The 52293-nt window shown below is 31.6% G+C and overlaps 7 protein-coding genes across 11 annotated transcripts; 4 read left to right on the top strand and 3 right to left on the bottom strand.

Annotated features, from left to right (window-relative positions):
* Positions 1–2276: 2276 nt before the first annotated feature.
* On the bottom strand, positions 2277–6874 carry LOC123911492 (ATP-dependent Clp protease ATP-binding subunit CLPT1, chloroplastic). The gene is made up of 6 exons (XM_045962915.1): positions 6427–6874; positions 6287–6340; positions 5284–5393; positions 3934–4113; positions 2940–3076; positions 2277–2614 (listed from the first exon to the last, which is right to left on the bottom strand). Exons 1-6 carry the CDS (start codon positions 6660–6662, stop codon positions 2573–2575), a joined length of 759 nt encoding a protein of 252 aa, XP_045818871.1. The 5' UTR covers positions 6663–6874; the 3' UTR covers positions 2277–2572.
* A 1977-nt stretch (positions 6875–8851) lies between these two features.
* Positions 8852–9774, bottom strand: LOC123904859. The gene is made up of 2 exons (XM_045954464.1): positions 9764–9774; positions 8852–9647 (listed from the first exon to the last, which is right to left on the bottom strand). The coding sequence occupies exons 1-2, from the start codon at positions 9772–9774 to the stop codon at positions 8852–8854; spliced, it is 807 nt and encodes a 268-aa protein (XP_045810420.1).
* A 16198-nt stretch (positions 9775–25972) lies between these two features.
* LOC123904866 (chemocyanin-like) lies at positions 25973–27030 on the top strand. The gene is made up of 2 exons (XM_045954471.1): positions 25973–26096; positions 26909–27030. The coding sequence occupies exons 1-2, from the start codon at positions 25973–25975 to the stop codon at positions 27028–27030; spliced, it is 246 nt and encodes an 81-aa protein (XP_045810427.1).
* Positions 27031–29365: 2335 nt separating this feature from the next.
* Positions 29366–30937, bottom strand: LOC123904867. Its single transcript, XM_045954472.1, has 5 exons — positions 30881–30937; positions 30046–30571; positions 29793–29952; positions 29616–29684; positions 29366–29564 (listed from the first exon to the last, which is right to left on the bottom strand). Exons 1-5 carry the CDS (start codon positions 30935–30937, stop codon positions 29366–29368), a joined length of 1011 nt encoding a protein of 336 aa, XP_045810428.1.
* Positions 30938–38709: 7772 nt separating this feature from the next.
* Positions 38710–42057, top strand: LOC123911493 (pre-mRNA-splicing factor ATP-dependent RNA helicase DEAH1-like). Its single transcript, XM_045962916.1, has 2 exons — positions 38710–41301; positions 41476–42057. Exon 1 carries the CDS (start codon positions 38806–38808, stop codon positions 41296–41298), a length of 2493 nt encoding a protein of 830 aa, XP_045818872.1. The 5' UTR covers positions 38710–38805; the 3' UTR covers positions 41299–41301; positions 41476–42057.
* Positions 42058–44925: 2868 nt separating this feature from the next.
* Positions 44926–45516, top strand: LOC123904868. Its single transcript, XM_045954473.1, has one exon. The coding sequence runs from the start codon at positions 44992–44994 to the stop codon at positions 45514–45516; it is 525 nt and encodes a 174-aa protein (XP_045810429.1). The 5' UTR covers positions 44926–44991.
* A 201-nt stretch (positions 45517–45717) lies between these two features.
* Positions 45718–50326, top strand: LOC123911494 (protein YLS7). Of its 5 annotated transcripts, none has more exons than XM_045962921.1 (5): positions 45946–46376; positions 46491–47272; positions 47541–47815; positions 47970–48866; positions 49871–50326. In XM_045962921.1, the coding sequence occupies exons 2-4, from the start codon at positions 46825–46827 to the stop codon at positions 48771–48773; spliced, it is 1527 nt and encodes a 508-aa protein (XP_045818877.1). In that variant the 5' UTR covers positions 45946–46376; positions 46491–46824; the 3' UTR covers positions 48774–48866; positions 49871–50326. The 5 variants fall into 5 exon arrangements, with proteins under 5 accessions (XP_045818878.1, XP_045818877.1, XP_045818874.1 ...); XM_045962918.1 differs by having other exon boundaries at positions 46494–47272; XM_045962919.1 differs by having other exon boundaries at positions 45946–46194.
* The last annotated feature ends 1967 nt before the right edge of the window (positions 50327–52293 follow it).

A 52293-nucleotide genomic window follows, 5' to 3' on the forward strand; every position in this document is an offset into this window, starting at 1 on the left:
CCAAACCCATGAGACTTTTTATAATATTTCAAGACTTTTTTTTTCCTATCTACAGAATAGAACATTATCAATATTCTGATTTTCTTTTCACCATCAACTCCCGTTCAATCTCTTTCAAATTTCTTCATGGTGATTTCTTTTGAATGACAATGGACATGCATACAAGTGTACTCAATATTGTTTATATATATTATTGCCCATCGATTTTAATTTTTTCAATTCATTGTTGTTTTCTTTCTTATACATTATGAATCTATGATCGATTTTAATTTTTTCAATTTATTGTTGTTTTTTTTTCTTTCTTTCTTATATATTATGAATCTATGATCCATTCAAAAAAAATTTTTCCCTGTATCTCCAAATCAAAGGAAGGGATGTACTTGTTTTTTTCACGTTAATTATCATTCAACTGGTTTTTTTCACGTTAATTTTTTTTTTTCATTCACTTCTTTTTCTTTTTCACCAAGAATGGAAAGTTTTTTTCAATATTAAAAATTCATAAAGTCAGTTGAAATCTTAAAAATCTGTATTATAAAATCCATTAAAGTCTTTTAAAATCCAAATTGGAAAATCCTGATTGTAAAAAAGTCTTTTAAAAAGTCTTAAAAGTCTATACAATCCTATAAAATCTTTTAAAATCTTCAAGATTTTTTTTGTTAAAATTGTCCGTCAAAATCCTAATCCAATACACCCCCCTTAGATTATCAGTATATAGATTAAAGATTATCATCTTGTTTTATCTCAGTAGTCTTATCTGAAAGAAATTAAATATTAATCAAACTTATTTTTTTATGTCATTTTATACTTATAAGCTAGTTAATAAAATGTATTAACTTATAAGCTAGTTTAACCGCTAATTTTAGTAAATGTCACAAATTCAATCAATCAGTTTACTTGCTACAAACTAAAAACTAGTTGTTTGGTAACACAAATAAGTCAACTTATAGCTTATTATAGTAGCTTAAAAGCTTGTTTCATAAAATTATAGATGTTTGGTAACAAACTTTTTTTATTAGCTTATAGCTTTTTTCCATATGTTATTTCAAGTAGCATTTGAGCTTTATAACTTATAGCTTTTTATCTTTAATTCAAATTTTGGCTCTGTTTGGTAAAAATAAGCTAAAAGCTAGCTTATAGCTGATAGCTGATGGCTGATAACTTATAGCTGAAAATGTAGTAGAATAAAATTAAAGTGTTTGGCAAATTTAGCTGTTGTAAGTACAAAATAACATGAAAGTACATGGTTAGTGGGTATGGTTAGTAGGTAGTTATTATATTTAAGAAAATAAAGAAATAATAAATAAAAATAATAAGGGTAAAAATGGGAGAATGTAAAAAACTATAAGCTATAAGCTCATACGCTCAAATATAAGCAAAAATCAACTACTTTTAAACTAATTAATACTATTATTTCTAATATACCCTTATTTAATCATTTCACTTTTCAAAAGTTTATGTGATTTCCAAGACATAAATCACTCTTCAAAGGATAATATAGTAAACTTAACTCGTGTTTTGCATTAAATCAAGAAAATTAATTACACTTAACTAAATTTCTTAAATACGAACCGAAAGATTCAAAACTTCTATCAATATACATGTTATATGATTGGATGATTATGTACTGTGCGACAGACAAATGAAAAATCTAGTTAAAATATCGCCCCACCCCTCCCCTCCATTAAACGAAATGACCCTTACTATTCACGATATTAAATACATTTAGATTAGATACACTTTTGGTCTCCTTTTATCACACTCATAAAAGTAGGGGGAAATGCAATGAACCCTTACTACAAACCTGCAAGCACAGCCATGGAAGGATGAAGTCTCAACCTCCAAGTGCAGCGGCGATGTGCCTCTGGTTATTAGAATCGCACAACAGTGATTTCTTTCCCTCTAATTTGAGCTACACTCGTAATAAAATGTAATAAGTTTCACGATTAATTTATCATATCTTGTCGTTTCATCAAACACCAGATTGTGACATGATATGCTATAATGAATTGTTTCTTATCCTGACCATCAAACAAGGCGTTTGTATTATATGATGATTGAATTAATTTAATTATTTTAATATTTATACAATTAAGCACATATTATCAATATAGGAAAATGCAATTAATCCTTTCAAAAGATGACTTGTTATTACTAATGAAAACTTATAAGGTCAACTGGAGTCTGGAGCACACAAATATTTAAGTTGGACTTGATTTCCTCCAGTGCAACAAAGGAGGGGATGCTAATTTGTTTTGATAAAAATAAGCACTTCCCAAAGTGTTGGATAAAAATGAGCACTTCCCATAGTAAAAGAAAGACTATTAATGTTACAAAGGAGAGAGGAAAGTCAGAGTAAGATTGCAATTCCACAATCACACAACTGCTTAAAAATTTGACCTTCAAAACATTTGTATAAAAAGAATGAGAAATGTATAATCTCTAATGTTACAACTTACAAAGGACATTAATGTAGAAACTGGTTTATAAACTTGAGGGAAAGTATAGTCAATTTTCTCTACTGGAACTAGCAATGCTAGGGATCATCAATCAACCCTTTATCCCAAGAAATTTCTCAAGCTTCCTTCTGGAAACTCCAATCAATATCTCCACTAGCCTACAAGAAACACAAACCATATTTTATTGTCATTGAGGTGTCAGTCGGCCAAAGTGAATATTATTGTAATGTTTTAAAAACCAGACCAGACTGGAAAATTCAACCGGTTGAACCAGGAACCGAACAGTTCATAGTTGGTTTGATTTCGGTTATCATGCAGATTGGTTGAATTGGCTTGAACCGTAGTTGAACTACATTGGTTCGATAGGAATTCATTTTTTGCATTATTTATTTACTTGTTAAACCATGACATAGAGGTTTCACCGGTTCGATCTCCATTTCAGTTTTAAAAAACTGTATTATTTTGATAGAACTTTAAACTTACTGCTGTTTTAGCAATTTCTTCGGCTTTTTCGTCGTTGAAACCCAAAGTAGCCAAGATCTTTCGACCTGCTGATTCTTCTTGTGACCAAATTGCAAGAAGTAAATGAGTCACGTTTGTTTCCCCTTCTTCACCTAGATCTTTATCATAATAACTTTATTAATACAAAAGAGAAAACATAAAAAATTCAACTTGTATTAAGAGAAGAATTGAATAACAATAGGAATCTTATCGAGACTTCTTCCAAAACAAAACTAACTAGAGAACTTCTTTGGTAAAAAAGAAACAAAAAACTAGAGAACATCTAGCTACCTCCTATTCTCTGTATAATACATTCTGTTACAGCCGTGACACTTGATAAGTTTCCCTCCTACAGATATTTTCTCTCTCACATACACGTTTCCTATGAAGCACAGACACAACACTGACATTCACATATAGACACAGGTAATAATTTGAGAAAATGGAAGCAATTGCATGCAACCAAATGCGCCGGTGTCTAACACGCGTCGAACACCAAACACACCTACAATCTAAAGAGTCAGTGCTACATAACATTTCTAACCAGCGGCCTCCTATCATTGAACTAAGACTGTAAGTATGCATGATAAATATCAACGTCGCAAGAACGGGAAATTGCACTCGCATCCTCCCAAGGTGCACATAAATAGTGTCTTTACAAAATAGAGGGAGTGTATGTGTCAATATACCTTAAGGAAGGTGAGTGAAATTTCTCCTATCAATTTACTTAGGCGTAACTTAAGACCAGAGCAGAGCAGACTATCAACATGGCTGAAGCTTAAAAGATATAAAACTGATAAAGCTGGATGAATTTGTGTTGAAATACCATTTCTGATTAATTAACACAAGCACAATGGCACGAAATTTGAAAATGGGACACTCCCAACAGAAAAACAAATCTAGCTGCGCAATTGGGAAAAACGGCAGGGGGTTAATACTCGATACATAGACATGTCATCATGTAAAACATGCATACCTGACTTTAATTTCTCATTAACTGCCGAATCAAGGACTTTCTTAAGTGGCTCGGTCAAAGGAGTAGGTCTGGGAGTGGAAAAGAAATAGTTAGATTTCCCAAGTAGCTCTAACGTTTGTTCTTGTACTTTAAAAAAAGTAATTCCATTAGCTCTTAAGAATTTTGCAGCTTTACTTGTTCCTGAAAAGTACAACACAAATTAATCAAATGCTCAACAGCATATAGAAGGTACCTTACCAGAAACCAGAGAACAAATTCCATCAACGCAAATTTAATTCTTCTATTTTTGCTCTAACCATCATTGTCATGTGATTCTAGAGAAGAGTTATTTTCAATTCAAATTTAATTTGTTTTCTTATCCGCAATATCGATGTATATATTTCAAATCCAAACTAATATCCCTTAATGGTTGTCTTATAATTAAATTAATGACTCAAACCAGGTTGGACAAAAACTTGTATGTAGTTCAATGTGTGTTGTTTTTACTTTTATCTAATTTCAATTAAAGGCAGAAAATATATCCAACAGTATAGTATAAACAGAATCATTTAAAATTTAAGTTGAACTACAAAACCTAATCCACATGGCATATTATAATTGGTGAACAGCACAAGCAGCACTTATAGAACACCGCCGAAGTTTTATCCAACTAATTATCTCCATTCTCCTAATATCTAGGTAACAAATTTGAATCTGCCCACATTTTGAGTTATCTGTTTAAAACCATAATTTGAAAGGAAAACCATATCGTGTCCCATGTGACATCAAACCAAAAAAAAAATGATGGCATGACAGACATTTTTTCAGATGACATAAAAAACTCTAAATTATCATTCCACTCATTAAATCATGCATGAAGTAACCATTTCTTTGAGACAGGAGTGTTGACACTTTTCGATCTGTGCATCAAATTTTACCACTTTATGTCCAAGTGGTGAATCTAATAATAAGAAACACAACTGACCAAATACAATTTTGTCAAAACTCGAGAACATGTTGAGAACAAACGCACAATGCCAATATTCCAATATTGTTTAACTTTCTCAGTTATAAGCAGAAGCATTAACATATATTTTGACATGCCCACATCCAGATTGGAGACAAACTTGTAATAAATGACGACAATGGAATATGTCAAAATGCATTGCATCAATAATTAATCGATGCCAGCCAATAGTGACTGACACTTGAATCAGGGAGCCTATGTTTCGTCGTTTAAAAAATTACTTAGCTTTCTTAATGCCTATCCAAAATTACTTAACTTCAACGGGAAACACACTTATTTCATGCCAAAATAGAAAATCATTTTGTTATTATTACCAAAGAAATTAATCAGGCTTTGCAACAAACCTTCAATTAAAATCCCCATGAGAAGACTCTCGGTTCCTATTTTAGGATACTTAAGCACCCTCACTTCATTTTCCGCCATTGCATATGACCTTATAGCCCTCGCCGACCACCTTAAACCAAACAAAAACAAAAACAAAACAAATTGAAGAGACAATGTCATCAATCTAACCACAAAAAAAGCAACCCAAATACATTAATTATTGAAGAGTAAACCATCAATTTTTGTCTCTAAACCATCCCTATCTCTCTTATTAGTCCAAGACTATAGAAATGTAATAAGGTAGTCCCTAAACTATCGTCAATCAATCAAGTTAATCCTTAAACTATTACTATATCGCCTACCTGGTCCTGAAATATAGAAATGTAATAAATAGTCCTAAACTATTACTATATGTCCAACTTGGTCCCTGAATTATCACTCTTTTTATGATTATAAATGTAGTAATAAAATGAGGACTTAATGGATTGCCTTTGTAAAAAAAAAAAAAAAAAAAACTTAATGAATTGTCAATACTTTATGGATTATTTATTACTCTCTCCGGTCACTATTACAAGCAACAATTCACTTTTTAGGTTATTAAATAACCGACGTATTTGTCTCATAAGTGTAGCTCAAATGGTAGCTATCAGGGACAGGGACATTATTGGAGTAGTCGGGGTTCGAACCCCGAATTCCACATTTCTCCACATTTAAATGTGTGAGACTCTAGCCACTAGGCTACTTGACCAAAAAAAGATAACCGACGTATTTAGATGGTCTATGATATAGACATACATCACAGTTAGTCAAGGAACTTCTTCAATGAAGCTATAAAGTTAATTTTTGCTTATATAATAGTGACTAGTATAATTTTATAGTTCCGATAACAAATACAAATAATAGAGACCAAATTGAAGTTTCACACAAACAAGATTGAATCATAAGTTAATAAAAAAAAGAAAAAGAAAAAAGATTGAATCATAAATTTATGAGCAACATGAACAAACAAAAAAAAAAGCTCACTTTGGCTTTGGATTTGGATTTGGATTTTTCTGTACTTCATCAGATTGTGGATTCCTGCAAAAAAAAAAAACAAAAAAAGGTTGAAACTTTAAACAAATAGAACCGACCCAGATGAAAATTGAAGAGACCCATGAACTTACGGGTCAGTGGGGAGGTTAAACGGCACCGTTTCAGAAGTGGCACTGAAATTAGCGATGGAAATGGAACGAGTTGAGGAAATGGGTCGTTGGAGGGTTAATTTGGTTCCAAAAAGAGGTAAGAGAGAGAGTGTGCATGATGATGATGATGATGATGAGTTTGAATTGGGAAAGAGTGTGTTGGTGTTGTTGGGTTTGAGGAGAAGAGAATATGAAGAGAAAGTGGGAATGGAAGCCATTGAAGGGAGGTTTTGTGAGAATTGGTTGGGTTGGGTGGGTTTGGATGAATTTGTAGTGTGCACAACACTTTCTACTTCTTCTTCTTCTTCTTCTTCTTCTAGATGATGTAGACTCACTTAGGATTTTGAATTTCACATACAATTGAAGTTAACAAAGAGATAAGAAAAAAATTCAAGTAATTTGAGATGATTGATTAATAAAGTTTTCAATTCTTACTTTTTTTTTTGGCACAAACATTTTACTTATCTTTAATTGAACTTTTGTTTTTTAGGTTGTCATATTTCTTTTTTTTTGGAACTTTATTATTAAAATTTAATAAAATTCTTTTAAGAATCTCTGAATTAATAAAAAAAAGGCAAAATTACACTACAGATCATCTATCTTATTTTATTGTAATACTTTGGTCGTTTATCTTTTTATCGTAACAATTTGGTCTTTTATCTTCTTTTTCTTAACACTTTTTGGTCTTCATCTTATTTATTTATAAAAAATAAAGGATCAAAGTGGTACAAATAAAAAAAGATAAATGACTAAATTGTTACAAAAAAGGACTAAAATGTTACAAATAAAAAAAATAAATGACTAAAGTGTTACAAATAAAAGATAAAGACCAAAGTGTTACAGAAAAAAGATAAATGACTAAAATGTTACAAAAAAATAAGATAATGGATCTGTAGTGTAATTTTGCCTAAAAAAACATAGGTTTTAATGCACTTTTGATCAACCTATTTTGAAAAACCTGAACTTTTGATCCCCTATTTTAAAAGTCAACTTTTTTATCCCTATTTTAAAAGTCAACTGTTTGATGCCCCATATTTTGAAAAACCTAAAATTTTGATTCCCTATTTTAGATTTTTCTGAATTTTAGTCACCGAATTCAATTTGGTCAAATTTCTGTTGATGTGTAAACTTATTATTGACGTGGCAGTGTCCATGATGACAAAATGTTTTCATGTCTTTAATATTTTTACATCAAATATTTTGAAAGTATTAAAAAATAAAATAATTAATTAAACTTAATTAAAAAAAACAGTAAAATTAACCTCTATATATATATATATATATATATATATATATATATATAATAATAATAATAATAATAATAATAATAATAATAATAATAATAAATCAGTAAATTACCCAAAAAAAGTCAACGATTGAGAATAAAGTCAATGAATGATTGAGAGGGAGCGAACAAAGATGAAGGATATATCTCTCAAAAATAATTTTTATGAAAATCTATTTAAAATAGTTTTGTAGAGATTTTTTTAAAACTTATAATCTAAAAAAATTTGTAATAAAATGATAAAGTACTTACAACGACATTTTAAAATAAAATGTTCAAAACATTTTTCATTTGAAATTTTTATAAAAAAAATTCTTTGTTAAAAAATAGTTGACAAAAAAAATATATACATTACAAAAATCACTTCTAAAAAAGCTAAAACAAACGCCCTCATTGTCACTTTCTTGAATGAGATCTGTTAATTGTTTTGACTGATAGAGTTGGTCAATGTTTCGACCTTCAATGTTTTTTGCGCCATATTGTATAACCTTTTTTTATAAGCAAAAGTTCTATAAAAAAAAAAATACCATACTGTATTGTGCCTTGATTATATTTTGTTGCAGTGACAGAGTTTGTTTGTCTGACTTATTGTAGATGAATAGTGTTGTTATGATCATTTTCCTTTTTGTTTTGATAATGATGTGCTTTGTTTTGTGTTAGGTTGAAGCCTAGTGTTAGTGAGGTTAAAGATTTTGGTTGCTTTTCTGTTTTAACAAGGTGTTGTTACCGTTTTTTAGAGAGTTGTTTATACTACTTATTTATTAATAAAAAAAAATTATTTAGAAAGAAAAAGAAAAATGTCACTTTCATCATTCATCCGTTAGTTAAATTTGAAGAGTATAGAGATGTAAACTCAGTATTTCACCGACCAATTCGATGTTTATTTTAAATAAACTGATTTAGTACATAGCTACAAAACCTTATTTAGTACTCCGAATAAGGCTTTACTTAGTACATAGAAACAAGACCTTACAATACATAGAAATTAATAATAAAACATACGAAATGACACCGAAAAACCATCAACAAAAGCATAAATTAATTCCCTTTTATTTATGAAGGTGAGTCTTTCAACCAACCATCATGGTAAGCTTTATTAGAGTAAAGTGGGTTTTTCTTCTTCTAAACTTGTCTATCTTTTAACCAACCATCAAGATAAGCTTGATTGAAGTTGTGAGTAGTTCTTTCCATATGCTCTTTGCCATCTTTCAACCATCCATCAAGATAAACCGGGTTAGTGTTAGGGTTCGACTTTGCTATGTTGTCTTTCAACCAGCCATCAAGGTAAACTTGGTTGGAGTTGGATTTTGGTTGACTATCTTTTAACCATCCATCAAGATAAACGGGGTTTGAGTTGGAGGCCGACTTTTCTTGGCTGTCTTTCAACCAACCATCAAGGTATACTTGATTGGAGTTAGGGTTTGATTTTGCTTGGCTATCTTTCAACCAGCCATCAAGGTAAACTTGGTTGGAGTTGGGATTGGATTTTGCTTTTTGAACATCTTTCAACCATCCATCAAGATAAATTGAGTTTGAGGCCGACTTTGCTTGGCTATCTTTCAACCAACCATCAAGATAAACTTGATTGGAGTTAGGGTTGGATTTTACTTGGCTATCTTTCAACCAGCCATCAAGGTCAACTTGGTTGGAATTGGGGTTGGATTTTGCTTTTTGAACATCTTTCAACCATCCATCTAGATAGACTGGGTTTGAGTTGGAGATCGACTTTTCTTGGTTGTCTTTCAACCAACCATCAAGGTATACTTGATTGGAGTTAGGGTTGGATTTTGCTTGGCTGTCTTTCAACCAGCCATCAAGGTAAACTTTGTTGGAGTCGGGGTTGGATTTTACTTTTTGACCATCTTTCAACCATCCATCAAGATAAACTGGGTTTGAGTTGGAGGCCGACTTTGCTTGGCTGTCTTTCAACCAACCATCAAGGTAAACTTGATTGGAGTTAGGATTGGATTTTGCTTGGCTATCTTTCAACCAACCATCAAGGTAAACTTGGTTCGAGTCGGGGTTGGATTTTACTTTTTGGCCATCTTTCAACCATCCATCAAGATAAACTTGGTTGGAGTTGGGGTTGGATTTTGCTTGGCTATCTTTCAACCATCCATCAAGGTAAACTTGATTGGAGTTAGGATTGGATTTTGTTTGACTATCTTTCAACCAGCCATCAAGATAAACTTGGTTGAAGTTTGAGGTGGATTTTGCCTTCTCTGCTTGGCTATCTTTCAACCATCCATCTAGGTAAGCTTGTTTTTTTTCTACATTCTCTTGCTGAATCTTTATATACCTAGCAAAGCTTCCATGACCATTCTACAATGCAATTGAATAAACTAATGAATGGCAATTTAACTACATAATATAAATGGTACATATGATCACATGCAAATACAAGTGTTTTATGAGGGACGCATTTGCTGCACAGTGAAGCACTTCGAAATAGAAAATGGGTACAAATCTGAAACAAAAAATAGGGAACAATGGGAACCATTTTAAAATTTTACAATAGTAAATTAAGTATACTATTTTGAATTTCAATACAGCAATAAAGATTATTTTATCAAAGAGTAGTGTTATTTTACAACAAAACCGAAGGATCATATATATATATATATATATATATATATATATATATATATATATATATATATATGAAACATGCATACAATAATTCGTTTTCAATTGCTATTAAAGATGAAAATGAGTGATGAATTGTGATAAATAAATGATGAAGAATACAATTGTAAAGATGCAAACATCCATGCAAGTAAATTACTTACGAGGATGAAGAGCAGGAGGACAAAAGGGAGGAGAGATTGAACAACTCTTCTGCATGCCATATCTTACTGCTATGTTTACTTGTGGGAATATTGTTTACTGCAAAAGATGAATTGAAGTATAAGTGAAGTGTGCTTTTTATAGGTGAATGAGAAGAAAAACGATAAATAATGATCACATGTATAATAAGGACCAGATTCATAAAATGTTGACTTTTTAGATGCATCGTACAATTGATGTATGTAGACTATAATATTGTTTAGATACATTGTTTTTACAATGAATCTAAAAAGCAAACATTTTCTTATGTGATAATTATTTGTTGTTTTTCTTCTCATTTTAGGTAAGCTTGTTTTTCTTCTATATAAGAAAATGTTTGCTTTTTAGATTCATTGTAAAATCAATGAATCTAGACAATATTATAACCTAGATACATCAATGGTACAATGCATCTAAAAAGTCAACATTTTATGAATCTGGTCCTTATTATAAGAAGTTTGTTTTTTAGATTCATAAAATGTTTGATTTATTTGGTCTACAATATGAACCAGATACATCTAACATTCTATGAATCTAAAAAGTAAATATTTTTGGTTTTTTCTTATTAACCCTCTCATAAATTGAGGGTATATGCCATATGCTGATGTGACATGATGTGCACCAATTAAATTCATCCTCATGTATTTAAGTCAAACATAATTAATTTTTTACCAAAAAGTAATTTTAACTACTTTTATTTTTAAATTAATTATAATTTAAGTATTTTATTCTATGAATTTACATTTTGATCCTAATTGCTTCTAATTTGTTTGCTTCTTCTTCAAATTGTTTTACGGTCTCAAATAACTTTCTTCTTCGTATTAAAAAAAAAAGCTTTCTTCTTAACGTAAAAAAACTTTCAATTCATCTTTGTTATGATTTCACCTTCAAGCTTCAGATTCGTTCTTTGTATGGAACCTTCAAGCTTCAGAAGAAATGAGAGAGTGATTAAAACATACAACAGAATAAAAAATAAAATCAATGTTACCTAGCCGAATCCGATTCTGGAACAAACGTAGCCGATGATGGACAAGTGATTCCGGAAGAGGTGAATTAGCGTTTGAAGGTTGAAGGAAGGGCAAGAAGAAGCGGCAATTACAGAAGAGGAGAAACAACGACGGCGACGACAATTGCAGAAGAGAAGAAGCGGTCACGGCGAAGAAGAAGACCACGACAAAGAAGAAGTGTCTTGTTGAAGGAAGGATCACAAGTGAAGCGGAAAATTGGCAGCCAATGATAAGAATGGAGAAAGAAGCAGTGAAAATTTGGTGGTTGATCGTAAAATTTGATGGTTGAAGCTTGCTGTGATGAAAATTGATGGTAAAGTGTAGCGTTTACACAAATATCCTAAAATATAATTAAAGAAAAATAGTAACCTAAAATATAATTAATTGAAAATAAAAGTAGTTAAAATTACTTTGTGGTAAAATATTATTTATGTTTGACTTAGATACATGTGGATGAATTTCATTGGTGTCATATCAGCATAGGGCATATGCCCTCAATTTATGTGAAGATAGAGAAGTAGTCACCAATATTTTTTTTATAATAAGGACCGGAGGGATAGGACTAGAGGGAGTATTAAGTTTATCAGAATATTATTATTTAATTAGCTTTATTTAAACCAACCGATAAAAGTTCATGCATGCCTATTAAAGAAGTCTTAAATAACTCATTTTCAAGTCATGTGAATTCTGCACCATTTTGCTTTCTTGATACTATTTGATATGTTAGTCGATACAGAAACTCATTGTTGGTTATTACTACCTCTGTCTGTCCCTAATTATAAAATTATGTTTGACCACTGCATGTACGTCAATGTATAATTTTGATCACTATAATATATTTAATTGTCTACTAGTAAAAATTATAAAAATTTAATATTTTGAAAATACTCATCAAAACAAATTGAACAAGATCTTATATGTTAATATTTACCTTTATATATCATTAAAAAAATACGATCAACACAATATAAATGAATAGTATATTTTTGTCAAAGAATCTTATAATTAAGGAGAAAGGTTTATCAAATAAAGCCAATGCGGGGAACTAGGGAACTTCCCATGTTTGAGCCTAGGAGGCCAACTAACTAGGAATTCAAAACATAGCCAGAGTTTTGGATAACTAGGGTTTGCATGCTTGACAAGTGTGGATACATTTTAAATTGCATAGTCTTATGAGAAAAACTAAGATGCCGTTTAGGATAATTAAGGTTTGCATGCTTCACAAGTGTAGATACTTTTATAAAAAATTGTTATGGTACGTATAGTATTTGGAAAAGTTATTACTCTCTCCGTCTCAAAAAGAGTGAGTCAGTTGATCACTGTTTCACGTATGCCGATCCATAACTTTAACGATTAATATTTTTAATATTGTAATAGTAAAAATTATAAAAATTTGATATTTTCCGATTGCCTCAACTTGAACTGTTTTGTTGTCAACCACATATAGATGTATCTTTCACCATCACTTAGTTGCCGACAATTCATAAAACCTTACGTAGGCACACTGTTGTTAGTTGTGACACCAGAGTTTATCCAACATGTGTGTCTACATACCAAAATACCAAAGTTAAATCAACCTCAAAACAAACCAGATTAAGAAATATATCTTCCCTTAACATGTCTTGTTTGACACTTAAAGTAATATTTCTTTACCCTTTAGTTCCACAAAATAAACAACTATCATTACCTGATTTAAATTATTTATGTTGTTATTCCTTTTGAGACACTGTATCTGCAACTTATCCTTATACTTTATTGAATTAAGGTTTCCTAAAAGCGTAGGTATATCAGACTTTTCGTTCTTAAGAAACATCTTTTCAAATTTCTCCTTAAAGAAAACTGTTACCGTATTTATCTTTTCAGATAGTTTGCCCTAGAATGTGCCCATAGTGGTCTTTCTTATGATCATCGAACATATGCAATTTGACCTCTCCCACCTTCCAATTTCCCTATTTTGTTCAGAGGTACTATCATCCATACGAGGTAAGGGAGAATCAGTCCTTAACGCAACGTCGAGATCCATACTTCAAGAACTATCAAAAGATTTACTTTCTAGAATTTGACGTTTGAGTCATTTAACTAAATTGACGTTGAAGTAACTTCAACATGTCATTCATAACCGAAGAGAGAACAAAAATCAAGCAAAACATGCTTAAGTAAACCTCAAAAAAGTAATTTTAAATTCAAATAAAGGTAAATCCCATTACAAGATATCGGGAATCCATTAACATTCTATCTTTGGACAAAATATTAACTTTTCAGTGATACCTTGGCGTAGTGATAAAATACTGATAATAGGAACATGTCAAATAACAAATTTTCCTTTGGGCCAAGTTATTATTCACACGTAAAACCGAATAACTATCACGCGTTTATCACCACAGATGCACTTGTAATTCTGTAAAATAGTTACATTCCTTTGGGCCGGTTAAATATTCACATAAGTTACAAGCACACAACCTTTTATATTTCAAAATAAGTTAATCTCCACAAAAGAGGTTACTTTGGCAACCTTATGTTTTAATCAACTTATTTCAAAATATATCATTAAACTGTTAAATATTTGAATTTAAAAAATTACTTAACCAAAGTGATAACCAAATTTGCAAATATAAGAACACAGCTTGCAATTTCCATAACTGTACTTAAGTCTTGTTCCAATTTCTTTACATCTGTAAAAAAAAATATAGAACAAGATTTCTTTATGGCACTAAAAGAAAAATTGTTGCCCATAAACCTGAGATAGGGTCCCCAAGATATGGTCACAAATTTTCACCACATATATAAAATTATTTATATATGCTTCAAAAGAACCACCGTAAACCATAATCACATCACATTATGAACCAAAAAAAAAAAACTATTCTGTCAAACCGCAGCATTGAAGCAATATCATACAACTTGTTAAATCTCAAAATCGCATGATAAGTACCATACATAATGATCAAATTCACATGATAATTCATAAGACAGAATAAAACCAAAACAACTTTATATTATATGCAAATCATCAAAACTGAATTCAATGAAGTGCATACAAATTAAAAAAAAAGCGAGACCTTAATATTGATACTGGAGGACAATAAATTCATATTGCACTGAGAAATTAAGAACCGAAACCGAAAGGAATTGTCAAAAATTACTAAAGCCGAGGAAATCAAATATGGCATAAAACCTATGTTCTCAATGATTAATCATTGATTAGCTCTGATACCACTTGTTAGAATCATATTGATTCATAAACCCTAGAACCGACACTAGTGCAGAAAGGGGTTTTAACTACTGGCCAAAGTGACTTTCCACGTCGGGTGGTGACCCGTCATAAATACAGTCGTCGTTGTAAGTCTTGACTTTCCACGTCGGGTCGTTTAATACCTGACGTGGTATCCTGTTTTCTGCAGTAACTTTTATTAAAAATCATGGGGATTCCACATCGGTTTGTCCAATTACCCGTAGTGGTATGTATGGTTTTCACGTCGGTTATAATGAATACCAGTAGTGGTAGGTATGGTTTCCAATTTTTTAATATAAATCATGGGGATTCCACTACGGGTATTTACACATATCCGTAGTGGTATGTATGGTTTTCCAGATTTTTATTAATTCCACTATGGGTATTTACACATATCCGTAGTGGTATGTATGGTTTTCCAGATTTTTTTTAAATCATGGGGAATCCACTACGGGTATTTACACATATCCGTAGTGCTATGTATGGTTTTCCAGATTTTTATTAAAGAATTGAGGATTCCACTACGGGTATTTACACATATCTGTAGTGGTATGTATGGTTTTCCAGTTTTTTTTTTTTTATAAAGAATTGGGGATTCCACTACGGGTCATTACTTTTACCCGTAGTGGTATGTGTAGTTTTCACGTCTGTTTAATATAAATATCAGTAGTGGTATGTTAGTTTTTTTTTTCGTTTTTCGTAGCTTCCTGTGCCATATTAATTATACAACCTACACTTTTCCGGAGCAGAAATTATACAACCTAGAAATTACTAGTAGCTAATAACGCACAAGAAAATTGACATAATTCCGAAGATTATTTTCAACAAGTCATTGTCAATTCCTAACAAGCTAACAAGTTACATGCAACACATTAAAAGTCAGTGCTTAACATTATCACTAATTAATTCCAAGTCTAATTCCAAGCAGACAGCGCATTAATATGAAAAGCCAATACTCTATCCATAGAACCAACTAATTTACCACCAATGAAAACAACAGGAAGTGATGTTGAATTTCCAAGTAACCTCATCAATGCTCTCTCCATTTCTTTCCCTTTAGGATCTTCATCTCGAACACCTCGAACAACATTGCAAAATCAACGAACACCTCGATCTTCATAAAACCATCCTAATTAAGAAGGCACAAAAGTATTGGCAACCAAGTTCAAAACAGTCCAAAATAAAATTAAATAAATCAGCTGCATTATTAAATAATTAACTATTCTATAACTCACAAGATAAATCTTATAACCCTCCAATAACTCCAAAAAATATGTTGACCAAAGTAGTCGCAATTCATACATCTCGTCAGCTGTTAACTCTTTTGGTTCATTAAATACCTACAATAAGTAAATAATAATATAAAACTATTCTTGACTCGGTTATAAAAAATTATTGATGTTATAAAAAATAAAAATTATTACCTCCATCCAAGACTCAGTTATCTTAGCAGTGGCATTGTCCAACATATTTTTCATTACATAGTATCCACAGTCATTTGCATTATATTGTTTCCTCCCCTACAAATGGATGACATAATTATATATAGTCAATACTTAATTATAAAAAAAGTAAATATATATAAGCGGAAGCGTACATGAGTTTGTCATAGCTAATGGATTGAAGTTCACCGGGTATGTGATCTTTTAACTATAAAATTCCTTATGGGCTCCTTGAATCTCCTCTGATGGGGATGAAGAGAAAACCTAATGAGCCGCCGATTTTTTGTTATTTCTACAATTGGGGACCATAACCCCTATATGTTTCTATTCATGGAAGCAACAACTTGTATGACTCATTATGTAATTTTTTTTGTCAAATATGTAAATAAAATTATTGATATTTTAATGTGTTTATGTTAATTAAATTAAATTGTGTTGATATTATTTAGAATTATGAGTATAATGACGTGATTTTTTGTTTTATAATTATAATGGCATGATTTTAATATATATATATATACTGTCAAAAAGTTATATATATATATATATATATATATATATATAATTTCTATTTATATATCAAATTATGGCTACAAAACTTTTGTTATTAAGAAAATATGTTATAGCAGCGACTTTATTCGCTACGATAAGTTTGATATAACAATAATTTTTGTGGCAAAAATTAACATATCCCAACGAAAAAATATAAAAATGACAACAAATATTATCGTTGACAAAATTACTAACGGCAACGATACTAAATTTCGCTGCAAAACTTTTTGCAACAGAACTTATCGCAACAACCAGCAGCGACATTTTTGTTGTTGGGGTAAAGCTCTTTTCCGTCGACTTTTTGCGTTTACCAATTACTTTTTTCGCTGCAAAAAATCTATTTTCCTATAAAGATGCATAATAATTAAACTGTTTTTAGAATCCATCCCCTAAAGATGCAGCAATGTTAATTCTTTTGAGGGAGAGTTTTGCTACCCTACCCGACTGGTCAACAATTATTTGCCAGAGAATGATAAAGGTCCGGCCGATCTACCAAAACCAGGACCGGTTCACCAATTTTACCAAATTTTCTCGATTTGATCCGATTTTTCCAATTTTCCCCAATTCTTCAGATTTCCAGTTTTATATGGTTGTCTAGATCAGTGCTAGGTCCGGGTTACACTCCAACCGGTTGAACCAACCAATACGGTTCAATTTTTAAAACATTGACAAGATGTTGTGCATGTTTCAATTTTTAATTGTTTTCTACATGCAGTATTCAATTACGCCGTTGGGAAACACAACGAGGTAGTGGCACATGACGATTGTTTGTGTGGTTGGAGAAGTAACTAATGTTTATGAATCAGGAGCAGATAAAATTAGACTTGTTAAGGGAGTGAACTATTTCATATGTGGTGTTGGTCGTCACTGCGTCCTTGGAATGAAAATTGCAGTATATGCTAATTAAGTTCATGTATAATGTTCTTAAATAAAGTTCCAAATAATTATATTGGTAATAAAAAACAAAGTTCCTACTACATTGTGCAGGCGTGCAGTTATTTCAGGTGTCTTTGATAAATATGTCTCGTATTTTTTTATAGTGTACGTGTTTTTACAGTGTAGCGTACATCTATCAAATTTCAATTTATCGGTATATTAGATTAAATAATTACTAAATTAACGATTATTTTATGAATTAAAACACTATTTGTCGATTATTGTATTTCATAAGAAAAAACACGAGTTCAATGTTTTATAAGCATTATGCTAACGTTTTTACATTTTTCATAAAAAAATTCAATAATAACTATTATGAGTGATATAAAATTCAAAAAAATATAAAATTTTATTTTTTTACAATTTTGATAAAATAAAATATTTTAAATAATAGAAAAAATGATTTCTTTTAAAAAAATATATTCATTTACTTAGTAATTTAGTAATCTATTGTACTGGTGCATTGAAATTTAATAGATGTACGATAGAATTTCCTATAAAAAGCACTCGTACTCATGATGTTAGTACGAAAACATATCCCACCTGATGTCATCCACGTTCTTCAGCAAGAAAACATGGACTTGTCTATAAAGGAATTGAAATATGAACTTTTGCAAACTCAACGCTCTATCATTAACATTTATTATTCCATAGATCGCCCACACTCGCTTTTATGACAACATGTTACTCAAGGAAACGACGTTATAAAGAAATTATGTGTATGCCATACGCCGTCGCCAATTCTAAATATTAAATGAAATTTTTGACTCACCAAAACTTTGATCATTATAAAATTGAGTCTGTCTCGACGACATTACTCATCATGATGAGGTTGCGACTATCTCGCCAATAATGTCATGTCGCCAACAACAATATAATTCAAAATCTTGTTTATCTTGATGGTTATAAACTCGAGTCAATCTCATTAACATCGATTATTATATGGCAAAATTGAGATAATTTATATAATATCAAAATTCAGTTCATTTCACCATTGCTGATTACTAACCATCAAATATTTATATTTACAACAATTGCCCTTTGCAAGACTTGGGCTATACATCTTAAATGTCAAGATTAATACAAATTGTTTGACGAAACCACTCCGAGCATCTCAAGAAACGGCCACCTTCAATTATGATTACAGCTACAGCAAATCTTGCATGTGGGAATATTGTTTCCTTGAAAAGATGAATTGAAGTATAAAAGTACTGAAGTGTGGTTAAAGATTCATGTTAAAGATTTTAACTTAATAAAAATCATAATTTTATGAAAAAATGTATCTCTCAAAAATGATTTTTATGAAAATCTATTTAAATTAGTTTTGTAGAGATTTTTTTAAAATTTATAATCTAAAAAAATTTGTAATAAAATGATAAAGTACTTACAACGACATTTTAAAATAAATTGTTCAAACACATTTTTCATTTGAAATTTTTATAAAAAAATTCTTTGTTAAAAAATAGTTGACAAAAAAAATATACATTATAAAACTCATTTCTAAAAAAGCTAAAACAAACGCCCTTATTGTCACTTTCTTGAATGAAATTTGTTAATTGTTTTGACTGATAGAGTTGGTCAATGTTTCGACCTTCAATGTTTTTTGCGCCATATTGTATTGCCTTTTTTTTTTATAACCAAAACTTCTATAAAAAAAAATACCATATTGTATTGTGCCTGGTTATATTTTGTTGCAGTGACAGAATTTGTTTGTACTACTTATTGTAGATGAATAGTGTTGCTATGATCATTTGATAATGATGTGCTTTGTTTTATGTTAGGTTGAAGCCTAGTGTTAGTGAGGTTAAAGATTTTGGTTGCTTTTCTGTTTTTAACGAGGTATTGTTACTGTTTTTTAGAGAGTTGTTTATACTACTTATTTATCAATAAAAAAATTATTTAGAAAAAAAAAGAAAAACATCACTTTCATGATTTATCGGTTAGTTAAATTTGAAGCGTATAGAGATGTTAACTCAGTATTTCACCGACCAATTCGATGTTTATTTTAAATAAACTGATTTAGTACATAGCTACAAAACCTTATTTAGTACTCCAAATAAGGCTTTACTTAGTACATAGAAACAAGACCTTACGATACATAGAAATTAATAATAATTAATACATACGAAATGACACCGAAAAACCATTAACAAAAGCAGAAATTAATTCCCTTTTAGTTATGAAGGTGAGTCTTTCAACCAACCATCATGGTAAACTTTATTAGAGCAGTGAGTGGGTTTTTCTTCTTCTAAACTTGTCTATCTTTTAACCAACCATCAAGATAAGCTTGATTGAAGTTGTGAGTAGTTCTTTCCATCTGCTCTTTGCCATCTTTCAACCATCCATCAAGATAAACCGGGTTAGTGTTAGGGTTCGACTTTGCTATGTTGTCTTTCAACCAGCCATCAAGGTAAACTTGGTTGGAGTTGGGGTTGGATTTTGCTTGACTATCTTTCAACCAGCCATCAAGATAAACAGGGTTTGAGTTGGAGGCGGACTTTCTTGGCTGTCTTTCAACCAACCATCAAGGTATACTTGATTGGAGTTAGGGTTTGATTTTGCCTGGCTATCTTTCAACCAGCCATCAAGGTAAACTTGGTTGGAGTTGGGATTGGATTTTGCTTTTTGAACATCTTTCAACCACCCATCAAGATAAATTGAGTTTGAGGCCGACTTTGCTTGGCTATCTTTCAACCAACCATCAAGGTAAACTTGATTAGAGTTAGGGTTGGATTTCACTTGGCTATCTTTCAACCAGCCATCAAGGTAAACTTGGTTGGAATTGGGGTTGGATTTTGCTTTTTGGACATCTTTCAACCATCCATCTAGATAAACTGGGTTTGAGTTGGCGATCGACTTTTCTTGGTTGTCTTTCAACCAACCATCAAGGTATACTTGATTGGAGTTAGGGTTGGATTTTGCTTGGCTGTCTTTCAACCAGCCATCAAGGTAAACTTGGTTGGAGTCGGGGTTGGATTTTGCCTTTTGGCCATCTTTCAACCATCCATCAAGATAAACTGAGTTTGAGTTGGAGGCCGACTTTGTTTGGCTGTCTTTCAACCAACCATCAAGGTAAACTTGATTGGAGTTAGGATTGGATTTTGCTTGGCTATCCTTCAACCAACCATCAAGGTAAACTTGGTTCGAGTCGGGGTTGGATTTTACTTTTTGGCCATCTTTCAACCATCCATCAAGATAAACTTGGTTGGAGTTGGGGTTGGATTTTGCTTGGCTATCTTTCAACCATCCATCAAGGTAAACTTGATTGGAGTTAGGGTTGGATTTTGCTTGGCTATCTTTCAACCATCCATCAAGGTAAACTTGATTGGAGTTAGGATTGGATTTTGTCTGACTATCTTTCAACCAGCCATCAAGATAAACTTGATTGAAGTTTGAGGTGGATTTTGCCTTCTCTGCTTGGCTATCTTTTAACCATCCATCTAGGTAAGCTTGTTTTTCTTCTACATTCTCTTGCTGAATCTTTATATACCATGCAATTGAATAAACTAATGAATGGCAATTTAACTACATAATATAGATGGTATATATGATTACATGCAAATACAAGTGTTTTATGAGGGACGCATTTGCTCCACAGTGAAGCACATATAAATAGAAAATGGGTACAAATCTGAAACGAAAAATAGGGAACAATGGGAACCATTTTAGTTTGTGAGAAATTGTTTACTATTTTAAAATTTTACAATAGTAAATGAAGTATATTTTGAATTTCAATACAACAAAATAAAGATTATTTTATCAAAGAGTAGTGTTATTTTACAACAAAACCGAAGGATCATATATATATGAAACATGCATACAATAATTCGTTTTCAATTGCTATTAAAGATGAAAATGAGTGATGAATTGTGATAAATAAATGATGAATAATACAATTGTAAAGATGCAAACATCCATGCAAGTAAATTACTTACGAGGATGAAGAGCAGGAGGACAAAAGGGAGGAGAGATTGAACAACTCTTCTGCATGCCATATCTCACTGCTATGTTTACTTGTGGGAATATTGTTTTACTGCAAAAGATGAATTGAAGTATAACTGAAGTGTGCTTTTTATAGGTGAATGAGAAGAAAAACGACAAATGATGATCACATGTATAATAAGGACCAGATTCATAAAATGTTTATTTTTTAGATGCATTGTATAATTGATGTATCTAGACTATAATATTGTCTAGATAAATTGATTTTACAATGAATCTAAAAAGCAAACATTTTCTTATGTGATCATTATTTGTCGTTTTTCTTCTCATTCTAGATAAGCTTGTTTTTCTTCTACGTAAGAAAATGTTTATTTTTTAGATTCATTGTAAATTCAAGGCATCTAGACAATATTATAGCCTAGATACATCAATGGTACAATGCATCTAAAAAGTCAACATTTTATGAATCTTGTCCTTATTATAAGAAGTTTGTTTTTTAGATTCATAAAATGTTTGATGTATTTGGTCTATAATATGGACCAGATACATCTAACATTTTATGAATCTAAAAAGTAAATATTTTTGGTTTTTTTCTAATTAACCCTCTCATAAATTGATGGTATATGCCATATGCTGATGTGGCATGATGTGACACAATTAAATTCATCCACGTGTATTTAAGTCAAACATAATTAATTTTTTACCAAAAAGTAATTTTAACTAACTTTTATTTTTAAATTAATTATATTTTAAGTATTATATTCTATGAATTTATATTTTGATCCTAATTGCTTCTAATTTGTTTGCTTCTTCTTCAAATTGTTTTACGGTCTCAAATAACTTTCTTTTTCGTATTAAAAAAAAAAGCTTTCTTCTTATCGTTAAAAAACTTTCAATTCATCTTCGTTATGATTTCACCTTCAAGCTTCAGATTCGGTCTTTGTATGGAACCTTCAAGCTTCAAAAGAAATCAGAGAGTGATTAAAACATACAACAGAATAAAAAATAAAATGAATGTTACCTAGCCGAATCCGATTCTGGAACAAACGTAGCCGATGATGGACAAGTGATTCCGGAAGACGTGAATTAGCGTTTGAAGGTTGAAAGAAGGGCAAGAAGAAGCGGCAATTGCAGAAGAGGAGAAACAACGACGGCGACGACAATTACATAAGAGAAGAAGCGGTCACGGCGAAGAAGACCACGACGAAGAAGAAGTGTCTTGTTGAAGGAAGGATCACAAGTGAAGCGGAAAATTGGCGGCCAATGATAAGAAAGGAGAAAGAAGCAGTGAAAATTTGGTGGTTGATCGTAAAATTTGATGGTTGAAGCTTGTTGTGATGAAAATTGATGGTAAAGTGAAGCGTTTACACAAATAGCCTAAAATATAATTAAAGAAAAATAGTAACCTAAAATATAATTAATTGAAAATAAAAGTAGTTAAAATTACTTTGTGGTAAAATATTATTTATGTTTGACTTAGATACATGTGGATGGATTTCATTAGTGCCATATCAGCATAAGACATATGCCCTCAATTTATGTGAAGGTGTAGAGAAATAGTCACTAATATTTTTTTATAATAAGGACCGGAGGGATAGAACTAGAGGGAGTATTAAGTTTATCAGAATATTTTTATTTAATTAGCTTTATTTAAACCAACCGATAAAAGTTCATGCATGCCAATTAAAGAAGTCTTAAATAACTCATTTTCAAGTCATGTGAATTCTGCACCATTTTGCTTTCTTGATATGTTAGTCAATACAGAAACTCATTCTTGGTTATTACTACTCGTCCCTAATTATAAGACCATGTTTGACCACTGCACGTACGCTAATGCACAATTTTGATAACTAATATATTTAATTGTCTACTAGTAAAAATTATAAAAATTTAATATTTTGAAAATACTCATCAAAACAAATTGAACAAGATCTTATATGCTAATATTTACCTTTATATATCATTAAAAAAATACGGTCAAAAAGAGTGAGTCAGTTGACTGTTTCACATATGCCGATCCATAACTTTAACGATTAATATTTTTAATTGTGTAATAGTAAAAATTATAAAAATTTGATATTTTCCAATTGCCTCAACTTGAACTGTTTTGTTGTCAACCACATATAGATGTATCTTTCACCATCACTTAGTTGCCGACAATTCATAAAACCTTACATAGGCACACTGTTGTTAGTTGTGACACCAGAGTCTATCCAACATGTGTGTCTACATACCAAAATACCAAAGTTAAATCAACCTCAAAACAAACCAGATTAAGAAATATATATTCCCTTAACATGTCTTGTTTGACACTTAAAGTAATATTTCTTTACCCTTTAGTTCCACAAAAGAAACAACTATCATTACCATGATTTAAATTATTTATGTTGTTGTTTCTTTTGAGACACTGTATCTGCAACTTATCCTTATACTTTATTGAATTAAGGTTTCCTAAAAGCGTAGGTATATCAGACTTTTCATTCTTAAGAAACCTCTTTTCAAATTTCTCCTTAATGAAAATTGTTACCGTATTTATCTTTTCAGATAGTTTGCTCAGAATGTTCCCATAGTGGTCTTTCTTATGATCATCGAACATATGCAATTTGACCTCTCCCACCTTAACGCAACGTCGAGATCCATACTTCCAGAACTATCAAAAGATTTACTTTCTAGAATTTGAAGTTTGAGTCATATATTTAACTAAATTGACGTTGAAGTAACTTCAACATGTCATTCATAACCGAAGAGAGAACAAAAATCAAGCAAAACATGCTTAAGTAAACCTCAAAAAAGTAATTTTAAATTCAAATAAAGGTAAATCCCATTACAAGATATCGGGAATCCATTAACATTCTATCTTTGGACAAAATATTAATTTTTCAGAGATACCTTGGCGTAGTAATAAAACACTGATAATAGGAACATGTCAAATAACAAATTTTCCTTTGGGCCAAGTTATTATTCACACGTAAAATCGAATAATTATCACGCGTTTATCACCACGTATGCACTTGTAATGTAAAATAGTTACCTTCCTTTGGGCCGGTTAAATATTCACATAAGTTACAAGCACACAACCTTTTATATTTCAAAATAAGTTAATCTCCACAAAAAATGTTACTTTGACAACCTTATGTTTCAATCAACTTATTTCAAAATATATACTTAAATTAAACTGTCAAATATTTGAATTTAAAAAATTACTTAACCAAAGTGATAACGAAATTTGCAAGTATAAGAACACAGCTTGCAATTTCCATAACTGTACTTAAGTCTTGTTCCAATTTCTTTACATCTGTAAAAAAAAATATAGAACAAGATTTCTTTATGGCACTAAAAGAAAAATTGTTGCCCATAAACCTGAGATAGGGTCCCCAAGATATGGTCACAAATTTTCACCACATATATAAAATTATTTATATATGCTTCAAAAGAACCACCGTAAACCATAATCACATCACATTATGAACCAAAAAAAAAAAAACTATTCTGTCAAACCGCAGCATTGAAGCAATATCATACAACTTGTTAAATCTCAAAATCGCATGATAAGTACCATACATAATGATCAAATTCACATGATAATTCATAAGACAGAATAAAACCAAAACAACTTTATATTATATGCAAATCATCAAAACTGAATTCAATGAAGTGCATACAAATTAAAAAAAAAACGAGACCTTAATATTGATACTGGAGGACAATAAATTCATATTGCACTGAGAAATTAAGAACCGAAACCGAAAGGAATTGTCAAAAATTACTAAAGCCGAGGAAATCAAATATGGCATAAAACCTATGTTCTCAATGATTAAACATGATTAGCTCTGATACCACTTGTTATAATCATATTGATTCATAAACCCTAGAACCGATCATGTTAATCATTAAGAAATAAACCATAATCATAATCATAAGCGGAAGCGTACCTGAGTTTGTCATAGCTAATGGATTGAAGTTCACCGGTATGTGATCTTCCAACTATAAAATTCCTTATGGGCTCCTTGAATCTCCTCTGATGGGGGATGAAGAGAAAACCTAATGAGCCGCCGGTTTTTCGTTATTTCTACAATTGGGGATCATAACCCCTATAAATAACCTTAGATTTATTTCCTATTTTTCAATATTCTAATTTGATCCCTCATCAAATTAGATATTGACTTATGGTATCTATACCTTTCATGATATTTATGTTTTTAGCCATAGACTTATTATTAATTATAATTAGACCACTTATGCTTTGGCTAATTACATAATGGCCCTAACACATGTAATATTACTATTGTAACCCAAAAATTCTAACATGTTATTGTTTCATTCTTTGATGATTCATGGAGATACATACAATGTTGGTGATGAGAAAGGTTGGACGTTTCGTGTTCAAAATTGGCCTTCAGGAAAATCTTTTAAGGAAGGTGACATACTCGGTAAGTATCATAATTTTATGAAGTTTAATTCAGTTTGGATTGAACCGAGAAAAACTCGTAAAATTAGTGAACCGGTCCTAGTTTTGGTAGATCGACCAGACCTTTTCTTATCCTTCTTTGATAAATAATTGTTGTCCGGTCGGTCTTGTATTTTTTTTTTTATGAATTAGGAAATCTCTGCATACAATTATAGAGACTAATCTCTTATATTATTTTTAGAAGAATTTAATTTATATGTACTGTCGGTGTAAAATTATTTTACACATGTGTCCAATAATATACTGACACATCATGTATGATATTTAAAAACACATGACGTGTTACATTCATTAAATGAAGTGGTCACACATCATTTGATGTATGTGTAAAAAATCTTTACACTGACAGTGCATAATAATTAAACTCTTTTTAGAATCCATCCCCTAAATGCAGCAATGTTAATTCTTTTGAGGGAGAGTTTTTCTACCCTACCCGACTGGTCAACAATTATTTGCCGGAGAATGATAAAGGTCCGGCCGATCTACCAACCAGGACCGGTTCACCAATTTTACCAAATTTTCTCGATTTGATCCGATTTTTCCAATTTTCCCTCAATTCTTCAGATTTCCAGTTTTATATGGTTGTCTATAGATCAGTGCTAGGTCCGGGTTACACTCCAACCGGTTGAACCAACCAATACGGTTCAATTTTTAAAACATTGACTAGGTGCATGTTTCAATTTTTAATTGTTTTCTACATGCAGTATTCAATTACGCCGTTGGGAAACACAACGTGGTAGTGGCACATGACGATTCTTTGTGTGGTTGGAGAAGGAACCAATGTTTATGAATCAGGAGCAGATAAAATTAGACTTGTTAAGGGAATGAACTATTTCATATGTGGTGTTGGTCGTCACTGCGTCCTTGGAATGAAAATTGCAGTATATGCTAATTAAGTTCATGTATAATGTTCTTAAATAAAGTTCCAAATAATTATATTGGTAATAAAAAACAAAGTTCCTACTACATTGTGCAGGCGTGCAGTTATTTCAGGTGTCTTTGATAAATATGTCTCGTATTTTTTTATAGTGTACGTGTTTTTACAGTGTAGCGTACATCTATCAAATTTCAATTTATCGGTATATTAGATTAAATAATTACTAAATTAACGATTATTTTATGAATTAAAACACTATTTGTCGATTATTGTATTTCATAAATGATAATTTCATAAGAAAAAACACGAGTTCAATGTTTTATAAGCATTATGCTAATGTTTTTACATTTTTTCATAAAAAAATTCAATAATAACTATTATGAGTGATAAAAAATATAAAATTTTATTTTTTTTACAATTTTGATAAATAGTATTAGGTTATTATAATATTTTAAATAATAGAAAAATAATTTCTTTCAAAAAATATATTCATTTACTTAGTAATTTAGTAATCTATTGTACCGGTGCATTGATATTTGATAGATGTAAGATAGAATTTCCTATAAAAAGCACTCGTACTCATGATGTTAGTATGAAAACATATCCCACCTGATGTCATCCACGTTCTTCAGCAAGAAAACATGGACTTGTCTATAAAGGAATTGAAATATGAACTTTCGCAAACTCGACGCTCTATCATTAACATTTATTATTCCATAGCGAACATTATATTTAAGCTTAGATCACCCACACTCAGTTTTATGACTACATGTTACTCAAGGAAACAACGTTATAAAGAAATTATGTGTATACCTTACACCGTCGCCAATTCTGAATATTAAAAGAAATTTGACTCATTATAAAATTGAGTCTGTCTCGACAACATTACTCATCATGATGAGGTTGCGACTATCTCGCCAATAATGTCATGTTGCCAACAACAATATAATTCAAAATCTTGTTTATCTTGATGGTTATAAACTCGAGTCAATCTCATTAACATCGATTATTATATGGCAAAATTGAGATAATTTATATCATATCAAAATTCAGTTCATTTCACCATTGCTGATTACTAACCATCAAATATTTATATTTACAACAATTGCCCTTTGCAAGACTTGGGCTATACATCTTAAATGTCAAGATTAATACAAATTGTTTGACGAAAGCACTCCAAGCATCTCAAGAAACGGCCGCCTTCAATTACGATTACATCTACAACAAATCTTGCATGTGGGAATATTGTTTCCTTGAAAAGATGAATTGAAGTATAAAAGTACTGAAGTGTGGTTAAAGATTCATGTTAAAGATTTTAATTTAATAAAAATCATAATTTTATGAAAAAATGTATCTCTTAAAAATGATTTTTATGAAAATTTATTTAAAATAGTTTTGTAAAGATTTTTTAAAAATTTATAATTTAAAAAAATTTGTAATAAAATGATAAAGTACTTACAACGACATTTTAAAATAAACTCTTCAAACTAATTTTTCATTTGAAACTTTTATAAAAAATATTCTTTGTTAAAAAATAGTTGACAAAAAAAAATATACATTATAAAAATCATTTCTAAAAAAGCTAAAACAAAAGTTATACATTAAAAAAAAATATACATTATAAAATATTCATTGTCATTTTCTTGAATGAGATCTCTTAATTGTTTTGACTGATAGAGTTGGTCAATGTTTCGACCTTCAATGTTTTTTGCGCCATATTGTATTGCCTTTTTTTTTTATAAGCAAAACTTCTATAAAAAATATATACCATACTGTATTGTGCCTTGGTTATATTTTGTTGCAGTGACAGAGTTTGTTTGTACTACTGATAAGTGTTGCTATGATCATTTTCCTTTTTGTTTTGATAATGATGTGCTTGTTTTGTGTTAGGTTGAAGCCTAGTGTTAGTGAGGTTAAAGATTTTGGTTGCTTTTCTGTTTTTAACAAGGTGTTGTTACTGTTTTTTAGAGAGTTGTTTATACTACTTATTTATCAATAAAAAAAATTATTGAGAAAGAAAAAGAAAAATGTCACTTTCATGATTCATCGGTTAATTAAATTTGAAGAGTATAGAGATGTCAACTCAGTATTTCACCGACCAATTCGATGTTTATTTTAAATAAACTGATTTAGTACATAGTTACAAAAGCTTATTTAGTACTCCAAATAAGGCTTTACTTAGTACATAGAAACAAGACCATACAATACTTAGAAACTAATAATAAAACATACGAAATGACATCGAAAAACCATCAACAAAAGCAGAAATTAATTCCCTTTTAGTTATGAAGGTGAGTCTTTCAACCAACCATCATGGTAAGCTTTATTAGAGCAGTGAGTGAGTTTTTCTTCTTCTAAACTTGTCTATCTTTTAACCAACCATCAAGATAAGCTTGATTGAAGTTGTGAGTAGTTCTTTCCATCTGCTCTTTGCCATCTTTCAACCATCCATCAAGATAAACCGGGTTAGTGTTAAGGTTCGACTTTGCTATGTTGTCTTTCAACCAGCCATCAAGGTAAACTTGGTTGGAGTTGGGGTTGGATTTTGCTTGACTATCTTTCAACCATCCATCAAGATAAACGGGGTTTGAATTGGAGGTCGACTTTTCTTGGCTGTCTTTCAACCAACCATCAAGGTATACTTGATTGGAGTTAGGGGTTGACTTTACTTGGCTATCTTTCAACCAGCCATCAAGATAAACTTGGTTGGAGTTGGGATTGGAATTTGATTTTTGAACATCTTTCAACCATCCATCAAGATAAATTGAGTTTGAGGCCGACTTTACTTGGCTATCTTTCAACCAACCATCAAGGTAAACTTGATTGGAGTTAGGGTTGGATTTTACTTGGCTATCTTTCAACCAGCCATCAAGGTAAACTTGGTTGGAATTGGGGTTGGATTTTGCTTTTTGGACATCTTTCAACCATCCATCTAGATAAACTGGGTTTGAGTTGGAGGTCGACTTTTCTTGGTTGTCTCTCAACCAACCATCAAGGTATACTTGATTGGAGTTAGGGTTGGATTTTTCTTGGCTGTCTTTCAACCAGCCATCAAGGTAAACTTGGTTGGAGTCGGGGTTGGATTTTACTTTTTGACCATCCTTCAACCATCCATCAAGATAAACTGAGTTTGAGTTGGAGGCCGACTTTGCTTGGTTGTCTTTCAACCAACCATCAAGGTAAACTTGATTGGAGTTAGGATTGGATTTTTCTTGGCTATCCTTCAACCAACCATCAAGGTAAACTTGGTTTGAGTCGGGGTTGGATTTTACTTTTTGGCCATCTTTCAACCATCCATCAAGATAAACTTGGTTGGAGTTAGGGTTGGATTTGGCTTGGCTATCTTTCAACCATCCATCAAGGTAAACTTGATTGGAGTTAGGATTGGATTTTGTCTGACTATCTTTCAACCAGCCATCAAGATAAACTTGGTTGAAGTTTGAGGTAGATTTTGCCTTCTCTGCTTGGCTATCTTTCAACCATCCATCTAAGTAAGCTTGTTTTTCTTCTACATTCTCTTGCTGAATCTTTATATACCTAGCAAAGCTTCCATGGCCATTCTACAATGCAATTGAATAAACTAATGAATGGCAATTTAACTACATAATATATAGTTTGTGAGAAATTGTTTACTATTTTAAAATTTTACAATAGTAAATGAAGTATACTATTTTGAATTTCAATACAGTAATAAAGATTATTTTATCAAAGAGTAGTGTTATTTTACAACAAAACCGAAGGAACATGCATACAATAATTCGTTTTCAATTGCTATTAAAGATGAAAATGAGTGATGAATTGTGATAAATAAATGATGAAGAATACAATTGTAAAGATGCAAACATCCATGCAAGTAAATTACTTACGACGATGAAGAGCAGGAGGACAAAAGGGAGGAGAGATTGAACAACTCTTCTGCATGCCATATCTTACTGCTATGTTTACTACAAAAGATGAATTGAAGTCAAAGTGAAGTGTGCTTTTTATAGGTGAATGAGAAGAAAAACGACAAATGACGATCACATGTATAATAAGGACCAGATTCATAAAATGTTGACTTTTTAGATACATTGTACAATTGATGTATCTAAACTATAATATTTTTTAGATACATTGATTTTACAATGAATCTAAAAAGAAAACATTATCTTTTGTGATCATTATTTGTCGTTTTTCTTCTCATTCTAGGTAAGCTTGTTTTTCTTCTACACAAGAAAATGTTTGCTTTTTAGATTCATTGTAAAATCAATGTATCTAGACAATATTATAGTCTAGATACATTAATGGTACAATGCATCTAAAAAGTCAACATTTTATGAATCTGATCCTTAATTATAATAAGTATGTTTTTTAGATTCATAGAATGTTTGATGTATTTGGTCTATAATATGGACCAATTACATTTAACATTCTATGAATCTAAAAAGTAAATATTTTTTTTATAATAAAGATTGGAGGGATAAGACTAGAGGGAGTATTAAGTTTATCAGAATATTTTTATTTAATTAGCTTTATTTAAACCAACCAATAAAAGTTCATGCATGCCTTAAATAACTCATTTTCAAGTCATGTGAATTCTGCACCATTTTGCTTTCTTGATACTATTTGATATGTTAGTCGATACAAAAACTCATTGTTGGTTATTACTACCTCCGTCCTTAATTATAAAACCATGTTTGACCACCGCATGTACGTCAATGCATAATTTTGATCACTATAATATATTTAATTGTCTACTAGTAAAAATTATAAAAATTTAATATTTTGAAAATACCCATCAAAACAAATTGAACAAGATTTTATATGCTAATATTTACCTTTATATATCATTAAAAAAATACGAACAACACAATATAAATGAATAGTACATTTTTGTCAAAAAATCTTATAATTAAGGAGAAAAGTTTATCACATAAAGCCAATGCTGGGAACTAGGGAACTTCCCATGTTTGAGCCTAGGAGGCCAACTAACTAGGAATTCAAAACATAGCCAGAGTTTTGGATAACTAGGGTTTGCATGCTTGACAAGTGTGGATACATTTTAAATTGCATAGTCTTATGAGAAAAACTAAGATGCCGTTTAGGATAATTAAGGTTTGCATGCTTCACAAGTGTAGATACTTTTATAAAAAATTGTTATGGTACGTATAGTATTTGGAAAAGTTATTACTCCTCCATCTCAAAAAAGTGAGGCAGTTAACTGTTTTACGTATGCCGATTCATAACTTTGACGATTAATATTTTTAATTGTGTAATAGTAAAAATTATAAAAATTCGATATTTTGAAAATATTCATCGAGACGAATCCAACAACATCTTATATACTAATATTTATTTTAGTATACATTTTCAAAATGGTTCACTCATTGTGGGATGGAGGGCGTAATTACACTAAATATATTGAACACAATGTTTTGAAATACTGTTGTTTAAAATTGATATTATTTTTGAAATAAAAAATTGATATTATTTTTATCTCGTGAATTTAGCTCAATTGGCAAGATGTGCATTATATATGCAGAGGGTCAAGGTTCGAACATCGGTCATCCCATTTATCCACCTTAAGGGTGGAATTTCTAGCCACTGCTACTTTGAAAAAAAATATTCATATTATTTTTTGGGTCTTGTTAAGTGTTCCGAGATACTTTTTAAGCTTCTAAAATAATAAATTTTTACGAAAATATGTGAAGTTAATACATTAAGAATTGAACCAACCAATAAGAGCTAATGCATACGAATTAAACAAGCTAGTCTTAACTTCAAAAATCTGATCTGGTGGTAAAAAGACAGGTTTTGAATTCGAGAGGTCTCAGGTTCGAGTACCGCTAATATCTTTGAAGGGAGATAAATGTAATTATCTTTATAAGTCTTCCCTACCTTGGATTGGGGCAACATCGATCCCTTCACCCTAAATTTTTTTAAAATTTTTTTTTAAATAACTCATTTTAAGATCATATGATTTCCGAACCACTTTGCTATCTTGATATTGATCTTAATGTATTCATTGGCGATTACTATCAAAGAAGACCAATGTGAGGTCCACATCATAGGATACCACGACACGAATTAAGGGACCTTATTCCCATGTTTTGTGCAAGGAGGCCTTAGGGAATCATGTTTCCTATGAATGAAGGGAACTCACGATACTACTCTCTGTTTTTATCTAGTGTTAAGACTCGTGCGATGCATGGTGCATGTAAAGAAATTTTTTGTTTTTTTAATTATCACGATGTTTCACAGGTGCGAAATAGTGGCGGAATCAGAAAAAGTAGTGTGGTGGACTGAAAAAAATGATAAAATATGAATGGTTTAATTACATTTTTGGTTTCATATTTTATCAAATTCACAAAAGTATTTTCATATGTTGTAATTTTGGTCTAAATCAATATTTTTACTCTAAAAATTGTGATTTTTAGTGTAATAAAAAATGATTTATTGTTTTCAACATTGAATCTAAAAATGAAATATCACATTTGAGATCAAGATTCACATTTTTTTTGCATTAAAAGTCACTACTTTTACGACAACAAAGGCAAAAAAAAAAGTTTGCATTAATATTGCAACAAATATGAAATACCACTTTAAAAAATTATATATTAATTCAACATATTTTTTTTATGTCATTTTATATTTATATTTATATATATTAGCTCGATTGTTAATTTATCTAATACTATAAATTCAATTAGTCATATATCCTCTATTTTTGACAAACAAAGTCTAAGTTAATTATTATAAATAAAACTGTGTAACTTAAATTAATATTTTAAGTATACTGAGTGACTTGAAATCATCAATAATAGACTATGAACTAATATTTGCAATAATATTTGAACTAATATGTGTATCGAGTTACTTACGGTCGTAAATAATAAACTCCAAATTAATATTAACATTAATAGTTGTACAAATACGTATATCGAATAACTTAAAATTATTAATAATACATTTAAGTTAATACCCTACTCATTAATATTTAATACCCTACCCTATCTCTATATTTGCCCGACCCCTATTCCCGTCACCACGGCCACCCATGAAAATTAAATCAACTCGTTGAATTGAATAACTCGTTGAATTTAATAGTTAAATCCTTTGCCAGTAATAATACAAATTGTAATTGTTTCTCCAATTTGATTGCTAAATTGATTTTGTTAATTGTTTCTCCAATCTTGATTATTAAATAGATTTTGTCTACTGCACCACACACAACACCATCAGCAAAAGTAATGAGAATAAAAAAAAAAAAAGAAATTCATGGTGAAAGTGACAAAGAAGGCTATAGGTAGAGTAATAATGAGAAAAACAGTGACAAAGAACCACACCGACATGAATCTCAAAGACAAGAAAAGAAAGAGACTCAAATTTTGCGAGTGAAAGCTAAGGGTCTGTTTGGTTCAATATAGGGGGGAGGAGAGGTGAGGGATTTTTATAGAGGGAAGGGGAGGGGAGGGAAATTTTTTAATAACACATGTGTTTGGTTCAAAAGAGGGAAGGAGAGGTGAGGTGAAGGATTTTAATTATAGATGTGTTTGGTTCACGAGGGGAGGGTAATATTTTAAAACTAATTTACCTCTTTATCCTTATAAACATCAGTCTCATGATTTTATAACATTTTGTACAAATCAAACTATATATTCACAACCATTTCTCAAATTTTATGATACATATAAATACATAAAAATAATTTATTGATAATTATTAGCAACTGTACAAAAAATAATACCTCTTATTATTATTACTACCTGACCAACAAAAAAAAAGTATATTACTGTAGCTAACAATAATATATAATGAATATATATATGTTGATTCGTAAAAAAAAAAACAAAATAAATGAAATAGAAATAAAAAATTAAACAACTTTTTTTTTATGCCACGCAAAAGAAAAAATATTTTACCCAGAAGAAATAAAATATGGAGAATGAATATATGACATCAATATATTATAATCATAAAGAGATATAATTAATCATTAAAATTTTAATAAGGATAGTTTTGGATTTCAACATAAAATTAGGGATAATTTTGTCAATGTAATTAAAATTATAATAACATATCTCACCTTACTTCACCTCCCCTCCAAATTCCCCCAATTTGGGAGGAAGCAAAAAGTGAGTCTAGGAGGGATTTTGCTCCCCTCCTCTCCCCTCCCCTTCAAAAAAATGAACCAAACACATAAATTCTAAAATATTCCCTCACCTCCCCTCCCCTCCCCTCAAAAAACCTCGAACCAAACGGACCCTAAGAGAAATGATGCACAATAAATATCAATGGTTAAAAAAATTATAGAAAGTTTAGATTGTTTTATTGACTAAACTTTCTATAATTTTAAAGAAATTAGTAAAAATTTCTATAATTTTTTATTGGTTAAAAAAATTATAGAAAGTTTAGTAAAGACGCTCACCATAAATTAGTAAAAATTGTTTTATTGACTAAACTTTCTATAATTTTAAAAAAATTAGTAAAAATTTCTATAATTTTTTTATTGACTAAACTTTCTATAATTTTTTTATTGTTTTTCCCCCTATTTTTATGTATAGATTGTTGTGTTTTGTTTATTCCTATTTTTAAGCATATCATCTTTCTATATTTTTTTTAGTGAAATTACAAATGAAGAATATAAAACTTGCAACATGGTTAAAAGTAATAAGGATAAATTAGTAACTTTGATTGTGATCGATTTTAATATATTAGTAATAGATTAATATAAATAAACAGAGAAAAAATATGTACATAAAGGACTAAATCCCTTACCCTAAAGTAAAAAATGCTTATAATATAATTAAGTAAAAACTTCGCACGGGTCTAACGTTACGACGACGATACTTTTTTAAGTTATAGTTTGGTAATCAAAATAGGAAGCAAAATTTTAAAATTTAGATGTAGTTAATAAGTATTTAGAATTTTGTTGGAAATATGCAGACAAATATATTTTTTGCAAAACGTTAATTATGAATTTTGATTAGTTTTAAAGGTAAAAATAGTTATATGGTGTAAAATTGTGAAAAGACATAAGATTTACTTTGAACATGCCCCTAAAAGACATAAGATTTTAAATAGTTACATGATTCTTGTTAACCAAAAGAACATTGAAAAACAAAGTTAGAAGTACTTATCCCGCATAAAATAAATTTTTTGAAATTTTTATAAGATAAAATTTGTCTCGTATATGATAATTAATTTTAAATTTATATAAGTTCGAAATTATCCCGTATAAAGTAGTTTTTTTAATTTTTTTTATAATTTATAACTTGTCTCACATTTAATAAATATTTCTCAATTTTTATCAGTCAGAATTTATCCTATACATATAGTTAATTTGGAATTTATATAAGTTATAACTTATCCCGTATAAAATAAGTTTTTTTGAAATTTTATAATTTAGAACTTGTCTCACATATGATAATTATTTTGAAATCTTTATAAGTTAGAATTTGTCCCGTATATGATAATTAATTTGAAATTTATATAAGTTAGAACTTATCCTGTATAACATAGTTTTTTTGAAATTTTTATTAGTTATAACTTGTGTCACATGTGATAATTATTTTGAATTTTTGATCGGTGATAATTTTTCTCGTATGTGATATTTTTTTTTGACAGAATTCATATACGATAATTAAAATTTATAGGCTTAACTATACATTTAGTCCCTTACGTTTATTTAAAGTTTCAATTTGGTCCCTTACGTTTAAAACATATCAATTTGATCCCTTACGTTTTCTCCGTTACCATTAGTTGGTCCTTTCCGTCAATTCTTTGACTAACTCCGTTTGTTTTGTCCATGTGGCTAACGGAAATGTACACGTGGAAATGTACACGTGGACGCACATGTGTAATTAGATTTTAGTAAACTTCCACATAATATTAAGTTTAATAAAATAAAACATAAAATAGGAAAAATTGATTTTGTAAAAAACAACACACAATCATATTCTCCACCACCATCATCTTCTTCATCATAATCTTCAGCAAAAAAACACAAAGAACAACAAAAAAATCCAGCAAATCATCACCATCTATACAAGACAACTTGTTTATCCCAGCGTAAAGTGCAGTGGGTTAACGGAATAGAAATCAAAGATACTGTTCCGGTGAAGAGAGTTAACGGAATAGAACCCGAAAGAAAGTTGTTGCTAAGTTTTCCGGCGAACGAGTTGAAACCGAGTCTTAGAGTTTGTAGCTGAAACAACCCACCAAGTTTGCCGGGGATTTCGCTAGGAAGCTGATTATCCTCGAGGTTGATTATGGTGAGAGATGAGAAAGAGAACAGAGACGAAAGAGACATAGAGAGATTGCTTCTGAGATAACGAGAAGCAAGTTCAAGCTCGGTGACTCGACCGAGTTGACACGTTACACCAACCCAGTTATTGGGAGGAGTTGCAGATATCAAACAAAATTTTAATTGAAAGCTATTTAGACCATCAAATTGAAATACCATAACATCATAAGTTCTGCCATTGATTGAAAGCTTCAAATTGATAACCTGTTTTCAATTTGAATTAGGAAGAAGAAGTAGAAAACCCTGATTTTTTAATTGGGGCCAATTTCAATTTCTGTTTTTTATATAAATTTTAATTAATATGTCAGAATATTACATGGCATTCCACGTGTCCAATTGCATGTCCACGTAAGCAATCCATCAGCCATGTGGAAAGTTAAACGGTGTTAGTTGGAGAATTGACGGAAAGGACCAACTAATGGTAACGGAAGAAACGTAAGGGACCAAATTGATACGTTTTAAACGTAAGGGATTAAATTGAAACTTAAAATAAACGTAAGGGACCAAATGTGTATATAGAATTTATATATCAGTTAAAATAAACGTAAGGGACCAAATTGAAATTTATATATCAGTTAAAATTTATCCAGTGTATATAGAATTTTGAATAAGTGATGAGAGGGAAAATTTTGAATTTGAGATTTGGTGAGACATTGGGAGAAGCAAAAAAGATGTCACATGTGTTTGTGGCTTAGATGACTTAGTTTCATCAAACTGAAAAAGACATAAATGACTCAATGACTTAGTTACAATGTAAAATCTAGTTTGATAAAACACTTTTTCACTCACAAATGCCCCAAATGGCTCATATGATTTGGTTTCATTTGAAAAGGAGTGTACTTTTAGTTCAATCATCAAACTTTTGGACATCAATTACCCTCACTTGGGACACATGGCAGCTCCTTAAGTAAGGGTAGTTTAGACTTATCCAGAACAATTAACTTTCTTATATAGATTAGATTATTTTGAAATTCGACAAATAACTTTAACATTTTTACAATATCGATCTTATATAATACTAGCGGCCAGACAGGCGCAAAAAAAAAATTCCTTATGTTATGATGAGTTTTTGTTAATAAAAGATTTTTGCTGCTAAAAAAAAGATATGCCTTATGTTATGGTGAATTTGTTAATAAAAGATTTTTTGTGCTAAAAAAAAAAAGTCAATGTTATTTTTGGTATTATGAAAAGTCCACCCCAAAATTTTTTGTATCATCTTTATGTATAGTATAGAATAGATATAGATATAGAATAGAATAGATATAGATTAATTTTATCAATCAAATAAAATCTGTAGACTTGTTGGACAAGTATATTTTGCAATATTTGAGAAAAAAACACGTTTACTTGGAAAACACGTTTATTTTTTTAGTGTATATAGGAAAGATAGTATATAGTATATAGTAGATGATTAATTAAATTTTGTTTTAAAATAACAATCCAACGAAACTCCCTTTTCACCACAGCAGCGGTTCTCATTCTGATTTTGATTTTCCTTAATCCAAAATCATGAAACGAATCGCCGCCACGGATATCGAAACCTTACGAGTTGTTTCAAGGCAAAATTATTTGAAACTAAGACAGGAAAGGAAATTACAACAACTCAAAGATGAGGTTGAAGATGATCGATATTTGTTCGAAGGAATTCCTATTTCTGAATCTGAATACCGCCATATCATGTACAAGAAAGAGATGTGCGATCTACTTTTTGCTGAGAAGAATAAAGAATTAGAGAATAATCATCATGATTACTATAGAATGCCAGAAGCTTATGACGATCAACAAAGTGCCGCCGTTAATCAGGAAAAGAGATTTTCTGTCGCAATGCAGCATTATTATGATGATGATCATAAAGAAGAAGCTTGGGAGGATTATCAGATTAGAAAGGCATTGTTGAAATATGGTTCCAATGATATAAGAAAAGTCTCCGATGACTACCAACTTATTTTTGAGGACAAGACTGATTTCATTAAGGCCGAGATGATGGACGGCTATAAAAACAACTTAGAGATGGCATTTGAAAAATCATCGAGAGCTAAGAGGCCGGTTCTGCAAGAGGAGAGGAAAAAGCTACCTATATATGCTTTTCGAGATGAGTTTCTACAAGCCGTTAATAATCATCAAGTAATCGTCATTGTTGGTGAAACTGGTTCCGGTAAGACTACACAGATTCCCCAGTATCTTCAAGAAGCCGGTTATACAAAGAATGGAAGAATGATTGCGTGTACTCAGCCACGTCGTGTTGCTGCTATGAGCGTGGCTGCTCGAGTTTCTCAAGAAATGGGGGTAAAACTAGGGCATGAGGTTGGTTACTCTATACGTTTTGAGGATTGCACGTCTGAGAAGACCGTTGTTAAATATATGACGGATGGAATGTTGTTGAGGGAATTCCTTGCTCAGCCTGAGTTGGATAGTTATAGTGTTGTGATGGTGGATGAGGCTCATGAAAGAACACTTTCAACTGATATTTTGTTTGGATTAGTTAAGGATGTTGTTCGTGCCCGGCCTGATCTTAAGTTGTTGATATCAAGTGCTACTCTTGATGCAGAGAAGTTCAGTAACTACTTTGATCTTGCTCCGATATTCAAAATTCCAGGGAGACGGTATCCTGTTGAAATACACTACACCAAATCACCAGAAGCTAACTACTTGGATGCTGCTGTTGTCACGGCGCTTCAGATTCATGCCACTCAATCTCCTGGAGATATATTGGTATTCCTTACTGGTCAAGAAGAAATTGAAACCGTAGAACAAATATTGAAGCATCGGGTTAGAGGTTTGGGGACTAAAATAGCCGAGTTGATTATATGTCCGATATATGCCAATCTGCCAACTGAACTACAAGCTAAAATATTTGAACCCACACCTGAAGGGGCTAGAAAGGTAGTCCTTGCCACCAATATTGCAGAAACGTCGTTGACAATCGATGGGATCAAGTATGTCATTGATCCCGGATTCTGTAAGATGAAAACTTACAATCCAAGGACCGGAATTGAGTCTTTACTGGTTACTCCCATCTCGAAAGCTTCAGCAATGCAAAGAGCTGGTCGGTCGGGAAGAACAGGCCCTGGTAAGTGCTTTCGATTGTATACTTCACACAGTTTTCAAAATGATTTGGATGATAACACTTCACCCGAAATACAACAGACCAACCTTGCAAATGTAGTGCTAACTTTATATAGTCTTGGCATTGAGTATGAGAAGTTGTTGCGTTTTGAATTTATGGATCCTCCACCAGCTGATGCTATAAAGAAAGCCATGGAGCTTTTATATAATCTAGGCGCTTTAAATGGGCAGGGCAAGTTAACTAAGGTAGGCAGACGAATGGCAGAGTTCCCACTTGATCCTATGTTGTCAAAAATGATTGTTGCATCAGAAAAGTACAAGTGTTCCGACGAGATCATCTCCATTGCTGCTATGCTTTCTGTTGGAAACTCAATATTCTACCGTCCGAAGGATAAACAAGTACACGCAGACAATGCACGAATGAATTTTCACACCGGTGATGTTGGTGACCACATTGCTCACCTAAATGTATACAATTCATGGAAAGAGAATAATTATTCATCACAATGGTGTTATGAGAATTATATACAAGTACGGAGCATGAAACGTGCAAGGGATATTCGGGATCAGCTTGGAGGTCTATTGGAGAGGGTTGAGATTGAATCAACCTCAAATTCCAATGATTTAGATGCCATTAAGAAATCCATATTATCTGGATTTTTCCCACACGCTGCAAAGCTGCAAAAGAATGGTACTTATGGAAGGGTTAAACATCTACAAACGGTTCACATACATCCTAGTTCGGGGCTGGCAGAGGTTGTTCCTAGATTGGTTTTGTACCATGAACTAGTACTCACAACCAAGGAATATATGAGACAGGTCACAGAGATAAAGCCAGAGTGGTTGTTGGAGATAGCCCCTCACTATTACCAGCTCAACGACGTTGAAGACTCGAGTTCTAAGAAAATGCCCCGTGGACATGGACTTGCACACTAGGAGGTGGTTTTTGTTTTGTTATTGTAATAATTTTCTTGGTCACAATTGGTTTGTGTATATTGCTATTTTTTTTCTGACCTTGTAAAAGATTTGGATCTTAAATTTGTTTGTGAAAGTATTTTATTACCTTATTTCTGGTCTATTTCTTCCTTTGAATGTTTTGCTTGCTGTTTTCAGGTTGAATGAGGACATATACTCTACTTGTTTTGTTTAATCAAAAGGGTGAAGCTTTATTGATTATTTTTTGCAAATTATTTACTGTATACTAATTATTACATACTCAAATCTCTCTGATATTGATGATTCATTTATCCATATAGACAGTAACAGGGTTTTCAAACCAGAATAGATAAATCTATTCCCTCAAACACAGGGAATTACTGAAGAACTTCAGCAATCAAAGGTTATGTTCTTCATAAACTGTATTTAAATATCTATGCAGTTTCCAAAGGTATGTTTTAAATTCAAAGATATTGACTGAACTACTGGCTGTTTTCTTTGGCCACAATTGGTTTGTGTATATTGATAGTTGTTTCTGGTCCTCCTATTGACTTGGAATTTTAAATTGGTGTTTTTTGTATCACAGTGAACATACCATTCTAATCAAAATTCTGATTTTCTGCTTTTCTTGTAGGTAGAACAAAGTTTAGATTATTCTTTTTTAATTAAAATCCAACATGTACTTGTGAATTTACTGTTATTTTACATAAATATACAGTTATTGATCAGTTTAGAACTTTTAACTGTACACCAATTTCAAATATTTAAGAGAATAAAATAAAAAATTCAATAACAAAAAACTACTTAGATTCTGTTATAAAATATTTAACAGAATAAAATAAAAAATTCAAATTTTGTAAGTGTGACCAATAAATTATAGTATTTGGTCACATTAATTCGTTTGAAATAAAAATATGAAATGAATCCCAATAACCTTCTCTCTCACAATATAGAATGAATCCAAATAACCATTCTCTGTCCGGTGAATATACATAGTACTATATTATATCGGTTAAAATATTATTGAGAGGTATAATATTTAGTGTCAAACTAAGACTACATACAATGGGGTGTTGAATATGAGATTCAACAGCAAAACAAGTGTTTAAACCATTGCATGTGCCTTGTTGAAACCTATGTGGAAGAAAGAGATGTTGAACAAGTTCAACATGTTGAAGCCTGAAAAAATCTGACGCAGGAGGGACACGTGCAGGCTTGCGGTTGGTCCAGCGTAGCGCGTGCATCACACGCGCCGACAGGTGAGAATTGCCATTAAATCACGCGGAGAGAGAAGGATGAATGGGACAAGTGGCAGATTGTGATTGGTTGCTTCGATTTTTATCTTATCAAAACTTTGAACTTAATTATTTCATTGAAAATAAATTTTTAATTTTTAATTTTTATACCAAAATTCGTGATTTTTTTTTCTCTACAAATAGAGACTTGGTTCATTTCATTTGGACACAGAAAAAAACCAAATTTTTCACTATCTTAATCTATTATTAACTTTCTAATTAGTCTTTCTTTTGAAGTTTTAATCTTTTTTTTAGTGAAATGGATCCCAACAATTCTTCTAATTATCCCAACAATTCTCAAAATCCCAACAATTCTCAAAACTCCAACAATTATCAAAACCCCAACAATTATCAAAATCCCAACAATTATCAAAATTCAAATCAATTTTTCAATCAACATCCTCAAAACACACCTAATTTTGGTTTAACACCAAATTTCAACCAATCATCCTTTGTTCCAAACTTTCATCCATATTATGGAACTATGCTGAGAAATCCATCTCAAACACCCCCGTTTAATGGTTACATGCCGATGGTTAATGAAATTTTTTCGAGTGGTGGTACAACTAACTTTCCCGAATTTTCAACACAAATAACTATTGCTAATGAAGATTCAACTCCTATGAGCAAGAAAAACCATCAACCATCATGGAACACTGAACAAAATTTGGTGCTAATTAGTGGGTGGATCAAATTTGGAACAAGCAGTGTTGTCGGGAAAAACCAGAAAGGTGAAACATATTGGGGTCAAATTGCTGACTATTCAGGGCCGGCCCAACACTATATGAGGCTTAAAGCAAACTTTGAATTGGGGCCTTTTATACTCTAAAAAAAAATAATTATAATATTTTTTAAAAATTTACTTTTCGAGCTTTTTGAGATGCAAAATCATTTATTAAACTATTATAATCAATTTCAGTTAACATTTCTTTTTCTATCGCTAATAAAGCCAATCCATTTAATCTTTGTTGAGACATTGTTGATCTTAGATAAGATTTTATTAATTTTAATTTTGAAAAACTTCTTTCTGCGGAAGCAACAGTTACATGAATCGTTAACATTATTCTATAAGCAACAAATGCATTTGTGAAGGAGTTCATTCTTATTATATAGTTAAGTATATCAATTGGTGTATCATTTTCAACATGTATGATTTCTCTTAATATTTTCAATTCTGAAAATAAGTCTAATCCATCAATATCAGAGTTGTCGTTATGTTTTAATGAACATTCAAGGTTAAGACAACATTCTTTTAAATTTTCAATTTCCAATGACCTTAATTTCTCAATACTAAATAGAAAACCAAAAATATCTTGATATATTTTAAATTGTTCAAATCTACTTCTCGATTTTCATTTTCATCCAGGTTTACATTATTAACTTGTTCATTCACGTTGTTTGTTTTAACAAATTTATCCATAGCCCCCTTTTGTGATTCAATCAATGCTTCAACTCTTCTCCTTTTTTTAAGTTTCGAATAACCCGATTCATATTTTCTAGTTGACATTTATATATTTTAAAACAAGTAAACAATTCAATCAAAGATTAAACAAGTAGATTAAAGAATAAAAATGTAATAGACTAAACAATTTTTTTGTCTGTTTGCCTACAATCACTAAACTAATAGATTAAATAAAATAAAAGAGAATAAAAAGAAAGAATGAACCTGTTTGCCGACAGAAACAACAAATCACTTATTGGAGATGGATAATAATAAAGAACCCAGAAAGCCACTTGCTAGAATTGCTGGCTTGCTGCAATACAAAATCTGAGTCGGCAAGAATTGCTGCAATCACTTATTGGAGATAGATAATAATAATAAAGAACCCAAAAAGCCTCAAAGCCACTTGCTAGAATTGCTGCAATAGAAATTGAAAAGGCCTCCAACAAGAGTTGCTGCAGCAGTAGTGTGATAGATGGTTTCACAATATCACAAATTCACAGTTACTAAAATTGCTACACAAAATCGGCAAATCGCAGTGGAAATTGGAAAGTTTTTTGCTTTTGAGGATTGAAGAAGTATGGTGAAAGTTGAAACTTGGAATCATTCTTTTAAAGTAGAAAGTTTGAAGGGAGAATTAAATGATAGGAGGAATTTTGTGAGAAATTGATGCAAGAGACGTTGGTGGAGTTATTGTGGGAAGAAGAAACGATTCACGCGGCCGGCAGAAAATAAAAAGCGTATTCCTTTTTTTCACGCGTGCAGCAGAACATATTTAGGAATAGGGATTTTTTTTTTGGAGGCCTATTTTTCTTTGATAAAAAAAAAAATTTTGTTGGGCCTAAAGCCCTAGCTTTGGCAGCTTGGCCCAATGGCCGGCCCTGTGACTATTGTAATGAGCATTGCTCATTCGATCCTCCGCGTGATGGAGTTGCATGCCGAAACCGTTTTAATTATATGAACAAAATACTGGGTAAATGGATTGGCGCTTATGATGGCGCTAAGCGTCTCCAAGGAAGTGGTTGGTCCGAGAATGATGTTTTGGCAAAAGCGCAGGAAATATATGCATGTGGGAAGAATGTTCGGTTCACTTTAATGGAAGAATGGAATGCTCTCCGTGATCAACCACGTTATAGTAGTCAAGTAGGATCTGGAAGTAGTGGATCTAAGAGATCTCACGAGAGTGATGCATGTGGCTCAAACTCTGTAGGATCTAGTGCTCGTCCTATAGGTAGGGATGCAGCCAAAAAGAAGGGAAAAAAGAAAGCTTCCACACCCACAGAGGTGGTGGACAAAGAATTGGATACTTACATGAAAATGAGGGAGAAAGAGGTGGAACATTTGACAATGGTAGTTTCCAATCAACAAGAGAAAAACAGACTTAAGAAAATGAAAATGTATCTGAAGTTAAGTTCTGATGAGAATCTCGATGACCGGAAGAAAGCCATGTTGGACACATTGGCCCAAGAACTGTTTCCATAATTAATTTCAATCAATGTAGTGTTTGCTTTAATCATAAAAACAAAAATTAAAATTTAAATAAGAATATGAAATAGAAAGTGGTGGGGTAGAGAAAGTGGTGGGGTATGGTGTTGAATATAAAAACCATTGGAGAGGGTAAAAGTTGAATGTGTGTTGAATGATTAGGTGGAAGAAAGAGAAAATGATGTGGAGTGAAAAAGTGGGTGTTGAATATTTTTTGGTGTTGAAACCATTGTATGTAATCTAATTGATATCAACGAATCTGACTCATATTTAGTGTGCATAGAACACAAGTCATTTTCCATAAAAAAAAAAAAAAAATTAATAATAGAATGAATCCCAAGAACCCATCACTCTCTCATTCACGTGCACACTGATCTCCCGGTGAGAAAGGGAATATAATTATGAAATTAAATGTGAAATATATGATCTATCTATAAAAGAGTAAAGACTAAATAAATAGTGAAAGAAATAAAGAAAGAATGTATCATAAAAGAGTGTGTCAGTAAGATGCTGTATCTTGCTCCCTACCCACCTCAACTCATTTCATTCAAACAAAATTCCTCATTACTACACTTCTTTGGCCCATAATTAAATACTCATCATTGCTTGGAATTTGCATTCACATTCAATTTCTTGAAAAACAAGATCTTCTTAATTGGACCTTGTCAACTTGTAGTAGGTTTCTGCATTTTTTTTAATTTTTACTACTTTCCCTTTCTGGGTATTTTAAATTTCTTTAAAAAATTTGTTTTTTCCTAGTGGGGTTTAAGTCTTGAAGCTAAATTTTGTTTCTTTATATGATTTTTCTGAATATTTTTCTTATATATTTGATTTGACTATTTGAGGTGCAAGAACAGGTAAAAAGTCCAAAATCATGAGCCTTTTTTGCTTCAATGTTTATATCATATATAGTTTTTAGTCATATTCACTCACTTTTTGATTATTTGTTTTATCTGTTTTGGTGGATATAGCAGGTTTGTATTTGGTGATTGATGGTAATTTGATATTGTACAACTCAACAACTCATTGTTGCAATCTTTGTTGTATAAATTTGTGGATAGTTTGTGTTCCTGACTAGGCCAAGGTCCATTCGAGCTAGATTTTCACTACGCAGACTTAGTTAGCGCTGCCTAGTGAATACTCTAGAAGTTCGGTCATCTTGACCATATGATGTCCTTCGGAAGCTGATCCGGATACTGCTGTTTAAGATCCACCTCAGATCATTGGTTCCGTCTGTGAGAACAATTTCTATATTTTAGATAGTGTTTGTATGCTTCGCCGTTTATTTGAAGCTAATAGGATTAAATGAAAGGCATGAGTTGGAGGGTTGCATCCCCTAAAGGCTCTTCAAATCCAAAACCACTTTATTGGATTGTGGTTTCAATTGCAGTAGTGGCAGTATTCATAACTTTTACTTCATGGTTTTTTGTATCATACCCTATTGGTTCAACTGTTCATGGTTATATCTATGGTGTAGAGAGTTCACAAATTTCTGGTTTATCGGTCTCTCAGAAAATCAATATAACTTCTGTTGATCTTCACATGAATGCAAGTTTCGATTTAGTAGATAATAAAGCACCTAGCAAGATAGAAAAAAATGATACAAATTTAGATTCACATGTACTTTTTAGTGAATCTGCTTCACCAAAAATTGTTCCAGTAACTAAGGAGGTAAATGGCCTAGAAACTTCTGATGCAGTGGCTTCAAAAGCATCTGTTCCGGTGATCGGTACCAATTCCTCCATTATGAAAGGTAATATTACAATCGAGGAAACCACTTTTGTTGTTTCAATGATTATAAGTAAAATAATGAATCAGGGTGGGGTGGGTAGCTCAACTGGTTTGAGCTAATGATTATCACTTTTACATTATTATGCATTTCTTAATATGCTCGACGTATATAAAGGATTAGTGCTTGTATCTTGAAGTAATTAGGTATTGCCACTTTTCTTTCAATTTATTTTCTTGTAATTCTATATATCTACTCAGTCTTTTGAATGGTTGTTTTCATTGTTAATTAGGTTGTGATCTATACCATGGAAATTGGATACATGATCCATTGGGACCGTTATACGCAAACAACTCGTGCCCTATATTGACACAGACACAGAATTGTCAGGGTAATGGGAGGCCTGATAAGGATTATGAAAATTGGCGATGGAAGCCTTTTCAGTGTGACATCCCACGGTTCGATCCGAGGATGTTTTTGGAGCTAATGAAAGGCAAGACAGTGGCTTTCATTGGAGATTCAGTGGCTCGAAACCAGATGGAGTCCATGATGTGTATTCTCTGGCAGGTTATTTTCATCCTTTCTATACTAATTTTATTTGCATAACTCATAAAACGATTCCATGCGTGTCAATGGCGTATCTGGTCATTCTGGTGTCAGTGTCGTGTGTGTCAGTGCTTCATAGAAATCAAATGCTTAACTTCAAAATATGATATTTCAGGTAGAGGAACCAAAGAATCAGGGAACTCGCAACATGCAGCGATATTATTTTGAGTCTACATCTTTAACGATTGTTCGGATATGGTCATCATGGCTTGTCAAACACAATTCAGAACCATTTGACTTTGCTCCAGCTGGTGTGGAGAAAATCTATCTTGAATCCCCTGATGAGATGTTGATGGAATTTCTCCCAACATTTGATGTAGTCGTTCTTTCTTCTGGCCATTGGTTTATGAAACAATCTGTATACATCTTGAACAATGAGATAGTTGGAGGACAATTGTGGTGGCCAGACAAGTCTCGGCATACGAAGATTAACAGTGTTGAAGCATTTGGTATATCTGTTGAAACAATTCTTACAGCTCTTGTTACACATCCGAATTATACCGGGCTTACAATTTTGCGTTCCTATTCGCCTGATCATTATGAGGGTGGTGGATGGAACACTGGTGGGTCATGCACCGGGAAAGTTAAACCTCTTGCAGTTGGCGAACTCGTTGAAAATAAGTATCTCGCTTCGATGTATGAGCAACAGGTTAAAGGTTTCAACCGTGCAGTAAAAAAGGCGACAAATGGTTCAAAGATAAGATTGATGGATATTACTGAAGCCTTTCAATACCGGCATGATGGTCATCCTGGTCCATATAGGAGCACTGATCCTAACAAGATTACGAAACGTGGCCGAGATGGAAGGCCACCACCACAGGATTGCTTGCACTGGTGCATGCCGGGACCTGTAGATACTTGGAATGAAATTGTGTTTGAAATCATTAAGAGAGAATATGAAGGTGATAGAATATCATGAGTTTTTTTTATCTCTTTTCTCGACAACTGAGCTGCATTCATCTTCTAAGCTCAGGAGGGTGACTTGTGGAGTAATGTACCTGTCTGAGGAGGGGTAAGACTAGTCCATTTTCCCTTGTGATAGAAGCATATCATAGAGCATTTAAGTTTTTTTTTAAAGCTTACTATGATAAGTTGTCTTCTCCATGATTCTAAATTGTGGTTGTGGTCACGGTTATGCTGCAAATCTTGATATTGAGGATAAATACAGCTGCGATTTTGATGGCGTAATGGAGGCCTCTAAAACTTTTATATCGTCCGCACTCCGCAATTTATAACTATGCTTAGCTCATTCCTCAATTTTCAAAATCGTCGGTATCACTAATCAGCATATATCTGTTCATGATTCTGAACAGTTGTTTGTCCAATATAAACTCATCCCTTTTAAATGTGGCCTTGCAATGTGCACTTTTGATTCCCTTAATTTATGTTTCTAGTGTAGATTATTCTGGCTGTTGAATTTTAGTGGTTGTTTGCTATGTTGCTTCGACACCTCATATTGACGGTGTGTTCGATGTTCAACCTCGACACGACGTCACTGACACATGTGGTTACATACAATACAATCACTTTCATTTTCTTATATTCAATGTCGTGTCTGGTGTCCGTGTTTGTGCTGGTGCTTCATAATCTTACAATAACCAGACTTTTTGAACAATAGCTTAGAGCATAAGTTGAAATTAACTTCTGCATCTGAATTTTTTCAGAAACTTTCTCATTTAACTTCTTAAACTGATTTTTTCTTTCTTTTCAAAAACTCTAATTTAACTTCTCCAAAAACATATCTAAGCTTATAAGTTATAAGGACTTATTCAAACTCTTAAGTATATAAGCATACATCTTTTGTTCAGAAACTCCCATAAGCTGAAAGTTAATCCAAACTAGGCCTAAGTCATTAAATCACTATGCATAGCATGAGATAAAAGTTGATTTTTATGATGAAAAACATACTCTTGTAGAAACTTGGCTTTGTTTTTATTTTCGGAGTTAAATTTGTTTCTTTGATAACAAGTATAAATGTTTCTTGTAGCTGATATTTTGTGAACATGCTTCAAACAGGTTTTGCAGTAATGAAGATGGAAAGTTCAATGAATTGTTGGCATGCAAGCATCTTCATGTAGATTTTGAAGCCTATGTTTTGAAATTGGAATGTCAACATTCGAATTAATGCAATGCATAATCTCCAAACTCTTGCAATCTTTCATGTATATTTTGTGTGTTTAGTGTGTGTGATTTTTTAAAACACTGTGCCAAAGAGATCATAATTATCGGAGTATGTAGTACGCGAATATATCGCATATACATGTAAGAATGGTGCATACTAAGATGATGTTTTTCACAGTCTAGAATACAAGATTTCAACTCTTTATAGACATTTGAATTTTATACAGTATGCACAAACTGATTTTTCATGAAGATTGTTTCTTTTAATGTTCTTCTGTCTCTTGAGAAGATCTGCACTCAATAATTTTTTTTTTTTAATTTGATGGTTAGATTGATGAAATTTAATGTGTATTAAAAGTGTTTTAATGGAGTAACTATATATAATAAGTGTCACTCTTTAACTAAGTGGATTTTCACATCCATCCATGCAGATATGGACAGAATCAAATGATAATAGATGTCAAACTTTAACATCTGTCTATATGGTGTGAACAAGCCTTGATAATAATTTTTGGCTCTATATATGCAAGCTATTCATTATGGATGCAATGATTTGTTGTTGCTTTTGTATATTGATTGATATAGATATTCATTATTGGATATCGCATGTATATTATGCAGTAGCGGAGTTCAAACTCCGGATACTTCATTTATTCATCTTTAAATGAAATATTAGTCACTAGACTATTAGACCAAAAAAAAGGGGGAGGGGGGTATTCACTATTAATGTCTCATAAGTGTAGCTCAATTGGTACCTACGATAAACATTTTTAAAGGGACCAATATTGAAACTTTAAATTTCTCATTTTTTTCACACTTAATGTGTATGAGTCTAGTCAAATATTCAACGGTGGAACCAGAAAATAAAATCTGAAAAAATTATAATATATAAATTAAGTAAAAATTACATTTCATACAAAAATTTGGTCAAAAAATGATTTTTTTAAAGAAATAAAAAAATAAAAAATCAGTAAATGGGGCAAGTAGAAGTTGAACTCACATCCTAAGGATATAAAGGTATGAGAGAATCAGTTGACCACCACTAGTCTGCGAGTTCAGTTTGCCTATTGTAATGTGCAAACAGGTATATATCTAGTAAATAGTTTTAATTTTATATAAATACCAAGGATATTAGAGTAATTTCTCATTTTTTCGGGGGTGGCCGTAGCCCGGCCTAGCCAAGTTCCGCCACTGAATATATTACTTCCTCTGTCCCAAAATTTTATTCATTTTAGAGTTTTGCACGTGGATTAGTAAATAATAAAGATTGATAAACTAAGATATTTTACCCTTATATTTTATTAAAAAAGAAAAAATTCATTTAATGACAGAAACATATCATAGAGCATTTAAATTTTTTTATTTTTTTTTAAAGATTAGTATGATAAGTTGTCATCTCCATGATTCTAAATTATGGTTGTTGTCACGGTTATGCTGCAAATCTTGATTTGAGGATAAATGCAGCTGCAATTTTGATTTTGATGCCGTTTTGGAGGCTTCTAAAACTTTTATATTTTGTTCGCGATTTTTTTTTTTTTAAAACTTGGTATCCGGTCTTAGGACCGACTAATCCAAGGGGACCAATCTCACCGCCCACTTGTGGGGGTCCATTTAAAGCCAAAGTTTTTTTTTGCTCTGTATGGACTTAGCCCACCGAAATTGGCACCAGTGGGAATCGAACCTGAGACCTTGAGAGGAGCATACTCCAAGGGCCCAAGCCAACACCACTCGACCAACCCCAAATGGGTTTATTTTGTCCGCAATTTATAACTATGGTTAGCTCATTCCTCAATTTTCAAAAATCTTCGGTATCCCTAATCAGCATAAATGTAGCCTTGTATTGTGCACTTTTGATTCTATTGTTGATTATTCTGGCTGTTGATTTTAGTGGTTGTTTTCCATGTTGCTTCAACACCTCATATTGAAGGTGTGTCTGATGTTAAACCCTGACACAACACTGACACATGTGATTACATACAATGCGTTCACTTACAATCACCAGGACTTTTTGAACAATAGCTTAGAGCATAAGTTGAAATTAACTTCTGCATCTGAAGTTTTTCAGAAACTTTCTCATTTAACTTCTCAAAATTTACTGGAGTATGTATATAGTACGCGAATATATCGCATATACATGTAACTGTAAGAATGGTGCCTACTAAATTCCTCTTGGTGTAGTCTAGCCAAACATGAGTATTATGATGTTTTTCACAGTCTAGAATACAAGATTTCAACTCTTTATAGACATTTGAATTTTATATGGTATGCACAAACTGATTTTTCATGAAGATTGTTTCTTTCATGAGAAGTTCTGTACT

Source organism: Trifolium pratense, linkage group LG2 (genome assembly GCF_020283565.1).
Source record: "Trifolium pratense cultivar HEN17-A07 linkage group LG2, ARS_RC_1.1, whole genome shotgun sequence".
Classification (NCBI taxonomy): Eukaryota; Viridiplantae; Streptophyta; class Magnoliopsida; order Fabales; family Fabaceae; genus Trifolium; species Trifolium pratense.

Excerpts from the sequence above, each read along its gene's own strand:
- LOC123911494 (XM_045962922.1), top strand. The coding sequence starts at position 46,825 with ATGAAAGGCATGAGTTGGAGGGTTGCATCCCCTAAAGGCTCTTCAAAT. Across the intron at positions 47,273-47,540 it reads CAATTCCTCCATTATGAAAG|GTTGTGATCTATACCATGGA; the intron begins GTAATATTACAA and ends ATTGTTAATTAG. Across the intron at positions 47,816-47,969 it reads TGATGTGTATTCTCTGGCAG|GTAGAGGAACCAAAGAATCA; the intron begins GTTATTTTCATC and ends ATGATATTTCAG.
- LOC123904867 (XM_045954472.1), bottom strand. The coding sequence starts at position 30,937 with ATGGCATGCAGAAGAGTTGTTCAATCTCTCCTCCCTTTTGTCCTCCTG. Across the intron at positions 30,572-30,880 it reads TTGTCCTCCTGCTCTTCATC|AATGGCCATGGAAGCTTTGC; the intron begins GTCGTAAGTAAT and ends ATTGCATTGTAG. Across the intron at positions 29,685-29,792 it reads TTGAAAGATAGCCAAGTAAA|CCAAGTAAAGTCAACCCCTA; the intron begins GTCGGCCTCAAA and ends GTTGAAAGATAG.
- LOC123904866 (XM_045954471.1), top strand. The coding sequence starts at position 25,973 with ATGTTATTGTTTCATTCTTTGATGATTCATGGAGATACATACAATGTT. Across the intron at positions 26,097-26,908 it reads TAAGGAAGGTGACATACTCG|GAACCAATGTTTATGAATCA; the intron begins GTAAGTATCATA and ends TGGTTGGAGAAG.
- LOC123911493 (XM_045962916.1), top strand. The coding sequence starts at position 38,806 with ATGAAACGAATCGCCGCCACGGATATCGAAACCTTACGAGTTGTTTCA.
- LOC123904868 (XM_045954473.1), top strand. The coding sequence starts at position 44,992 with ATGAACAAAATACTGGGTAAATGGATTGGCGCTTATGATGGCGCTAAG.
- LOC123911492 (XM_045962915.1), bottom strand. The coding sequence starts at position 6,662 with ATGGCTTCCATTCCCACTTTCTCTTCATATTCTCTTCTCCTCAAACCC. Across the intron at positions 6,341-6,426 it reads TTTAACCTCCCCACTGACCC|GAATCCACAATCTGATGAAG; the intron begins GTAAGTTCATGG and ends TTTTTTTTGCAG. Across the intron at positions 5,394-6,286 it reads AATCCAAATCCAAAGCCAAA|GTGGTCGGCGAGGGCTATAA; the intron begins GTGAGCTTTTTT and ends GTTTGGTTTAAG.